Below are 72,089 nucleotides of genomic sequence, written 5' to 3' on the forward strand. Positions count from 1 at the left end.
CCCCCACCCCAACTGTTGTGGACTGGATCTTGCACTGTAAGCTAAGTCAAACCTTCTCTCCCCTAAGTTGCTTTCGACACGGTATTTTATTGCAGCAATGTGCAAACATTCCCTGTGCAGGCATAAAGGCATCATGAGTGAAAGGTTTAATAAGCTCTGAGCTAAGCCACCAGTATCTCAACCCAAGTGGAAGGATGTGGAAAGTCTAAGCCACAGCTGCAGAAAATGGCCAAGATAAAGACAGCTCTGTCAAAAAGGAGCTGGCAGCCCCTGGCAGCCACTGAATCACATATAAAATGGGACAGAGATGTTTTAAACTTTTTAAAACTTTTATTTATTTATTTATTTATTTATTTATTTATTTATTTATTTATTTATTACCTATGGGTGCTATGTCTGCATGTATGCCCAATGACCTCAGAGGCCAGAAGATGTCCTGGAACTCCAGTTACAGACAGTTGTAAGTTTCTGCATGGGTGCTGGGAAGTGAACCTAGGTCCTCCAGAAGAACAGCCAGTGCTCTTTACCTCTGAGCTGACTCTCCAGCTATAGAGAAGTCATAAAAAAAAAAAAAAAAAAAAAAAAAAAAAAAAAAAAAAAAAAAAAAAAAAAGGCCTTAAACAAGGGATTGGGGAGAAGGAGTGTGGTACAAAGTATAGGTAATAGTGTACATTCTGCTAAAAAACAATTAACAATTCTGATAAAATTTCCAGCCTTAGAGTTCAGGAGAAAAAATTTCTTTTACACCTATTAGCAACTCAAGAAAACTAATTTGTATGTTGGACAGTCAGCATCAGTTATCAGAGACAAAAAAAATCCACACCTAAAAATTAGACTCAGGCAAAACCACATGAGTAGCAAAGCAGGTGGGGCTGAGGGCAGCCATGGCTGGAGGCTTCCTAGAATGACATAGCCTTTCCTCAATCAGTTGCAGGGAGGTGTGACCTGGGGAGACACCCCACAGCATTTTAAAAGGAGAGGCTGCTGCCTGAGGAATCAGGGCAGACAAGCCTGGGCATGCCCTTGCAAGGAAGAAAAATAGTGTGAAGGCATCCTGTACAGAGCTAGAAAGGACACACTTGACAGCCTCAATTGATGAACCAGCCAGGCTCCATCTTGGGCTTGAAAGCCATCTTATAGTGAAGTCAAACTAGGTTTGTTCCTGTTTATGATTAAATTCGTTTCTTAAGAATTAGGCTATGCCCCACTGGTAACCTTATAGTACTGCCTGTGTCAGGAGATGGCAATCATGACTTTGCTTCAAAAGACTGTTATGGCCACCTTGCAACTATGCCTTTGTTTTAGAAAGTTGTTATAACCATGTTATGCTTATGTTCTGCCTCTGTGACCCCTGCCTATTTGCCTGCCAACCCCCCCATTTTGGAACCCACATATTTTTTATATTATATTAGCTATATATTGAAGTGGAAAGATCTTGAGGCCACTCTAGTACACCAGGAAGAAGGCTATGCCTTGTGAGGAACAGGAACTGTCCTGGAACATTGTTGCCGGCAATCAGCAAGTTGCCTCAGAGTAGCTGGCTTTTCCCTTCCTTCCTTCCTTCCTTCCTTCCTTCCTTCCTTCCTTCCTTCCTTCCTTCCTTCCTTCCTGTCAGGTACACAGGCTGTGTCTGCTTCTGTCTCTCTAAACTCATCTGTTCTGGCCCTCCACAGCATCTGTGGTTTGGGTTTGCCTGGCACTGTTTATGACTTGGAGTCTGTCATTACTGAGATTCAGTGCTTAGTTGTGTGTGGTCGCCAATGGTGTCTCAGCTGACCCAGGACTTAATCACCTTAGATCCGGTTACCAGGGATGGAGGGGAGTGATTCTCTAGAGCAGGCTGGCTGGGGTGCTGCCTCACTTGGCAGTGCTTGTAGAATGCCTTCCAGAGAAGGCCCCTGGACAGAGAAAACACTCCATAAATATCTCACAAGTGTGGTGGGATTAGCATCTTAGGTGTGCAGCAACTGACCTATCAGACCGAGTCACCTTCTGCCAGGAACTTCATTCCCAGAAGATAAAGCTGTTTGCCAAGAAGCTTAAGTAACTCCCGGGAAAGCATGTCTTCCTAGAGTGCAGATTTCCTCTTCTGTTAAGTCAATGAGGTTTTTTAGGCTTACCTGCTATACTTTGGTCCTGGCTGTAGAAAGATAGCAAAAACAAAAATAAAGCTCTTCCCTAGGCTCCTCATTGGAGCTATCATGTCACATGGAAATAATGTCGCAAGGCGGGGGACAATGTGAGAACATGGGAGTTCTATAATGGTACTAGGTTTGACTGCAGCAAAGTAAAACTCAGAATAAATTCAAACAAGTTAATTTTTTTTTAAGCGTCAAGCATCATAAAAGTATAGATATGGTACCCTACTTCCTAAATTCTAGTTCTAGGCTAGAAAGATGACTCAGCAGGTAGAAGTTCATGAGACCCATGTGAAGATGGCAGAGAACTGACTCCATGAGGTTGTCCTCTGAACTACACACTCACCCACTGTGGTACGTGTAAACCCCACACCCCTTTTGCACATTCCTCTTCCCAGGGAGCAAGCTCTTGGGGTGAAAATTAAAGTTTGGAGGGTGTCACATTCCTGAATGATTGGATGCTGTGCACCTGAGAGTCTGAAAGCCGCATGCCCACGCAGCTAGAGAGGTGGTTCAGGATTCAGCATCGAAGACTGGAGATAGAACTTTTGAGATTTTACTAAGGCAGGAGTATTTCCATCAGAGAAGTAACGAGGGCCTGTGTATCCTTTATTTGTTGTCTAGGGGTGAGTAACAAAGCACCACCATGTCCTGTGGCTCCAACAACAGAGGTCTACTGGCTCCATTCTGGGAGTAGAGGATGGAAAGTGAGATTCAGGCAGATAGTTCTGAGGACTGTCAGGGGAGGGTCTATTCCTATTCTCCTTGGCTTACAGATGCCTTTGTTCTTTGTGTCTCTATGAGGACACTGGTTTTGAGAATCAGTATCCCAAAGTTTCTTTGTTAAAGGGTCCAGTTCCTCCCATGATCACCTCCTTTTAGCTTGTCTACCTCTATGAAGATATTTCATATAATAAAGCCACTTCTCAAGGTACAGAAGGGAGGATTTTACATGAACTTGGGGGTAGCACAATTTAGCCCTCACTTACTACTGTGTGCAAAAGGCATATGGGTGGGCCCAGGGAGACTAGTTTGGAGGTAGTTATAATTACACAGATAAGGACCAACTCCCAACTCATGTCTGAGAAGTGTGCTCACTGAGATAGGGATAGATGTAGGGTGCATGGTGATGTTGAAACCAGTAGCACTTGCTAACAGGTAAGAGTGAAGAGTTGGGCATGTTGCTCACTTAGCTCCTTCCCTCCTCAGGACTTCAGTACGGGCCGATTCCTCAGTTGAGATGGCAGGTCTTCCATCTTTGCATGACTCCTGTATCATTCTTGAGTGTCTTATCTTGAGCATCCTTTGGTACTACAGTTTAAAGATACCACTGTACACACCACTGTTTTAAATCACTGGCTCTTAGTTTCAACTGTTTGACTCTTACCATTGACATTATGCACCACCAAGCAGACCTTATCTATCCACTTTGCTTCTGAGGGCTCTGTTACCAGACTCTATATCAGCATCAGACAGGTAAGTACTCAGCCATTCTCTCTAGTCCCCGCTTCTGTATCACCAGGTAACGGTATCAGGGGAATACACATAGTAACCTGGAGGTTTTAACATGAAGGCAGGATGGGTGATAATACATAATAAGCCTACCTCAGAGATTAGTAACTCTTAAATGGCCTAAATCTGAATATCCTGACAGGGTCGTGTTTGCAATGCCTGTCAGCAGGCTGGTGTTGCTATTCTTGGAGGCTCCTGAATCTTCTAGCTTCTAGTTTCTAAATACAGACAGGCCTTTGAGGACTATATAGCCTTGCCTCTCATTCTGACCTAGCTCTCTGCTTCCTGAGGTGTGAACAGCCTCAGTCATCTCTATCACCATGGACTGAAATCCTTGGAGACCAAAAACCAAAACAAAATTTGACTCCCGCATTACTGTCCTGGTGTTTTGTCAGGCGTTGATACAAAGTTAACAAATACCATAGTAAACTTTGTTGTTGTTTTTGTTCCTGTAGCTGGAGGGGTGGGCTCCATAGTTGACTTGATTTAGTAGCCTTGTTTTCTATGTTGTTAGGGTCCTGCCAGGAATGCTATAGACTTGAGAATGGCACCAAAGGTTTCGTGCTTCTCCCCTTTGTCTTGCGTTTTAGATGCCAACTTCATTAAAAAAAACCAAAAAACAAAAAACCTTCCTGATCCAGACACACTAGCACATGCCTGTTGTCTCAGAACCTAAGCTGAGGAGTGTGAGCCCAGCCTGGAAACCACAGTGAGACTCCCTTAAAAGAAAACATCCAGAAGGGCTTCTTCCATCATGTCACTTATTAATTCCTTTAGAAATACTAATAAATCATTTAAATTTAAAATAGCTCTTATATATTGAAAAAAACTATTTTAAAACAAAAAAAATTAGTAGAAAAGATGGTACTGTTTGTTTTTATTTCTGCCAATCTCCTTATTGCCAGGTGTGAAAGAAGACACTGGGCGTCCATATCTGTCTCTGTAGTTAGACTGCAGCCGAGTTGTTCTTTGGTTTCTGAACTGAGACTGGGAGGGGAACACACTGATTAAACATTCAACTGGGCTGACTGACTGATTAGAACTTATCTGAACTGTGGAGAACTGGAATGCAGGTAGAGAGCCCAATTATCTTGAGCTATCCATAGCCATTTACTGCACACCTCTGTGAGTGACTTAACATCCTCATGATTATTGGGTCAATGCTTTTGTAATATACAAATGAGACTGGTAGTTTCCATAATACAAAGGCTAAGAATGTCATCAGATAACACCTGAAGCCTACAGCAGAAATTTACCTATCTGCCAATAGCCTGACTACTTGATACATTAACCAAAGCATCTGAAAAGTAACTTAATTGACCACTTTCTTTGTTGAGTTACTGTGAAAACATGAAACTGTTATCATGTTGAAGAATGGTATGTGGTGGTAACTCAAATTTGTGTTTCCCACCACAGCCACTTTTATTTGGCTCTGGAATAAATGATCTGTTATTCTTTTTGAAGAGAGGGTTGTGTGTTTTGCATGAGCTGGTTGAAGTCAATGAAGAAAATCTGGCCTCATTCAGATGTGTTCTTGGAATAAAGGAGAGCAGTTTAGTAGCCTTTTCAAGTAATGCCACCCAAAATTACACCAAACAGTCAGGAGCTCATAACTTCTTCAGGATGAGGTAATTTTCGTATTGTTACATTCACAAATATAAGACAACCAGGAAGAACCCTGTATCCACTATGCTTGGGATATTTAGGAATGATTCACTGAGTTAGGCAGTTGAATGTTGAAACATTTCATCAACAACTTTGGAAAGTCCAAAAAGGTTGCTATGGCAACAATGTTGGTGGTAGGGGATGCTAAGTAGTGAGAAGAGGGATCAAAATGGCCATTGACAGTCAGCTGCATCCCAGGCTCCATTGGGGACATAGTGCATAAAGCTCTGGGTGAGCTTCCTCTAGTCAATGTGGCATGCTCTATGTCCTTTCTGATGCCTACAGCAGGTGCCTTCCAGGTCTGGAGACCCATTTGGGACGTAGAAATATCAGTGTGGTAATAATATAATAGCATCATGGTTGGTAGTTACTAAAGTCCATCACAAATGGTCAGTGGTTGATAACATATTTGACATAAACAGCAGGAGCTTACCTTGGCCAGGAAAAAGCCAAAGACCTCCTGTGATGAGTAGGCAATCCTGTTTTACAATCTTGGGAAGACAGCTTGAAGACAGACAAATCATGATACCCCTCACAACATGGCACAACATGTACTTGCACCTCACAAGCCCTTCCCTCTGCCAGGCCACTTGAAACCGTAACATTTTCAATTCCCTTGTATTTTTCTTTAGAAACCAACCACTCATAAGCTTGCTTGTTCTAGGTTTTCCCACTCCCTGAAGACCCTCTATCAACACAACTCTCAGGTCATTTGCTAAAAGCCTGCCTGTATTCTTGACCCCTAATTCAGAAATCAACTCGTTTGCCCCCTTTCTTTTTTCCTCTCCAACTCTAATTGTTCTTGAGTTTCCTCCTTGAGTACATTTTGAAATACTCTGTTCCTCAGAGATAACAGGAAGGTGTCAGGCTTAAGGTAACAAATATAGTTACCCTGTTAGTAATGAGGAAACAGAGACACAGCTCCTCACTTGAGAAACTATGAACTCCCTGATAGGCAGATAGGGAAAGGAGCAGACTAGGTATTAAAGGTAGAAAATACAGCCATCTTCTTCCTGGCCCTCTTGACTTGTGACAAAAGCTTGGCAGCAAAAACAAAGGCCTTGCTGGCTTTTGTCACCCACCAGCAGGCCCCCTGCGGATGGACTGGTTCAGCAAGTTCAAGGCTTGATGAGGCCTTGCTACACAACAGTTCTGGGCCAATTTGCTGTCCTCTATTTCTTCAAACTGACCAACCCTAAATTAGGAGAGGAAGACTCCTCAGAGGTTTAGAAAACCCAGCCCTTGAGAAGAGACTGATGTCTTTGGCTGAGTCTCCGCTCTGCAGTGTATTTCTTTCTTTTCTGTATGTCTGCTGTGTCCATGTGTTTCCTCACCCCTCACCTTTCTTCAACTGCTAATTCTGTGAGTTGTGTGAGATTTCTCTGCTGCCATAAAAACAAACCCGATCAAGATCTCTAGACTGGACCATCTTTCAGCCTCACTTTGGGTTTTTCTCCAAAGATTATCACAGTCATCCTTGGCAGCCACAGGAGTTCCCCTGGATTTTAGGGACTTCAGCTTGGCTACACCAGCATTAGTGGATTTGATGTTGAAAAGAATTTATAGTGAAGCATAGCTAGGAATTTTATTACAGATATTTTAATGTAAGCTTAAGCATGAGGGTTCTTTTTTTTTAAAGTATGAAAACACACACACACACACACACACACACACACACACACACACACACACACACACACACGGGCACTCGTTAGTATTATCCATATAAGCCACTAGTGGTTCTCAGAATGGGCATCTAAAAGAGTCACCAGAACACCTTTGTATTTGTCTAGTTTTACAGTTATTTGTGTGTATGGGTGTGGGGCGCCAACTCCTAGCAGTAAGTGGCTATCATCTTTGCAACCATCTAGGGCCAAATATTTGCAGGTTGCTATTTTTCCACCCTGACAAGAGACTTGTTTTTTTTTTTTTTCTTTTTTAGCATGATGGCTTTGCAAACAGCCCACACTGATACACATCTGAGCACACTCTGATAAACATCTTGTTTTTCTCAGATGTATCCTGGTCTTGTTTAGTTCCCCCAGCAGCAAGGCACTCATGGTTAAGTGTCTCCAGCCGCACTCCCCTGCTTGTGCTTATATACCCGTAATTGCCTTTCAATAAACGAGACTTGATCAGACATCCTGTCTTGTCTCCATTCCTTGTGGCTCTTTCCCCTCCATCCCCACTCTCTCCCTTGCGGACCCCGTTGACTGACCCACGGGCCTGATCACCTAGCGCCCAACATGGGGCAACAAGAACGAGAAACCCCATGAGGGATGTTACTCAAAGAAGGGTTGACTAAAAATTCAAAAGTGAAACAAAGGTGATCACCGTAGAAACCTGCTGGGTTGAGACCAGGAAAATTATAGTAACAAAGATGGGGCAAGAAATAAGTCAGCATGAATTATATGTGGAACAGATGAGAAAGGCTTTAAAGACAGGAGGAGTAAAGGTGGAAATTTAGCAACTGTTGTCATTTTCTGATTTTATTAAAGAGCTCTGTCTTTGGGGGCACCAATCTGTCCACATGTGTCAACTGTCTGTTTTTGTTTCGTTGTTTGAATGATTGTTGTTTCATGTTCAAAAGAAAAAGAAAAGAATATATCCAAAATTAAAACCCAAAATACGACCAAAGGATATTGACAGTTTGTCAGAGTCAGACTGGGACGACCTATGGGTCCATGCCATAAACACCTGTAGAAGTCACAGGCATCTTCAGTTCATTTTCTCCTCCCACCATACAGGCTCTGTGGATCACGAAGGTTTGTCAATCTTGGTTGCAAATGCTTAGAGCTATCTTACTGTCTCCTCTCTCCTGATAAAGCAACAGGAGGTGGCTCCAGAGACGTTTTAGACAGGATTATAATCTGATAAGGGAAAAGCCACTGTGGTTACACAAAGGGCTTAATAATTTCGTTATAAATGAAATTTCCACTGACATTCCGAGGAAATGGAAAATTTGTGGTTGGGAAAGAAGAGGAGCCTCAGGCACTTATCTATGCTGAAACTCTTGGTTTTCTGTTGACAAAGGTTGACTCCTAACACTGTCAAGTAAATGCTCCCACAAGTGGGTCATCTGACTATCCGCAGGTCATAGATGAACAGGGAGAGAACTTCTCCCCTGAATTTCCAGAGACCTTCTGGTTAGCTCAGTCCCTGCTTTTTGACGTGTACCTCAATTCCTGTCTCTGAACTCTTGTTTGAAAATCTGGATCTGCAGTCTGTCTGTCTAACAATTCCTTTGCCTGCCCTTTCACCTCTGCATCTGGATTAAACTGGACAGTTTGTCATATCTGTGACCCACAAAGGCCCAAGAACAGCAGCTTCTTCCCTAAAGCTGGGTTCATGGTTCATGTTATCAAGACAGACACTCTTATATTCCTGTCACTTATCCAGCTCTGGCTTCCTTTCCTTTTTAACTCTCTGCAGTCACTGTAACCTATATATACATATGTAAACATATATAGATACTGAGTGATGCATGTGAGATCTGAGAGTTAATATTAGTAATTAAGATGGCAATAAAAGAACCTGTGTTGGCCTTAGCCAGGGCTACAAAGTAAAGTGAGTGTCTTTGTTGCCGGCGAAGCCACTGTACTTTGTGACATTTATTGTAACTCAGTACATTCCGACATCCTGAAAACATGTAAACACGTCCATCTGACATAGTGTGCTTATGACAGGAGTCATCTGTATGCCTTAAGAAGCGCATCTCAGAGGTGATGGGAATGAAACATGGGGCAAGAGACGAAGGGGGGAAGCAGAGACACAATGTAGGCAGAGGAGTCAGTGGTCTGGGAAGGAAGAAAACAAAGGGGCAGAATAAGTGACCTCAGAGTCACTTATAGAAGCCAACATATTTACACACGCACACACGCACACACACACTTAAAATTGACTTTACACAGAACTGAGCATGCACACTGACCTGCTTTCTCTTATACCTTCTAGTATAGGATTATCTGGTCTCCATTAGTTACAGCAGTAGAAGGGCCTGGGCCTCTGGGTAAGTTTTTGCTGCTACTTAACCTTTTTAGTTTTCTGAAGAGAACAGAACTTACGGATTCTACATGGATAGGAAAATACTTTCCTACATACTGAAAAAAAAAAAAAAAAAAGGAAACGTAGGATATTAGGAAATAGCACAGCAGAAACAAGATAAAGGGCAAGAGGTTATTAAAGGGCAAAAGTTAAAGCTTTAAAGGATCTAATAAAGGGAGGTGGCAGTCCTGTGAAAGGTGAACCAAGGGTAGAGGAGACGGACCTAGCCTTATTCTGCACCAGCCAGAAGGAGGGAAGGAGCGCTTCTATGCACGTGGGGACACGGGTGGCGCCCCCGGCACGCGAAGACGTGGCAGCCGTCCGTAACTGGCGGCATCGAGCTCGTCCTGCGCTCCACGACGTAGTCAGCTCACGCGTGCCTTGCAGGAAGCATCCTCGTGTCCTCACACTGCTCTCGAAAGCCAGCACAGGCCAAAACCCACCACCTCACATCCTCCCGTGCTCAGCCACAGCCAGCATCCACAGTCGAGCATGCGTCGTGACGGGAGGCAGGGAACGGACCAATCAGAGCACGTGTTACATCCATAAGTCGGCCAATCGGGAGGCGCCTTGTTACCTGGAAGTCCTGCCTCACCCCGCCTCCACGCTGACAGCCGCGGGTCTCGCGGAGCAAAGCGAGCACCCGGAGGCGATAGCGCCCGGCAAGCCGAGGCGTGCCCTTTCCAAGGCGGCGAGCAGAGGCCGTCACTGTCCCCGCCGGGTCCCGGGCCCCGCGGCCCATGCTGGGGGCGGAGCCAGGCCGGAGGGCGGCGGCGCGGCCGGCCCCGCGCGGTGATTGGCGGGCGGCCGGCGGTGGCTGAGGTCCTGGCGGCCGCGCGGGCACCGCAGGCGGAGTCGCGGCTGGCGAGCCGAGAGGATGCTGCTGTCCCTGGTGCTCCACACGTACTCTATGCGCTACCTGCTCCCGAGCGTCCTGTTACTGGGCTCGGCGCCCACCTACCTGCTGGCCTGGACGCTGTGGCGGGTGCTGTCCGCGCTGCTGCCCGCCCGCCTGTACCAGCGCGTGGACGACCGGCTTTACTGCGTCTACCAGAACATGGTGCTCTTCTTCTTCGAGAACTACACCGGGGTCCAGGTGAGGCGCGGTCGCGCGATGCGCGCGAGCCCCCGCAGCAGCCGGGGCGGCGCTGCAGGCAGCCGGGCGAGCACGTGCCGCAGCACCCGGCCTCCCCGCCCGCCGCGGGGGAAGTTTCTGGTTCTCACTTCGGGGTTCCTTCTGGAACGTCCTGCTGAGGCTGAGTGTGTTCCCGGGTCCGCCCCACCCCCCGCCCCGGCCGGCTGTTACTGCCTGTCTCGGTGCCTGCCAAAGTAGGGCACTGAGTCCCGAGGTGGTGATGCTGGGACTGGCTTCGTTTGCACTTCCGAGGTCTTTTAGATGAGCGAGACCTCTAGGCGCTGACCGAAGTGACAGCTGTGAAGGACGACTCCTGCCTTGGGTTCCTCCCGGGTGAAAGCGAGAGCCTAGCGAGGAAATGAATACATTGGTTACAATAGGAGCCTCACTGTAGATACAGTTCTCCTCAGCTTCCACTGGGCTTCAATGTGGGCTGATCTCTTGTCAGATTGCTTTCTTCCTGCTACTGTTTCTCACTTCCCCCCCCCCCCCCCCCCCGTGGAGGTTGAACTCGGAAAATAATAAAGAGTAGAAAGCTCTCCTAATGTGAGTTAGTTATATGACATCTCATAAAAACTTACAGTTGTACTTCCCTTTTGGTTTTTAGTTTCAAAGAAGAGCTCTGTTTGGGTTCTCCCTGATGTATCTATGACTGTCTCCCCATTTCTCAGTTCTTTTCATTCTGTGTTGGGAGATGCTTTGGGGGACTGGATCCCTTCACTGAGTTTTGCTCCAGTTGGAGATTGTGTTTGAGGTAGGGCCTCTCTGAATCACCATCTTCTAAGTGTTTTGCTAGGAAACAGGAAAAAAAAAAATCACTGTTCCACATCCAGGTTTCTGAATAATTGACTTTTAGAATAAGATTTCATTCAGAATTTTCAGGAACTCCACATTGATGGTTTCCTCCCTTGCTCTTAAGTTTGTCAGTTGAATGTCTGGTTTAATCGTGGGTAAGTATTTCATTTCACTAGGAGAAGGGACAAGACAGCTGGGAGCACAACTTAAAGTTGCTGACCTTGCGCATGACAAGTCCCCTCAGAGCCACAGGGACCTCTACTCAAGTGCCGCTGGTATTCTTGCTGCAGAGAAAGTCAGGATGAGTCAGAGGGAAGCAAAGTTAGTGAGTTTATTGATTGGGAGAGAGGATATGCACTTGAGGGGGAATCAAGAGCAAACCTTGTGGAAGGAACATACCCCCAGGCTACAGCAGCTGCTTTAGAAGTGAGTTTAGGGCTTGTGAAGTTAACACCTTAAAACCAAGAGTAAGAGAAAGAAAAAAAAAATGAGTTCCTCTATTCTTTCCCATATAAATCTTTTAAAAACAAAGAAACAAGCCAGAATCTCACCCCGTAGTCTTGGTGGGCTAGAACTCTATGTAGACCTCACAGGCCTCAAGCTCAGAGATCTGCCTGCCTCTGTCTCCTGAGTGTTAGGACTAAAGGCGTGCGCCACCATGTCTGGATTAAATTCTTTTAGTTATATGAAATTTGAAAGGGAGTCATGATGGGACTGAGCAATTTACATATGAGGAAGAAATGTGGTTAGTTAATATGGATCCAAATAAAATCAAAGTAATTAGCTGTGCCTTGGTCACAAGAGTTTAAGACATAAGCTTGTCTTCTACCTTGGTTCACTAGCCATATGGATACTCTTACGTGTGATGGTTTTAGAAAATGTGTGCAGTATAGAACAGTCTCCAGGCAGCTGTATCCAAACTCTTACTTGTCAACCAATTCCTTAAAAGAGGGAGACAGCAAGGGTGAGGGCCTCTTTTGCTATTTAAACACAGATTGTGTGGACATTGCATTGGATTCTGTGCAAATGTAGGTTCTTTCCTGTTTTCATTTGTGAGATCATATTCATTGCTGAAATTCTGAATAATTCATGTATCCTTTTAAGTTTAAAAAATCTTCAGGTGTATGTGAGAATGGACCGCATGTACATACATATTCATATTCATGATTGTGGGGCAAAAAAAAAAAAAAAACTGTGGCATGTACATAGAGGTCATAGGACAACCTTGGGTGTTGCTATTTACCTTCTACCTTGAGTCAGGTCTCTTGCTCACCACTGTGTGCTAGCCTAGCTGGCTTTTGAGTTTCCACATTCCTTTCCTGTATCTGCTTCCTATCTTGCTGTAGGAGCACTGGATTACAGAGAGATGGATATCTGGCCTCATATAGGTTCTGAGGATCTGAATTTGTATCCACATGCTTATTGACAAGTGTTTTCCCTACGTCTGCCGTCTGCCCACACCAATTCCAACCTTCAGGGCTCTTATTAGTACTAAAAGTACTATCTTTAGGGGGAAGTAATGGGACTTTGTAAGTTTTGCTCACTTCACTAACTTGAAATCCATTGAAAAAGGGACTAGGGACTGAAGAAATGTCAGTAGTTAAGAGGACAGTCTGCTCTTACAGTGGACCTGGATTTGGTTCCCAGAACCCACATTGGCGGCTTGTGAACTACCTGTGACTTTGGCTCCAGAGTAGCAGTTTGACACCTCTGACCCCCGTGGGTACCAGCCCTCACATGCATATATGCCCTTACCCCCAGTATATATACTTTAAATTTATTTTTAATCTTAAAAAAAAAAAGAGGAAAAGAAAAGTCTCTTTAACATTGTGAAAGCCCATTTCTTAAGGCTAACCCAGCAGATCACTTCAGGCTTATTGGCTTAAACCGATCAGTTTATTCTCACAGCTCTGGAGGCCGGAAGTCTGAAATCAAGGTTTAGGCTGGATTGCGTTCCCTCTAGGATTTGGTCTTTTCTGGATGCTGGCCACTTTCTTTGACTGGAAGCCCATCTGTATCTGCCTCATAGGCAGTGCCATTCCCCTTTGTAACGTGGGAACATTTGCCATTGGGTTGTAACCTGTAGACCCACCTGGATAATCTAGGATGTTTTCGATCTCAAATCCTTCAGTATGTTCTCCAGACTAGTTCAAAACTAAGCAAAAGTAAGACATTTATTTACTCATGAGTGTGCATGTGTTCCATGGCGTGTGTGTGTGTGTGTGTGCGTGTGCGTGTGTGTAGGCCAAGGACATCATTCAGCAGTCACTTCTTGCCTTCCTTCATGTTAGTCCTAGGGATTGAATTTAGGTTGTCAGGCTTGGCAGTAAGCACCTTTACATGCTGAGCCATCTTGCCAGCCCAGAAGACTGAAACTGAGAGTGAGCTGGGTTTCATTACTGGATATTTTCGAAATAAGGGAGTATGCACACCTCTGAAGACTTAAGAATATAGACATAGAGGGGTTTTTTTTTGTTTTGTTTTATTTTTCCACTACATTTTTAAAATTTAGTTTACAGAAGAAATCTATTAAGTACAGGCTGCAGAAAGAAAAGGTTTAGTGCTATTTACATTCATTTTAAAACTCTGCTCCATACAAATTTAATTCTGATCAGTATAAACAATATTTTTGTAGATCTAATGCATATAAAGCCTCTTCATCAAAGCATTAACAATGAATAAAGTAACCTGATTGCATTTAAACAAAGATGACCATAGAGACCATAGACTTACTGCTTACTTACACTTACTGCTGCTGAGGGCCAAGAACCCTCATTAAATACAGAACACAGTGTAGTCTGCAACTTCATCTTTTAAAAGGCTGGATAAAGTTATTGATATGGAATACTGGTCTATATGCTACACGCCAATCTATATTTTGCATTCTACAGTTAGGTATTTTATTATGTCTTTTTTATTAAATATAATCTACACATATTTGTAATTTCATCCAGGAAGATTTCTTCCCAGTGAAAAAAATAGAAAGTCTTTTTTTACAGGTTTAGATGAAATTAACTCATGCTTTAGTGCTGTGCAAATTGTTTATTTATAGCATATCAATCTTTAAATTATTGGTAAAAATAAGTGTTGCTATTGATCATGTATGCCTTAAAACTCAGCTTGTGATTTTAACACAATTGCAAGCACTGGTTCCGAATGCAAACTACAGAAAGTAACAAAATTAGCATCTGGGGACTTTAAAAGGATCCCTCTGCTCTAGTGTGAGTACACACACACAGGGTTCGGATGAGTGGCGCAGGCTTTCAATCTTCTGATATTCAAATACACACCAGATCTGCTACTCGGGATTCCCACTGGTTCTCCACAGAGACAGCACCTCCACATTAAGGCTAGGGACATACTGCTGCCCCTCTTTGCTGTCTGAATGAGCCCCCTGGTGAGAGGACTCAGTGGGCAGGCAGCAGGGGCACCCTCTACAGAGCACTGGGAGCTCTGTAGCATGGCTTCTCATTTGTTGCAGTGACAACAGTCATGCCCAGTTTGATATCCTGTGAGGACAGCCATTATGGCTGACTTTGGTAGAATTTACCCAGCATGCTAGATTTCTTCCCATTCCCCCTTGCCAACTGGCCTGGTATTAACTCCACCAATGATGGGTGTCCTCCAGGGTGGACTACACATAGGAGAACTTCTGGGTGCCACAGACATGTGCAGATTATGTGATGAGGAAAATAATAATTATTTTTAGTGCAAATTGTACTTGGAGCACTCGCCTTCAGACTTCTGTGGAGGAGTCTTTGTGGCAGCAAGGCGATGTCTGCAGAGAGAGACTTGCTACTTCCCCTGGAGACCACTGTGCACTTCAGACTGCTCAACACACACACAAGATACAAGGAGTAAAGGACCAGACTAAAAGTGCTCTTGGTTCTTTTTACTTTGTGAGAAGAGATGACAGAATTCATGAGTGATTCAGTCCCACGGATGTGCAGGCGACTGTCCTACAGGTGTTGGAAGCTGCTGAGCCTCCTCTGCCACATCTGTGCCAGGCTGTTACAGGATCACACAGCAGTTGCTCTCACCAGTTTTCTCCCGATTTCTCTGACCTTGTGAGTTGGGCTCTGGCAGGGTCTCTCTGGCCACCAAATGCATCACTGTTGTTTTGCTGAGAGGAAGTTTTGGTGCTCCTAGGGTGACGTTCCCGTGTAGAAATCTGCCTTGATAAACGACTCGCAGAATGTTTGGGCTGCTGACCTGCTCTTCTTCCCAGTCCATGGGCCAGTTAGACATAGAGTTTGGGGGCCACCAAAATGAGCTCTAAATACTCAATATGTTGTTGTTACTTCTTAGTTTTTTATATACTGAGTATAAGTAAATGCTTAGTATTTGCATACCAAGACATTTTTGTTTTCCTTTTCTTTGATACATAAATAAGAGGGGGTTGCTGCCCTTTGCTCTGGTTACCTTAAATAGTCTCCAATAATACTTTCTTTTTTTATTTATGAATTTGTAAATTTATGTCATATATTCCTTAAGCAGAGCATATGATTAATTGTCTGGGTTTTTTTGTTTGTTTGTTTTGTTTTTTTTTTTTGTTTTGTTTTGTTTTATTAAGCTGTATTTTGAATAGCAACTGGCTTCTTGCTCATATTTTGGTACTCTCTTAATTTTTTAAACATTTATTTATTTTATCATTTTTATGTGTGTATGAGTGTTTTGAATGTATGTATGTATGTATGTATGTATGTATGTATGTTGTACAATGTGCCTGCCTCAAAGGCCAAAAGAGGGCATTGGATCCCCTGGGACTGGAATTACAGATGGTTGCAAGCCAGCCAGTGAGTGCTGGGAGTTGAAACTTGGTCCTCTGAAAGTATTCTTAAACTGCTCAGCTAACTCTCATGCCCTCTTTTAATTCTTAATTGATTCTGAAATGACTGTCTCCTGATAGTATACCAAAACCCAACAAAATGAAAATACCCTTCAAACCAGACCTCACGTCTTAGATGTGACATAACTTTTTTAAAATTTCAAACTGTTATTCATACTTATATATGGTCAGATCACAATTGATTTTAAGATTATTTCTAGACAGGTTCTTTATAGAGGCAAATAGAATAATTTTGAGTGTTATAAATGAAAAAATATTTTAAAAATATGGCAAATATAAAATCCCTGTAAATAAAGTTGTACTAAATCTTCTTGGTATCGGTTGAATAGTTTAGGCCGATGACCCCGGTTGCTCCTACATCATAGATGTGAGGAAGAGATAACTGTTATGTTGAGAGTTTATATATGACAAGATGAAGACACTGGCATTGGTTTTGCTTTTGTACAAAGAGACTTGGATTGGGCTGCCTGGAGACCCAGAATAAGAGACCGTGTGTACCCTTGAGCCAAAATTGAAAGCAAACTTGTAGGGAGCTTAGTGTTTAATGCTGGCAGAGGGGTGACTGGGATACCCCCCAAAAATGACAGCAACTGTGTTGCTACCATCTTTAGTTGAGGTAAAGTGGATTTATCACATCTCTAATCAAAGAGTCTAGATGAATATTTGGGTTGAGGTCACTGCATAAAAATGTAGTAGTCATGACAAAAAATGAAATATCTTTTTATTTTCCTGTTTGTTTATATGTTTTTTTCAGACAGGGTTTCACTCGGTAGCTCAGGTTGTCTTAAATTCACTTGAACTTAGAGTGACCCTCTTGCTTCAGCATCTCAGGTCCCAGGATTACAAAAGTATGCCACCACACCTGACTTTAACTTTTGTGTGTGTGGGTGTGTGGTGCATGAACGTGAGTGTCATGTGAGCATGTTCATGTGTGCACACAGGGAGCCTACAGCAGGATGTAGGTTGGGTATGTGGTGCATGAACGTGAGTGTCAGGTGAGCATGTTCATGTGTGCACACAGGGAGCCTACAGCAGGATGTAGGTTGGGTATGTGGTGCATGTACGTGAGTGTCAGGTGAGCATGTTCATGTGTGCACACAGGGAGCCTACAGAAGGATGTAGGTTGCCTTCTCTATTGCTCTATGCTTATTGCCTTGACATGGGGTCTCTCGGCTCAACCAAAAGCTTGTCATTGTCAGCGAGGCTCGCCAGCCAGCACACTCCTGGGATTTGCCCATCTATCTCAAAGTTCTGAAATTCCAGGCATGTGCAAACATGCTCAACACTTCTTAGATGTGGGCACTCGTGGTTCAAAATCAGGTCCCGATGCTTTGCCGAGCAAATTCTCTTACCCATTGAATCACCACCACAGCCCTTTTAAGTTATTAAAAGTTAATGTGAGTGGACCGGTCAAATGGCTTGGTGGTCCAGGGCATTCGTCACCAAGTCTGATGACCTGAGTTTGACCCCTGGGACCCACATAGTAGAAGTAGAGAAGTAGTCTCAGTTGTCCTCTCACCTCCACAAGTACAAGCTCAGGCACCCAGTGCCATAAACAAACAGATATACAGGTAGGTAGGTAAGTAGGTAGGTAGGTAGGTAGATAGGTAGGTAGGTAGGTAGATGATAGATTGATGTGGGGTTAGAGAGGCTGTGTGTGCCTGTAGCCCTACCACTGTGGTGGATGGAGACAGGAGGATCGTTGTCACTTGCTCGATGCCATCCTAGCTCCAACTTTAGTCGAGACCCTTTCTTAGGGGAATAGGCAGAGAGTGATAGAGCAGAACAGGGAGTGTGCCTGGGCATACACACGTGTGCATACACCACTCACCCCCCCCCCCCCCAATTAATTCATGTTTTCAAGGGTCAGAGTATTTCTCTTCTCATTGCAGTGAAATCCAGTAAAAGCTGGTTATTGGTATTTGCAGACCAGCCGTCTAGTGATATAATGCTTGTCTCCTCAGTACCTGGTGAATGCTTTTGTCATCATTGTACTGCTCAAATTTGTTATTAACAATTAGAATCTACTTTAAAATATATTTCCCATGGCTTTGACTGCTAATTCCCTCTGGCCCAAATCCTAGTGTTGATAAGATATAGGACTCTTGGGTTATTATTTATTTACAAATTCATTTTGGGACCCTGCCTGGATCTCCAGATAGCTAGGATTATAGAAGCCTGCACTACTACTCCATGGCTGAGATCCTTTACATAAAATAAGTTTAAATGTTTCAGTGTACCTGCTTATGTTATAGAATAGTTTGAAAGTACTGGGAATAAGATAGTGTTTGGGTCTAAGGTGCTGCCGCTGATGTACAGTGCACAGACTCTTAAGGGCTTGTACCCTGCACAGAAGCTCCTTTCAGATTCTCAGAAACAAAGACTTTCTACCTGGTGGCCAAATAAACCAGTTTGGTTTTTCTTTGGCGCTGTTTTATCATCGAGCATCCTGAAGTCTTCCTGAGTCAAGTTTGCATCTGAATCTTGCTGAAGGCAGCTAAATTCCTGGGATGAAATATGTTTACTTAGAGGGGACTCACAGGTTATCCAATCTGACCCTTGTATCGGGTCTGAATTCTTTCCACATTCTACCCAGATATTCATTGGGATCCACTATTGGTGATCTTTTTTTAAAAAAATGTAATTGTTTATGTGCTCAGTTTTGTTCCTCTTCACTTGTTTATCATCCTTGTGATTTTTTTAAAAGCCTAAATTACTTTTTTTGTTTAGCTGAGGCCGTAGAACTGGGTGGACTTGGGTGTGCCTTTGCTTAAGCAGAATGAGCAAAACCTTTGATTCAGGAAATCGTTTGCCAGGTGTAGTTCTAGTCTAACACAGCATAAATCTGGCTAGGAAACTGGCTAACTTGAGAGATTTATAAGACAGTTTTCAAAAAATTTGATTAATATTTTGTTTATGTATCTTTTGTAAGCATGAAACAAAGTGGCATTTAATGTTTCATTTTTGAAATCTTTTGTAAAGCAGTGTTGTTGTTTACTCTTTGAGAATATTCTGTATTTCGATCGTATTCTTTTTCCTCCCCTAGTTCTTCTAGGTCTTCTGCCTGTGTAGTTTTATTGTTGTTGTTTTACTTTTTTATTGATTCTTTGTAAATTTCACATCATGCACTCCAGTCCCACTCATCTTCCTGTCCTTCTGTATCCGCCCTCTGCCAAAGAGAACAAAAAATAATAAGTAAAAAAAAAAAAAAGAGAGAACAAAATAAAACAAAACAAAAAAACCAGATCTCTGTGGAAGCTCCAGTGTGTCACGGTGTGTCCCACAGTTTACCCTTTAGCTCAAACGGCTGGACTTGCAAATGTTCCTTGCAATGAGATCGAGGCTTCTGCTTCTGCTTCTGCTACACTGTCAATACTGGGTCCTCACTGGGATTCTTCTCCAGCAGCCTGTTGTTGCCCTTGTCATGGAGAGCCTGCAGCTTAGGATCTGCCGGACAGGCCCCTTCACACACTCCAGCAGTTCATGGATGAGGTAGATGTTGGTGTGCGCCAACTCAGAGTCCTGGATCTAGGCCTGAGTGGTAGCTGAATTGGTCAGCCTGCCAGTTCTCTTGCATCCACATCACCAGGGCCAGCTCTACTGTGCTGCCCAGGCGAGGTGCGAGTGCCATAGCCAACAAGAGGCAATGCCAGCTCTTCTGCTCTCAGAGTCCTCAGGGCAGCTTTCCCACACTGCCCAGTGCCATGCTCTCTTGAGTACCACAGCTGGTGAGGGGTCTGGCCAGCTCTGGGCAGTCCTTGGACATTAACATGGCTCCAGGCAGCAACCTAGACCAGGGACATCTGAAAGGCCTTTGGCGGTAACATGGTAACATTGACACAGACTCCCCGGATGCTCAAGAGTCATGGATCTGGACATGGCCCTTGGCAGGAGTATGGGCCAGGACCTCACCATGGCCTCAGGTGGCTGTGCCAACTGCTCACATCAGGCTGGTCCTCAGCACCCCAGCATCTCCGATTCTACCTCTCTTCATTGTGCACACACCATTCCACTTCTCTTTTCTTTTCCATCTCTGATACTTACTTGTTCATCTTGGTAGGGGTCCTCCACTGTACTCACACAGGCAGGGCTCCTCTGGGTGTCCTCTGCCCACCCGTGCTATGTGGTATTGGGTGGGGCTTGTGTGGTCTTTTAACACTTTATTTGTCTATTTTAAATAACAGATGCAATCAAACACTGAAGCAGTGGAGAAAGCCACATTTCCGTACTGCTTCCCTACACACACCTTCCTTAGGTCTGTAAGTAGTCTACTGTGAAACTTTAGATTTCTTCCATGAGCTTTTGTAAATAGTTGTAATTTTGAGGAGCTGAGAGAACTTGGGAATTGACACTTCTTAATGGAATTAGAAGTTAATTCTTCCTGAATTTTCATGTTACAGTTTCTTAGACAGCGGTTGATAGTAATTGCCAGAGAATGCAACAGTAAGTAATACTTTCCCAAGAGGGTTCTGGGAACTTGGTTTCTCATCTGTGTGTCCATAGACCAGCATTCCCATGTGCACTCTGTTTTAGGTGCTGTGTTGGTGTCTAATGGGTGAAGAACTATGGACCTACTGTACTAGTGGGGAGACAAGCAGTAACAAGACCATTCACATTGATTGTGCTATGTGGCCTCACTTAGCCTAGCAGGTGGAGGGGAGGCAGTTACAGAAGTTTCTCTGAACAAGTGCCAGAGCAAGTGCTCTGAAAAATGACTGGTGTGGAAGACATTAGGACAATCCAGGTAGAGATGCAGGTCAGTGGAGTGAAAGAGTACATGTGATGAGAACGGAAAGAATCCTTCCAGGTCTTCTTAAAAACAGACAATATAGGGGCTGGAGAGGTGACTCAGAGCATAAGAGCAGTACTGTGCTTCCAGGTGACCTGAGCTGTTTCCATGTCAAGAGGCTCACAACCACCTGTGACTCTAGTTCCAGAGGGATCCAATGCCTCTGGCCTTCTCAAGTGCTCATTTGCACATGGCAATGCACCTGTACACACAATTAAGTTTAAAAAATAAGATCTTTAAAAAAAAAACACTAGCAAGTATGTCCTTTTGGTTGGTAATGAAGCCTTTACTGAATGCTGCTGTATACCAGTATCGTCATTCATCCTTATGTGGCAGGCTTCATTCTTAGCTTTTTATAGACAGAAAACAGGTCCAGGCAGTTCATTTGTGTAGTCTTCATGGCAATCCAGTTTGGGGGCTGGGTTTGAAGACATGTTTGCAAGTGATGGCTGAAGTGAGTTCACTGTTCTTGGGGTATCCGTGCTATAAAAGCACAGAGAGACAATTACAGACAGTACTTGATATCTGACGTTGTTGGATGGTTGTTTACCAGCTTTTCCAAATAGAGGCAAAGGAACCCTTCAGAGTCACTTCTTTTTTGTTTTTTTCTAATGCGCTTCACTGCTCATGACAAGTTGCTTTGAGTCTTCACTCTGAGACAACTCACATAATTATATGACAGAGGGAGGCAACGTGGTTCTCAGTTGAGACACCAGAATTGCTGTGAAGACTTCATTGGCGTTTAAGGCCATTCTGCCCTGCCCTGCCCTGCCCTGCCCTGCCCTGCTGTGCCAGGTTTGAGTCCACCCCAACTGCTCTTCTTTGCATCATAAAAATAATCCTAGAGTGTATAAAACTGATCCTCTGTACGCTTAGGTGCAGTTCAGACTTGGGCTGCTCCTTATCTGCCCTTACTACACCCTTACTTGTTGCCCCAGTTTCATCGTTTTGGCATGAAATGCTATGTCATAATGTCTCCTCTCCAAGATTGCAGTCGGTAAAAGGAGAATGACCTTCCTTTTGAAGAAAAAGGGCAATACCTCACAGGGAATCCTGTTCTAGAGGTTCTGTGACCCTGTGTTAAATTTTACTTTTAAGGAGTGGGGGCTCTTGAACAGTTTGCTAAGATGGTTGTGTTTATCTAGCGAGGTTCACATTTACTGAGACTATTGAACCCCAGGAATATGATAAAATGGGTAAAGCAAGACAGTAAAGGAATTCTGGGACTGCCAAGAAACAGAGAAACCTTTGTCTGAGGTTTTAAAAGCCTGTGGTTTTGGAATTTTTAAAACCGCAGCACATCAAGGTTTACTTTGTTTCTTCCAGGGCATTAAAGGTGAGTACAGATAGAAGTTTTATGGAGGTACTTGAGTGTCTCTGTGTACATGTAAGAGGCAGTTCACAGGCTGGCAGCTTTGCTGCTATGTCTATGGGAATTGAAGGATAGGAAAGAAATGAGTTCACATCTAGAAGAATTATATTAAGTTCCAGTCATGTATTAGGCTAGGGACCAGTGTTGTACATTGATGAAATGGCTGTCATTCAGGATAGAAAGAAGTTGGTTAATAAGAAAAAACCAATAACTGTGTAATGAGTTAAAGACCAAAATAAATACATACTTTGGAAATAAGGGATAATGCAGCTGAATCCCAGAGTTTTGCTTTAGGCTTTTTTTTTTTTTTAATTTTTTATTTATTTATTTATTTATTAAAGGAAGGTTGGTGCTATTCTTTGTATTAGTAGGTGACTCTGTGAGTTGTATGGATCATGGTGAATGTCACTTCTCTGTGCACCTATAGAATGTTTTGTTTCCTTTTTGAGGGACGTCTTTTAAATTAGTTTTTTTTTTTTTTTAATTCTTAAGGATTTCTTGCACATCATCCTTATAGTTAATATTCAGGGTGAAAAAAGTTTCTTTAAAACAAAACATTTTGTTTAATTAGGGTAGGCTCTTACTTAGCTCAGACTGTCCTCAGACTTATTATGTAAGATGACCTTGAACTTTGAGTCCCCCCCCCCGGGGGGGCAGGATTTATATGGTGCTTAGGATCAAATCCAGGGCTTCATACATGCTGGGCCAGCACTCTACCAAGGGAAGTGTATCTTCAGGCCTCAGATGTGAACTTTTGTGGAGAATACTTAATAAGACATCATGATCTTGAAGTGAGAAGCCTGGGTATAATTCCTTTTCCTTTGTCACACTGTAGCAATTCAAGTGCTCAACCTTAGTTGAGAATGGAATACATTTGTCATGCTGTTTTGAAGACTTTAATGGTCAATCTTTATCATCAACTTGCCTGGATCTAGAATGCCTGTGAGGATGTTTCAAGAAAGGGTTTACTGAATGTGTCCTCATCTGACAGGGTGGGGCCCTGAACTCAAAAAAAAAAGAAAAGAAAAGGAAGATGCGTGGTGAGCAGCAACATTATCTGTTTCCGGTCCATGGACACAGTGTGGCCAGCTACTTCACACTCTAGCTGCAATGCTTTTCTGCATTGAAAGACTGTATCCTTTCTTAAACTGCAAGGCAAAATAAATCCCCACCCCCAAGATTTCTCTATGTAGTCATGGCTGTCCTGGAACTCAGAGGTCCACCTGCATCTGCTTCCTGAGTGCTGGGTCTAAAAGAGTACCCACCAGGCCTGGCTAAAATAAATAAATCCTTCTTAAATTGCTCCTGTCAGATACCTTGATACAACAATAAGAAAAACAATTAATACAAAGATCAAATGAGATAATATTATATTTTGTACTTCAGAGAGTAGTAGGTAATAGATGGTGAGAAAAAAAATGAACCCTTTTGAAGTAAGAACAGTATTGAGAGACATGCATGCTGATTGCATGAGTTTTGTGATATGTAAGTTTTTACTCATTTCACATGGTAATTGTACATTCTGATCATTCATCAAATAATTGGTGGTTTACTAATTTAACCTTGTTACAAAGTATAATTTTACTAATTAGTAATTAGTAAATTTATTATTTAGTGAAACATTTCAAGTTGGACTCAGAAAAAGACCACAGGTTTTGTACATGTTATAGGAGAAATCCCTTAGTAGGTGGAAATCCTGTTTCTTTACAAGGACATGTCTAGAACACGTTCTTGGGTGATTTTATTAAGCAAACAGAAGGACGTGTGGTCACAGCAGTTAGGCTAACCGTCAACATGGCCTTTTGAGGCCATACATGCTGTGTATGAGCATTTGTTTTAATGTAGGAATTCTCCAAAATAACTAGTATAGTAAGTACACAAGCCAGTAAGTCTCTTATTACTGTAAAATATTGTGCAGTAGTATGTGTAGTTCTTTTATGTGATTGGCACTGGGGTAGGTTTGTTTACTTCAGTATTTACCCATACAAGTTGGCTATCAGACAGGCCTTGGAAAGTTTTCAGCTTCTTTGAAACATATGGGGTTACTTCTCCAGTTGTATGTGCTGTCCATGGTTGGCTAGATATGGCACACGACTGTCTCATGGGCCCAAAAAGAAATTAAAGAATTAATTTCAAATGATATCAAGCACAGAGTTTAAATTGTACACAGAATCTTAATCAATGTCATTGTAGCTGCATTTTGTTGTAATTGAAAGGATATGGACTAGTTAGCTATTTCTTTTACTTGATGACAGTTTTGAATGAAAAGTGTGTTAGATACAAAAATAATTTAACTGGTAAACACACACACACACACACACACACACACTCACACTCACTCACTCTCTGTATGCCATCACCCCTGGCATTGATTTTTTATCAGATAGCTGTTCTAGGTGTACCAGGTGTATATGAAGTAGTTTATGTAGTCTCATTTATGTCACTGCAATCCTATGAGGAACAATTAGTATTACATGTTTAGTTAGTATTACAGGTAATGAGATAGGTGTAGAGAAAGCAGATACATCACACCCATTTCTTGTGTAAGATGGAGGGCTGGGATTCAAATGTAAGTCTTACGCCATGGCTTATATTTTGCAGTCTGTGGTCTTAGCGATGATCATGTTATGAAGGGCAACAGCTTCTTCAGGTTTGTGTCTGCAAGGCCTGTAAATTAAATGACCAAAGGCAGATTAACTGTAGAGAAACTGTCCATTTTATTGATGCTAATATTTTTACATGGTAGAAGGGAACTTGGAAGAAATGAGAAATCCTAGTCAGGGGGCTGTGGAATTATTCAGTGACTAGTGTAAAGAAAGCTACTCTATAGGATAATAAGTGTGGGAAAATAAGTGCTACACACCTCAAGGTGGTCACACAGACTCACACTGGCAGCTCAGGTCTTCCTGCTGAAGAAGGGGACTGCTTTGAAAATGGGAAGTTCATGTCCTCTTTATAGGAAGTTAGACTCTGGCTCTAGTTTCAGAGGACTTTTCTTGTGCCTGCTGTTTCTTTGCTGTTTTCATTCAAAATCATTCTTATGCCAAAAGGGCATATTTTGGGTTGGTTACCCTTTCAACAATATCATTTATATTTGAGAACAATGAGATGTTTTTCCTCACTATGTATTATATTTCAACTTTTTCATGCTAAACATAGTGGGCTTCCTGAGATAAATGAACATACTTTTAAACTTCATAGTTCTTCCATGCCACTGTGACCAAAACACATGACAGGGAGAAATGGTTTATTTTGCTTCTCAGTCTTGGCGATTTTAGTCCCTCACAGCAGAGAAGTCTGGCAGAGCAGCTAGCACCAGGAGTTTGTTCACATGATAATGGACCAGGAAGTGTAGAACAAAGCCAGAACTAGGGGCCCTAGTAACCTACTTCTGCCACCTAGGCCTCTTCCTGAAGATTCCCCCTCCCCCTCCCCCCCCCCCCAAATAAAAACAGTGCCACCAACCAGAGGGCAAACACCCTAAACATAAGCTAGTGGGAAGGAGGGAGGGAGGGAGAGAGGGAGAAAGGGAGAAAGGGAGACAAAAAGAGAGGGAGGGAGGGAAGGAGGGAGGGAGGGAAGGAGAGAGAGATAGAGAGAATGAACATCAGCTCTCAAGTAGTTTACATGTTATGGAACAAATTAAAAACTATGTAACCAGAAAATTATTTTAAGAGTATTTGATTTGTCTGCATCTAATTAATTAACTGAAAAAAAGGAAAATTAATTTTTTTCTCTAAAGAGACTTTAAATAGAACGTGTGTGTGTGTGTGTGTGTGTGTGTGTGTGTGTGTGTGTGTGTGTGTAGGTCAGAAGACCGCTTTCAGGAATTGATATTAGACCATTTGGGCCCTAGGGATCAAACTTAGGTCATTATACACTGAGGCATCTCACTGGCCTTAGATCAGTTTTGAAAAAAGTGGAAGAATCCAAAGTTACTTGAATGATTATATAAAACTTAAAAACATGTTTTCATGTGCTTTGTATTCAAAATGCTTTGTGAAATACTTTGATTAAAGTTACTAAAGTAAATGAGAACTAGAAGGTTCACACAATGATGCTGTTAAAAGTTTCCAGTGCATTTAATATGTTCTATTTACATTTTAAGATTCCTTTTATGTTAAAAAAGGAGACATAGTTTTACTAATGCAAAACAAAGGTATAAACTTAATGATTCCACGAACATCTGTCTTTTAGAAACTATCTGGGTACTCAAGTCTGGGCTAGAGAACAGGCAATAGGGGATTTTTGACTAATCAGTCTGAACAAGGTGTCCTTGGCCCTCTCCTCGGACTGTGAGTAGGACATGCATGGTGCAGAGCAGCCATGATGAATGGAGCCTGCAGTTGGGCTCCAGGTGGAAAGGCATGAGTGAGGAGTGAGTGGCCAAGAGAACAGCCCCAGAGAGAATCCATGAATCAAGGGTGTGGGCAATACAGTGATCTCTAATTTTTATCTGTAGATAGTTTGTAAATTCTTAATCCTTTAAAAAAAAATTCCCAACCCCACTCTGCAGATCAACTGCCCTGGAACTCATTGTAGAAGCCCAGGGTGGCCTTGCATTTAATTTACATAATCCTTTTGACAGAGCTTCCCAAGTGCTAGGATTAACAAGTGTAAGCTACCATGCCTGCCTTCTTAGCTTTTTAAATTTTGAAAACACTACAACAATGTAATTAGTTACATACTTATTAATAAAATAACAGTAACTGGGACTGGGGAGATGGCTCAGGCTGCTTTTCCAGAGGAACCCAGGTTGGATTCCCAGGAGCCACGTAGTGGCTTACAACCATCTGTATCTGTAGTTCCTGGGGATCTGATGCCCTTCTCTGATTTGTGCAGGCCCCAGGCAAGCATGTGGTGTACATGTGGTGTACAAATATATAGGCAGGCAAAACAGATGTCTTCCTGCATTGCTCTTCACCTTTTATATTGAAGCAAGGTCTCTCACTTGAACCCAGAGCTCACTGATTGGCTGATTGTGTAACTAGCTGGCTTGCTCTAGGGATCCCTGTCCACACTTCCCTAAAGCTCAGATTGCACAGTAGGCTACCTACCATACCATACATGTGAGTACTGGGGATCTAAATTCTAGTTTTTATGCTGTGGCAAATGCATTACTCTCTGGACCACACCCCTAACAAGCTCCATCATATGTCTGTCTGTCTATCTATCTATCTATCTATCTATCTATCTATCTATCTATCTATCTATCATTTGGTTTTTCAAGACAGGATTCCTCTGTGTAGCCCTGGCAGTCCTGGAGTCCTGGAACTTACTCTATAGACCAGGCTGGCCTTGAACTGAGAGATCTGCCTGGCCCCACCTCCTGAGTACTGGGATTAAAGATGTTCTACCTTTCCTTCCCATCCCCAAGCCCCTACCTTAGCTAAAATTTCTATCTTTCAGATGAAGACTTATGGGGCTGTAGAGATGGCTCGGTGGTTAAGAGCACATAGCTCTTCTGCAGAGGATCAGGGTTCACTTTCTAGAGCCCTTATGGAGCAGCTCAAAGTGCCTGTAACTATAGCTCCAGGGAATCTGACGCCCTTCTCTGAACTCCCAACAGGACATGCACTTGTATGTGCATATACACACACACAGACACATAATTAGAAGTAAATCTTTAAATTAAAATATTCTCTTCCCCTTCATATTAACAAATGTAAAACCAAATATATAACCTTTATACTTGAAAGGACAGAAGAAATTGGAATTATTTTGGATAGAAGTGCTTATTCATTCTTGGAACTTTAGAAATGTAGAATATTTTAAATTATGTATATTAGATACATAAATACTATTTGCATTCTTTTCTTGACTTATTAATTCATATTCAAGGTACTTGTAATGATCCACATCTGTTTAAGATTCATAGTTTGTCCTTTCACTTTGCTTTTAGACTGTTGGTAGTTTTACACAGGTAGGACTGCTCTGTAGTCTGACTGTTTACTGTTTATTTCTAGAAATTCCAAGCAGTTATGGTTTAAATGAAATACAAGAGACTCTTGCTCAGATAGCTCCTCTGAGATAACACTTCTTGGCCTCTTCACATTTCAACTGGAAGCAGCAACTCTTTCAGCAAGATATTGTGCATATGGGGAAAAGTTTTTTTTTTTAAAATATACGTGTGCATACACATATACACATGAGTCTCTTGTACATTATAAATTAGTACATAGAGGGATATGAATTAAATTCTGGGTGTTTTTGTTTGCTTGAGAGGAGAGCTTTCTTACATCCCAGGACGGCTTCCAAATCAGTGTATATAAAGCTGAGGATGATCTTGATGTTTCTGACAGTATGCCACCACCTTTCTGGTGCTGAGATTACAGGTGTGTGTTACCCTGTGTAGTGAGCAGGAGCCTTCTGCACACTGGGAAAGCCTTATCGACAGAGATACATTCTCAGCTTCATGAATTAAGTTCCGGATGCTGCTTTAGTTCCTTTTCAAGTAGCATTTGAATGGTATTTCTCCATTCTCTTCCCTCGTTGAAGTCACTGTTTATCTGGACACCACTGCAGATATGTTTGTAAATAGTTGGGGACTTGGTGGTTTAAGAAGTGGGTCTCACAGGCAGTACAGAGCCGACTATTAAACAGGGTCTGTATATTTGTTGCACTGTTACCTCTGTTGAACACTGCATCATTGTGTGCCTTGGTTTTTTTTTTTTTTCTTTAAGATGAGAGAAATTCTTTGATAGAAACAGGACTACCCTAAGAAGAAGCAGCTTTTTCCGAAGAGCTTTAGAATCCTGCTTGTGTCCAACAACAATAGTAGGCAACTGTGGTATTTCAAAGGTAGAGATGTGGAATCTTAAGCTGCCCTTACCATTATCTGATCTTTAGATTTTGTTTTGTTTTGAACAAGAAACTTGTGCTATTAACTGATCATAAATTTTTTTCCTTTCAAGAAAAAGTGTTATCTTAATGTCTTAGCTCACCTAAGTATAAAATCAGTGCTGGGCCAGGTCGTCTTCTATTTACTTTTAATATCCTTTCATGTGTTGAATATACTATTGGTACTTGTGTGTGTGTGTGTGTGTGTGTGTGTGTATGTATGTATGTGTGTCTGTGTGTGTGTCTGTGTGTGTGTCTGTGTCTGTGTGTCTAGATGGTAATCCAAGACTTCTGGCATGCTAGGCAGGTGTTCTACCGGTGAGGGAAGGTCACAGCTATGGTTACTTGATGACCATAGTTGGGTAGCACTTACTTGTGGTTTCTTCTCTAGACCTCATTATGCTTGTTTTATTTTTAAATTAGAAACAGTCTCATAAAGGACAACCTTAAAGTACTATGTCTTTTGATCTTGCGAACTGCCTTGTGGTAGCTTGTTTGTAATTCAGACATTCAAAAGATACATTTTAGTAATCTCAACCAGACTATCTACAGGAAATGGAGAGAGGGGGACTGGGGTGGGGTAAGGGAGAAACTGGCTCTTGCTATGTCTCCCAGCCTGGCCTCAAATTCCTAATTCTGCTTTAGCCACTCAAGTGTCAGGAATTTTAGGCATGTATCACTGCACCTTGTTGAAAGGTATCTTTGAATGGTTTGGGTATTGTCTTCACTTTGGAGGCTAGCCATATCTCTAAAGAACCTTATATAGCTTATACCTTACATATACATACATACATACACACACCTGAAACACTGCCATGCATCTGTAATTCTTGTAAAGTGGACCCAGTGGTCCTTAAGTAACTCTACTTTATTACTAAGGGTGGTTGATCATCAGCTGGCATCCCAGTATTAACTCTGCACAGATCAACTAACCATTGGTTACTTACTTGTTTGATTTATTGATGTCGCTTGTAAGCTTCATTAGAAGTAATTAGACACATGCAAACACACTCATTGTGCAATTGTCTTAGAGCAGTAGCAGAAACCTTAGTGTAAGTCCTTGACATCCTGACTTTATATCATGTAGCTGCATTGTTTTTACAGAGGGCTTAGTAATGCCCTTTTGTTTTTGTTATTGTTACGGTATTTGTGAGTAGTTTTTCTTTTTTAAATATATTTTTTATTGGATATTTTATTTATATTTCAGATGTTATACACTTACCCCATTTCCCCCCACCCCGCCCAGGAACCCTCTATCCTACCCCCCTCCTCCTGCTTCTATGAGGATGTGCCCCCATCCACCACCCCACTCCCACCTTCCCACCCTCAAATTCCCCCACACTGGGCATCCAGAAACTGTTCCACCTGGGTATCTATCCCATGTGCAGTCACCAAAGGTAGATGCTGGTGTGGATCCAGGAAGTGCATTCTGACAGGAGCCTGATATAGCTGTCTCCTTAGAGGTCTGCCAGAGTGACATATTCAGAGGCAGATGCTTACAGCTAACCAGTGAACTGCTGATCAAGCGGTTCCCCATGGAGGAGTTAGAGAGAAGACTGAAGGAGCTGAAAGGGTTTGTGGCCCCATGAGGAGAGCAATAATACCAACCAACCAGCCTGGGAGCACATAGGGAGGGACCCATGGCTCCAGCTGTATATGTAGGGGAGGATGGCCTTGTCAGCATAGGTGGGAGAGGAAATCACAATCAAGAAGGCAATCATTTCCTGCATGTAGACTCCAAATAAGGTCCAAGAACAACAACTAAATAAAAGTGCCCCAAAGGAAGAACACAGATGAGCAACAGCAGTCATTTGTTCCCCTGAAGTCTCTCTTATCACCGAAGACTTAACACTTACAAAACAGAACTAGTACAGTGAGAACCTGTCTTCATCCCTTGGTTTAAAAATAAGGCGTAGCCAGGAGGGTGCAGTGGCACATGCTACAGTGACCCAGACTTGACAGGAGGGTGCAGTGGCACATGCTACAGTGACCCAGACTTGACAGGAGGGTGCAGTGGCACATGCTACAGTGACCCAGACCTGACCTTCCAGCTCACAGGGACCTCCTTCCTCCCTGCTGTAGTCCCCTAGCTCCTTAGCCTGCATTTGTTCCACACACAAGTGAACTAACACAGGTCTCCATCCCACGGCTTTCATTTGGTCTTATGCTCAGAAGCCCTTTCATCTCATTTGCTACAATATACCCAAGGGATCCAGCAACTCTCCATTTTACAAGTCCTTAAATACGGAGTATGCTCGTAATGTCTGTGTTATGTCCTATTACATTATGTGTGCGTCCCGTCTGTCTCCTCCACTGGACTGTAGAGCTTCATATACTATTGGCAATCAATAACTTGCTGTGGATTTTTCTTACGGGATATCAATCATTCTGTCTTACTTTATGATCACTAACTTGTCCTACATTTAAGTACATTATAAGCATGAGCTATTTATGGTGTGTGGGGATCCCAAGAGAACGCTGGTGTTTGTTAGTCATGGATAGAGCTAGTTATATTGTGTGCTTGTCAGTCTTCTTTCACATTCTGTTTTTAAATTGTCAAAGTAATGATTCTTTTTGTCTTCTCTTTTAGATATTGCTATATGGAGATTTGCCAAAAAATAAAGAAAATGTAATATACTTAGCAAATCATCAAAGCACAGGTTTGTATTCCATTTGCATGACATTTGGGGTTTTCTAGAAATGGTAAATGAGCATTAATATGTATATATACACACACAAGCACACACACACACATGCACACACACATACACACATACATACACACACATACACACACACACACACACATACACACATGTAGGCCATCGACCCGACTCTACCGGTCAAGATGGCGCCGGCCTCGACCTCTAGTATCAGCTACTAGTAAATAGTGCACTAGGCATGCATCAACTCAGTTTGGCGCCAAACCCCTCCCAAACGGGGTATGCTAATGAGGTACCACAATCGAGCAGGGTATGCTAATGGGGTACCACAATCCTGACCAATTACCCCCTCCTGAAGTGGGGTATGCTAATGGAGTATGCTAATGAGGCACTGCAATTCTAACCTCCACTGCTCCCCTCCCCCCGCCCCCAGGGTATATAAGCAGCTTGCCCTGGGCATTCGGGGTCTCCTCCTGAAAACTAAAAGAGCACTTCTGCAATAAAGGCTGTTGAGAAGGATCCCGTTGTTCGCGTCTTCCTTGCTGGTCGAGTGGGGCGCGACAGACACACACACACACACACAGAGATGCACAAACACAAGCACATGCGGGGACACACACACACACACACACATACACACATACGCACACACACATATTTTAAAGATAGGACCTTAGGTGACCCAGAATGACCTCATATTCTCTAAGTAGCTGAGAATGATTTTAAGCTTGTGACACACCTGCCTTTATCTCCAAGGTACATGAATTACAGGTGCTAGGTATTAAATCAAGGCTTCATTCAAGCTAGGCAAGCACTGTCCCATCTGAGCTACATCCCCAGCCCATCAAAATAATATTTTAAGGTCATTTATTTAATTAGTTTTATTATGTGTATATATGTGTATCTGTCTGTGGGTTTGAGCTTGTGAGTGCACTTGCCTATGGAAGCCAGAAGAGCATCAGATCTTCCATGGAGCTTGAGTTACAGGTAGTTATTAGCTGCCCTGTATGGGCTTGGGAACTAAACTGCGGTGCTCTGAAAGAGAAATATGTTCTCTTAACTGCTGAGTAACCTTAGATATTTAAGCAAAGTGAGGTGGCTTTTTTGTTTTTTGGGTTTTTTTGTTTGTTTGTTTTTGTTTTTTTGTTTTTTTTGTTTTGTTTTAACATGAATTTGCTGTGGATTTTGAATCTGGCTTGTAATTTTATTTTACTTTTTGTATGTGGGGCGGGGTAAGGTCAGTAATGTGAAAGATAAGGGTGTTTCGTTTTGTTTTGTTTTGTTTTGTTCTTTTCTTCAAGGCGTCTCTTCTTCTCCCCTATTTCCTGGAATAACTCTTTAGTCTATTCAGTTTTCTGTTTGTAAGTTATATTTCTAGAAGAGGGCTTGGTGGACCCAAGTGTATATATTTTAATTCTTAATTCTTTACCTAGCCTTTTTTTTACTCTGAGACATATTATTGCTATGTTGCCCATGCTGGCCTCAAACTCACAGTTCTCCTGCCTCTGTCTCTGGTGTAATGGATCACAGGTGTATGCTGCCACTGTTTGCACTCTCTATGTTCGGTGTAAGCTGCTTATTGGTGTGCTGGTGTCTGACTGCTCATTTCCTGGACACAGTGTTGTTACAGTTAGCTGTACTTCCTGTTGTCTCTTTAATCCTGGCGGTTTAGTTCTAGCTAGCTTTTTTTCTATCAGTGAAGGCACAAGGTTGTTTTCAGTATAGAACTGTATTTACTTTCAATCAGGTCAGATATTTAGAACTACGTCTTTTTGAATGACTATCCGGCCTCTAGTCCTGCAGTCCCTCATGAAGGTCCTCTGTATGAGGTGCCTCACAGGCGGGGCCCCAGCCAAGAGGCCAAACGATTGCCTAAAGTATGCTTTAATTCTCCAAATAAGTCACCTCCTCCAAAATCCCACTTTGTGTATTTTCTGAACCACCACTACTTTGGATGCATACCCTCTATGGTTCATTTTTATTGCTCTGAAAAGTTCAGTGCCTAGCGTCCCAAAGCTAAAAGAACCCAACCATGATGATATTTTAAATGGAAAGTCACTTGTACTGATGTTTTTTATTTTCTTCCGACCCCCATCTGTCGGGATTGTAGCTCTTGTACCACTGCCCCCCAGCCCCCATACCATAGCTAACACAGAGGTAAAGGAGCTGAAACCAGTTTTCCTCTGCTTGACACACTGGTGAATTTAGTCATACTGATGGGACAATGGCCGAAGCTCCAAAGCTTGATAGGGATTTTGATATCAGATGTATTATCCTGGGTCATGTTTATGAGACTGGCTCAGACTCTGCATTTGACTTTGAGTAGAACCACAGAATGGCCCAGAATGACTGTCTGCTTCTAACCAGCCTGTCCAGACACACTGGCTGACCTTTCTCACCACAGCCTGACCTCCTGCTGCTGAGTGGGATTTTTACCTGGCTCAAGTGTCTTGATGGCCCCGGGATCGTCCACATGGCAGTCTGTTGACCAGAGGTGGATCCCATTGCAGGAAAGTAGAGCTCTGCAGCATTTCTTTCTACTCAGTTTTATGGAAATCACTTCCTGAATGGAGCTGCAGTCCTACAAGGACATGTGGAACCGTGTACTCTAGTACTCCCAGAGCTGAAGGCACAGCTGTGGTGATCATTTCACTGTCCAGGCTGCCTTTGCATTCCTTTACAGCAGGCCAGGGGGAAAGCACTGTGAGTGAGCATCAGGTAAGAGTTCCTGCTTGGTGTTTGAGATTTGAAGGGAACACAGCAAGCAAGCCAGGCCACACTGACTAAGCCAATTCCTTTCTTAGTCTAGAGGGACATTCCCTGACTCTGCCTCCAAGTGACCTGCTCTAGGTCTGATAACAGCCGGCCTTTGGGGTTTGATAACACTCTTTTTTTTTTTTTTTTTTTGGCAACTTGAAGAAAGTGCCCAGAGCCCCTTGCATGTTAAACAAGAACTCTTCTGCTGAGGCACACAAATGTGCAACACACACACACAAGCAACACAACCTAAGAAGGCTACATTTTGAATGCCTTTAAGAAAACCACAACTTGGGAACATACCAGAGGAATGACTGGACTGCATTAGAATTGTCTGTTAGTCTATTTGGTGGAAGAAGACATGGAGTCTTCTCTGATAAAACTGCATGGAAGAATTTTCATGATTTCCAGGCTTCCAGAGGCTTCAAACCAGCAACCTGGGCTAGCTTTGGTTCCTGGGGCTGATGTATTTAGGTAAAGAGAGCATAAGAATCACAGTCTCTGAAAATCTAAGTGTTTTGGGACTGCTGTTGGTCTAGCCTGTTCACCCTCACCTAGTCCTTGCTGGCCTGATGCTCCCGTAGAGCTGACCTTTACCTTAGTCTCAGGCATTGCTTTTACTTGGTGTCCTGCTGTCTCTCCATTCTTACTTACATAAACTCTCCAGAATTGGGATTCCTCCCCTCCCTCTTACTTGTCTGCTTTTGACACTGTTTGCCTTTCATTCCTGTTTGTTTGGTTTAGATGACAGTTTCCTATCTAATAGAATGTATAGTTGAGTAGATGGTCATAAAGCTGACTCTGCATCTGGGAGACCCTCCTCATGTGTGCCTCTGCTGTATGTTCTTTGCAATGGGCAGAGCACGGAGTTCTCTGAGCCTGTTGGTTGGATCTGAATGATATCCTCTGTTAGAAGCTTTAAGGCAGTGTACACATAGTTCCAATCATAACCCCAGTACAGTACCTGGCATATGGGTGACGTTTAGTACTGTGAGTGATGGTGACTATAGCCCAGTGCTGGATTCATGGGCATAAACCCCTGTGTGTCATACCATAACACGAAGAATTAGAAACTAGTGAGACACAACTATACAGACGAGGAAAATAAGGTTTATTTGCCTGTTCTCCTCTCTTCAAGTTAGTGGAAACATGGCTTATAGCTAGATAACCATATAGCTAGAGCACCGCTAAAGAATCCTGACCTAACCAAATTAAATTATTCTTGCCAGAACACAAAATACAGATGTTTATGTGAATGCAATACATTCCCTTTTATGTTTTAATCCAGTATTATCTCTGAAACAGTGGGCATAAGTACAGTGTTGAATCTATATTGTATTCTTTGACTGTTTGTTTTTTTATTTGGGACAAAGTCTTACCATATAACCCCAGTTGGCCTCCAACTTACCATATAGACCAGGCTGGCCTTGAACTCACAGAGATTTGCCTGCCTCAGCCTCCCCAGCTCTGAGATTAAAGGCCAAGCTTGCCACAATGCCTGGCTTGTGAGTTACTTCTTAAGTGTTTTTACTAAAATTTTCAAATTTAAGGTCATGGTTCAGGGTGGTTTATCTTGTATGCATGACGTATTTTAAAATATTTTGTAATAGTTTTTAGAAGGCATACCAGAGTCCAAAATATAAAGATACCAAACTTGACCTTTACCTAGGATATTCATTTATACCTAGGATATTCACTGGTCAGTGAACTCTATAGAGCCATGGTTTTCAACCTGTGGGTCACAACCCCATCAGATATCCTGCATATCAGATATCACATTATGAATCATAATAGCAAAATTACAGTTATGAAGTAGCAACAAAATAATGTTATGGTTGAGGGTCACCACAACATGAGGAACTGCATTCAAAGGTCACAGAATTAGGAAGGTTGAGAACCACTGTCATAGAGCCTTCACAGAGTTAACTCTCAGTGTTTCTATAGACGACATTTATATTAGATACTCTTTTCACAGACTTAGTTATACTTCCAAGATACAGCTATAAATAACCTGTGTTTTGTAATCCCTAATTAAAAAAAATTAAATTGGTCCTGGGTTCTATCCTAGCATGAAAGAAAGTTGGGGATGGGGTGGGGGAGGGACAACAAACTATAGTAAATATTATAAAGCCTGGAGTTTAAAGTTTATCAAAATGGGGGCACTTTCCCACAGCTATAATGTAATTCTTGACCATTTAAAATTCTTTCATAATGCTTATACAAATGAAATATCCTAGAATTTTATCCCTTTAAATGGGACTGATAATAAATAGTGGAGAGATTTATCTTTAAATATATAGAATTTTAGCATTTATTAAAGATGGAAGTCAATCTACATACTATGAGATGGACGAATTTGTATGTCAGGACTTGACTTTGGCTAAATATTTGATACTATAAAATGTAGAACATTTCATTGTTTTCAGAATTCATCAGGATTTTGATTTTGTAGATGTCAGTGCTAAGAATGTTGTTTCCACAAACAACATGGCAGAATTATGTTTAGTGTCATTTCAGAAATTGCTTGAAATTCCATTCTAATTCTAGGTCAAAATTCATTTAATGGAACTCAAGCCAACGATTAAATAGCAGTTTTAAAAAATCAAACATTCTAACGGAATACAATCAAAAGCACACTGGTTCCGTACTTACATGCTAAGGAAAGGCGTGATGAAATATTAAGTATCTTCTATAATTGAGCCATTACGTTTCTGTGACAGCCGAAAGCTCTGTATATATGCTAAATGTGCTGACATAATAACATTCTAGTGCCTTCCATCCGAGTCATTTCTGCTACCTTTGGTTGGCATTGCATATGTGACACCGTGTGCAGTAAGAAGCACATGTGTTGCGTGTTCAAAACAGAAGATGCAGTGGTAACTGCACAAGGCACAGGGGAGAGATGCTTGTTCATTCATACATATGTGATTTTGAATTAAATTTGGTCATTGCTTATTTAAAAACTTTTATTCACAATTTTTTTTGACCTCTGAAATCAGTTATGTGAGCCCTTTATGGGTTTGCAACTCACAGTTTCAAAAGCTGCAAAATAAGAACTACATATTTGCCTAGCACAATTGTAAGTCACACGAGACCCTTGTTTGGGTATCGTAAGAGTTAAACCAGGAAGTCATTAGTAGAGGTGCAATGTGGTGTCTTTCTCTTTAAAGATTTATGTACTTATGTATTTAATGTATATTCCCTACCTGCATATATGCCTGCATGCTAGAAGAGAGCATCAGATCTCAGTACAGATGGCTATGAGCCACCATGTGGTTACATTTTAATCATACTTTCTTTTTAATAAAAACTAAAAAGCCTTTTTAAGACCAGGTCTTGTTATGTGGCTCTAGTGGGCCTGGGACTTGCTCTGTACACCAGGTTGGTTCTGAGCCTGTGTGCCTTCTGCCTCTGCCTCTATGGTCATATTCTCAGGACATAGTAGGAAGACCATGCTGTGAAGAAGAGTTTTTGTTCCTGTGAGGGGAGGGTTGGAGTTGACTTTGGCTAGTGATGTACTGACATGGTTCTGCCTTACAGTTGACTGGATTGTTGCGGACATGCTGGCTGCACGACAGGATGCTCTTGGACATGTGCGCTATGTACTGAAAGATGGGTTAAAGTGGCTTCCACTCTATGGGTTCTACTTTGCTCAGGTAACCTTTGTCTTTGTTCTTTTATTTCAGATTTAACACCATTTAATGAAAATATATGTGATTTTGTGTTTGTTTATTTGTTTGTTTTATGGTACCAGTGATTGAACATGGGGTCATATATATGCTATTGAGTAACATCCTTAGTCCAGACATTTTTTTAAACAACTTTTGTTTTTATCTTTTTTTTTATTATCAAATCATAATTTTTACTTTTTAACACAGGGGTTATAAACACAAAACTGCAGGATGTGGGGAAGGGATGACACAGACCAAGCAGAGAGGGGCGACCCAGAACCCCCTCTGACTGGCCATCTGAATTCTTGCTTAGGCTTCGAGGCTAAGCACTGCAAGGGAATATAAATAAAAGTTAAAAATAAAGTTAAAAAAAAAAAGTTAAAAAAAAAAAAGTTAAAAGTTTCTGGATTCCCTGAGGGACAAGCCTGACTGCATAGGGGTTGATATCAAAAGTATCTCCTCTCCAGGAAAAAGACATCGAGATGGGTATGGCCCTCATGCCTCACTGGACAACGACAGGAGGACCAGAGCCATTACAAGGTCCCCTTTAATTACTGGAGGTCAGGCCTCTATCCCCACCTTGGCAAGATTAGAATTGCCACGGCCCTTCTATACTTGGAGAAGGGAGAAGTCAGGGCCAGCCCTGCTTATACACTGAAGGTCTAAAACCAGCCATAAGCCTAAAATCAGCAATAGGCCTGGCATACATGCCTGCTAACACAAAGTCTTGGGTCTCTGTGGAAAAACACTGAAACAGATGGCTATAAGCTATTGTAAACAGGCAGCTTTTGTGGAAATTTACCAGCCTGAGTAGTCATAGACCTTGTAAATAGGCAGCCTTGGCAGATAGTACCAACTTAGATAAGGACAAGTGAATCAATCATAGGCAGAGTCATAGTGACCTGTCCCCTGAACCTTCACCCAGCCGATACCCTGTTCTGAAAGATATCTGTACTCCCCCTGGACACCTATGCTCCTGTGTCATCCCCTTTAAATGACTTTTAATGGCTTATTTTAAATGTAAGTATTTTTATTTAGAATTTTCTATGTGTGCACATGCATATGTGTGCTTGTGTGCACATAGGGATGCATATGAGGTCAAGAGACAATTTTCAGTACAACTGTGGGTTGTTCAGACCTTCCATTTTGAGACAGTCTCCTAGACCTTTGCAGACTAGCCAGCCAGTGAACCCCAGGCATCTACCTGCCTCTGCCTCCTGGCCTTTACTTAGATTACAAGTGTGCACTGCTGTGCCCAGCTACTTACATGGATTCAAGGGATCCAGACTTGGGTCCTTGTACTTGTGAGGCAAACGCTTTCCGAACTAAGCCATCTCCCCTGCTCTTTTTTTTTTGGTTCTTGGTGTGTGTCTAGATGTCTGGTTGTCCATACGGTTAACTGCAGTAGCAGAAATACAAATGCCTAGGGGTCCAATAGAAAGCTAAAAGCACAGAAGTGACAATCAGTTATGTTTGGAAATTGATTCAAAAGTAGTTTGTGAGTGACAGGAGGTAAAACCAGACCCTGAGCTTAGAATGTGAAGTATTCAGTGTGAAGAAATACATTTTCTCACAGTTCTGAAGCCTGAAAGTTTCCCCAAGATCAAGATATGTATATATGTGGTGCTGCTATCTCCCAGTACCCACTTTTTTTGGCTCATAGACTGCAGCCTTCTCCTGTGTTCTGAGCTGGCCTTTCCCACATGTGGACATCCTAGGTACATGTTCCACCAGCAGGGCCTTGGCTAGTGCCCTTATTTCACTTAACGGTAATGATTTTCTTAAAGACCCTGTCTCCATACACAGTCACTGTGGACCCTGAGGCTTCAATATAAATGTTTGAGGGGAAATTTAGTCCAAAATGGTGTTACACCAATCTCTGAAGACATGTCCATATTTTAATTCTTTAAAGGTTGTAAGTGAAGACATTATTTTAATTATTTTTTTATGTCTTTCCCTCCTGGCCAGTGACCCATTTATGTATTATTATTTTTAATTTATTTTACGTAACCGAGTGCCTTGTGTACATATATTTCCGGTGCTTAGTCCATATTTTAATTCCTTAAAGGTTAGAGGTGTAGACATTTTGTTTTAATTTTATATTCTTCCTTCCTGGCTTCCTATGGCCTCTTTTATTTATTCATTATTTTTAATTTATTTTATGTGTCTGAGCATTTTGTATCTATGTATTTCTGGTGCCCATGGAGGTCATAAGAAGACATTGGGTCTCCTGCAACTGAGTTATGGACGGTTGTGACCTTGCAGGTGCTGGGAACTGAACCCCAGTCTCTGAAAATACTCATATCTGCTGAGCCATTTCTGCAGTCCTGGGAGTATGCATATTTTAAGGATAATTTTAAGAGACTGTTGATGACAGTAGAAAATCAATGAGTTACGATCCATCAGAAAAAGCTTTTGTACTAAGTCTTTTAAAGAAAAAATATTTTAAGTGCTAACAATATTAAATGTGTATTGTCCATCATGAAGTTTTACTTGGGTTCTGTAGAAATAGAATTTTTAGTTACATATTGTATAGTTGCCAATATTTAAGTATTAACTATAGCTTGAGTTCTGAAATGTAGTTTTATTTTTTTTACTCATTGAGAGTACAGTTGCTTGAATGACTATTGTGATTAGCTGTTTAAAGAATAATTGCTCTTTTTTTTTCGTTTTTCTTTTTTATGTACCAGCACGGAGGAATTTATGTAAAACGAAGTGCCAAATTTGATGATAAAGAAATGAGAAGCAAGCTTCAGAGCTACGTGAATGCAGGGACACCAGTAAGCGTGCCTGTTTTTATTCCTCAACTCGGTTTATGGTTTAAGAAATTAAACTCTTAAGTTGTTTTGAAAATGTAATACCCCATGTGGAATGAGGAACTGGTTCAGGGTTTTGTTGAGATAAGCTGTCCTCGTGGCCATCAGGTTAGATGGCTGCGGATGATTGTAAGGTTTCTCCCTAGTAGCTGTCAGTATTGAGTCAGGAGGAGCAAGGGTCTGTTTTAGTGTGCAGAGAATGGAACTCGGTGGCAGCCTTACACTGAAGCCCTAAAGAGTTAGTCTTCGCATGAGATTTAGTTCTACAAGAAGCAATTGCTTTCTTTCTGTGTAAATTTAGGTTTTTATTGTAGAAATTAAGGTTAAAACAAACAAACAAACAAAAAATCAAAGAGTCTCCTAATGAAGAATCATTCGGTGTCACTATTTTACAGACTTTTTTTCTATAAACGGAGAAAAAAAGAATTCAAATCTTCTATTTCAAGAATGCTAACTACTGTCAACTGCCTCTCCCCTTTGCCCCTCCCCTTGGGGGAGTTCTTGTCTTCCTCTCTCATGCCCTCATGCCCTCCACTTAACAGGCAGCAGCCAGAGCTTCGCATTGACTGCCAGGTCATTGTTTACTTCTAAGAAGAACTTTGTACTCAGTCTGAAGTCTGGAGGATGCAGAACTCTTGGATGGGGACCCCAGGACAAGAAAGCTTGTGGGGATCAATTGGTCTCAGACTCCTGGGCTCCCAGGCACCGCCAAAGAGTTGAGACTGGGGTCATGCAGGCTGGACTAAGTAGCTGTAGCTGGCTGCAAATGACCGAGGAGGCGAAGTGGGGAAGGGAGCAAGCAGGGTGCCGGCCCTGCTGTGGGTCCCCTGTTCTGGAGGGCATCCCACGACAATCTCCTGCCCAGCCTGGTATGGGGGTCCAGGCCAAGAGGACAGAATGTGAGCAGGGAGGGGAGATTGCCTGCCTCCTCTGCTGCCTCTGCTCCCGTCTCCATGGAGACGACTGTCACTCCCAGGTGGTATACCTGTCTCTGCTCAGAGCCAGCCAGGCTGGGCTGCTAAGAAGCCCGCTAGCTAGCAAGGAGGCAGCTTGGTGTCCCGGGCAGGTTCCAGGAGAGCAGATCTCTCCCCAAGTGTTGCAGCTCTTTTGACAGAAACTCTCAGACACCAGGATGATTCTCGCACACCTTTACTTCTGAATAGAGCCCTTATATACAGTTTTGGGGTGGGTTAGGGTCTGGCAGCAGATAAAGCCTATTGGCTTGGTCTGAGAGTTTGGAGATACCTCATCTATATGTGGGAGAGCCTGAGGCACTGTTCCTCTTGACTAATGGCCATAGACCACTCTTTGGGAGGGGCTGTGGAGGGTTGAAGCTAAATGAAAGGAACCAGGGCCCCTGGAGCAGAACCGGACACTTGCTGTCTGATTAGGGTCCAGGGTTTGAGGCCTGTGCTGGAGCAGGCGCCCAGCTGCTTCTCACAGCCCACCGCCCCAGTAGGAAGTCGCACCTGCTTTGGAGGTGGTGGGAATCGGGTATAATGAGCAGTGGTCCTTTCTCCGCTTACAGCATACCCCAGAGAGCAAGTGCCACACTGGCAAGGCGATGCCTGAGTTTAGTAGACTTTTTTTAAAATGTCTTCAGAAGACAGAATTATACTTTTTTACAAATGTAAAATGTTAAGGCACAGATTTATGTACTCCCTCTTTCCTCCCAACTTGCCAGTCAACCCAGCCAGAGATGATTAAGGTTTCTTGTGTTTTCTACTATGGGGTTGTATCTATGAAGCAAACAAACAGCTTCATTTGTACATGGTTGTTGACCTTGTCTTCATGGTCTGCCCTTTCTTTGTGTCTTCTAGTTAGTTGTGTTGTGTTTTGTTTTGAACTAGAATGGAAGAAGGAACCTTTCAGAGCATGCAAGTTGCTTCTTGGGGTTTTCACTTATTTGCTCTAGTCCTTTAACAACCTCTCACTGTGAAATAAGAGACCGAAACTCAGTGACAGAGTAAACTAGTTCATGCAGTTCGTAGAGAAAGGCCGCCTTTGACAGAGAAGTGTCATTTCATAATAAGCTATCGTTTAAAAATATTTAGAATTCTAATAATTGTGTTAAATAGCTTTTTATTTTGAACAGTTTTTGATGTAAAACAGATTGCTATATTTCCATTAGAGGCAGATGCATCTCTTTAAAATGATATTTTGTGTCATGAATACATATTTTAAAAATTACGGAGAAATAATCATAGAGGAGAACGAGACTGGTTCTTCTGGTAAGGGTTCAGCAGACAAGGCAATGAGTACGGACAGGTGTCAAAAAGCTGGAACATAGCTGAGCCTGTGTGGGGCAACTTGCCAGGCATTCTCAGCTGTTCTCTGCGGTTCTCATTCCTCCTGTCCTCGAGCAGGGATCTCATGTGAGAAGAGTCCAGAAAAGTCAGGCTGCTCTTTGGCCGTTCTTTTCTTACCTGGCATTTCAGGTTTAGTCTCCTAGTCTGTGACCACCTGCCTCATGTCCATAACAGATAAAGAAGATAAACATCAAATTTATGCCTTCAGTTTGAAACTAATAGCAAAGAAGTTAGCACATCTAGCCAACCTTACAAAGCTTTATTTTAAAATCTTCACCCTTGGAAGTAGAGCAACAGCTCGTTGCTTAAGAGCACTTGTTGCTTTTACAGGGGCCTTAGGTTCAGTTCACAGCAACCACATGGTACTTCACAACCATCTGTAGCTCCAGTTCCAGGGAATCCAATGCTTTTTTTTTTTTTTTTTTAACCTCTGCAGGAGCCAGACATTCACATAGCATATATACATATGCAGACAAAATATTCATACACATAAAATATTAAAAAATCTAAAAAAAACCCTTGACTCTTGGCCAAGTGTGGTGGTAACCATCAGAACCAGAGGCTGCAGACTTCTTTAGTGCTTTGTCCTGAGAAGAGTGCCACCTGCCTAGGTCCCCTCACAAGAACATGTATGGTAGTTTGGAAGGCAGTCTCATGTAGTTGTACTGATTACATCAGTTTAGGGAGTATGGCTGTGCTGGAAGGAGTATATAACTGGAAAGAGCTTTGAGATTTAAAGGCCCCACAGTTCCCAGTTCTAACTCCCCTGCCAGCTCCAAGTTTGAGGCATGAGGTCTCATTCTTCCTGATGCCATGTCTCCTCTCTGCTTCCACAATTTCCTGTCATGATGGGGCCCCCTCCTCCTGGAATTCTAAGCATAAACAAACACTTTTTTTTTTTTTTTTTTTTTTTGGTTTTTCGAGACAGGGTTTCTCTGCATAGCCCTGGCTGTCCTGGAACTCACTCCATAGACCAGGCTGGCCTCGAACTCAGAAATCCGCCTGCCTCTGCCTCCCAAGTGCTGGGATTAAAGGCGTGCGCCACCACCGCCTGGCACAAACATTTCTCTCTAAAACAATAACAATAAATTTGATAGTGATAATGGATTCTAAAGAGTCTTCTCTGGATAAGAAACAAGTGAATATATTTGCTTGGGTGCATAACTACTTTTCTCATTGGTTTGACCAAATACTTGGCAGGAAGCAACTTGAGGAAGGATTTATTTGGATTTGTGCTTTGAGGGTACCATGACTAAGAAGGATAGCAGCATGGCTGCGGCAGTAAAAGCATAGACTTGTAGCTCAGATCTCTGTGGATCTGGGAACAGGCCAGGAAGCTGGGATAGTGTATACACCTCAGGAAGCTGGGATAGTGTATACACCTCAGGAAGCTGGGATAGTGTATACACCTCAGGAAGCTGGGATAGTGTATACACCTCAGGAAGCTGGGATAGTGTATACACCTCAGGAAGCTGGGATAGTGTATACACCTCAAGACCCATCCCACAGAGTTCCTTGTCTTCCAGTGACACCCCATGTCTTAAAGGTTTCAAAGTTCCCAAAACAGCACCTGCCATCTGGGAACCAAATGCTCAAATTCCTGAGCCTGTGGTGGGTATTTTACAATGTAACAGGCATATTTCATCTCTAGCTCTGTAGGTTATTAGCCATTTCATCATAGGAAACGCTATCTCAACAATAACAGTTCGAATTGCTAAACCGATGGTAACAACAATGGACTCAGACAAACTAAAGTTTATTTGTGTCCACAGATGTATCTTGTGATTTTCCCAGAGGGAACAAGGTATAATGCAACATACACAAAGCTCCTTTCAGCCAGTCAGGCGTTTGCTGCTCAGCGGGGTAAGTAAAGATTTGACTGTATTCAGAAAAATAGCTTTTAAGAAGAGTGATCTTTGTTTCCTTTAGCGTCTCCATATGCATTACTTGTAAGAACTAAATAAAAGAATGTCTGATCTTCACCAGAGTTAGATATTATTTTTATTAGTCTGTGTCTGAGAGGTTAGATTCACAGGTTTGCTATGGCACATACCTATCCCATGCTGTGAATTGACTTAAAATGTAAGTAAATGATATTGCTGAGAAAGTACACATTTGAGTGACTCAGTATAAAGACTGGTGTATAACATAAGTACACATATGTGGATGTATATGTTGCACATATAAGCACAGATATATGCATCGTAATCAGGAAGTGGAGGTCAGGGCTACTGCAGGCAAGTCTTTTAGTGACGCTGAGCTAATGCTGAGAGGTAGAAAGGCTAGAAGATTGGATTTGTTCACTGCAAAGGTCAGAGCTCATTGTGTGCCATAGCTTGTGTGTTTGTCTCCCTTTTGATACATTTTTCTTTTTTTAATTATTAGTTTTTAAAATTAGCTTATAAGATACGGGCTATTTTGGTCATCATTTTCATACAAGTCCTTCAAGTATTCACACCCAGGAAGTGTATATATACTAGGAAGAATCAGTCAGCTAATGACTACAAGTTTCAGAACAGTTAATGCCATATCATGCTTCAGAGCTGACAAGTACTTGGTTGGGGTCATATTCATTCCATGTGAAGACTAGAGAAGGTCATACTGTCTGACTTACGATGGAAGTTTCCTTCTGAGCAATCACAGAAGGGCTAGGTCTTAGTTAGAAGCATAGTGTTTATGGTTATAGTAAGCAGACATTAATGGACTAGGTGTTGATAGGTACAGACAGGCAAGAATTTGCTGTAGATTTTTTTTTCCTCATATGTTGACACCACATCTAACCTGCATTTTGAGCTTCCAGTCCTAATAATCTCATAAAAATACTGGTTGAGCCAGAAATGGCGGTGCAAAGATATGATCCCAGCTCCTGGGATCTGTGGTGGGAGGATCATAAATTTGAGGCCAGCTTGGGTCTGTCTTAGAGAAAAAAGAAAAAAAAAATCTGGTCAAGGTAACATGGAGCCTGGAAGTCTCACAGGGTGATTCTGTAAAGGTCCTGAGACGAGATGGCCTCTAGTGGGGAATGACTTAGCTGACAAGAAGACTTTCCCAGCTTCGTTGACTTTTCAGACTTCGGTACAAGTTTGTGAATAAATTACACTCCTTCTGCCCTGGGGACTGAACTCAGATATGTGGTTGTGGGAATCGTTTTCTTTCCCACACCACCCTGCATTTTAAAAATTCTTCTGTAGACAGTCCCACCGTCCGGTAGCTGTTCTTCCTTATGCAGCCACTTTCCCTGGAGAGAGGCAGTACCGACTTCATCCCGGTTCTCCCTAGTCACTGCTCATAGCACGTCACAAGACCTATGCTCTCTGTGAAATTGTAAGTACATGCTGGAGTCCAGGAGAGGAAGAAGCGGAAGAGAGTGGAGGGAATGCTGAATTCTGTCCTAAGAAAGACCGTGTGCTTAGCAAGATGCTGCCGCTCTTCTGTAGTGTCTTTCTTGGCAGAGCTTACCAAAGAGAAGGCTCCCAGTGGGTCATAAGCTTCCTGAGGACCAGCCTTCCCAGCTTCTCGAAGGATGTCTCGTTCATGTAGATGTTTAATGGATACATGTTCAGTGGGGTTGACCATCCCTATGTAGAGATGAGAATGTACAAGAATTCAATTCCTGTCTCTTTGTGGTAGTTGATAAGTAATTTAGATGTTAAATTTAATGTATTCCTAATTATGACCACACTGAATCTATCTGCTTTCTAGGCCTTGCAGTATTAAAACACGTGCTGACACCAAGAATAAAGGCAACTCATGTTGCTTTTGATTCTATGAAGAGTCATTTAGATGCAATTTATGATGTCACAGTGGTTTATGAAGGGAATGAGAAAGGGTCAGGAAAATACTCAAACCCACCATCCATGACTGGTGAGTCTATATTTCGATGTATTACAAGCTGAATAGCACATGGTACCAGTAAGACATAAGCTCTTGTTTGTTTGTTTGTTTGTTCCTTTTGCTTTGTTTGGTTCAGTTTGGTTTTCAATAGAGGGCTCCACTAGGAAGCTCTGGCTGTCTTGGAACTCACTGTGTAGACCAAGCTGGTCTTGAACACCACTACACCCAGCACTCCCCACCAAACCCCTCTTTTATGTTTTTGTTGTTGTTGCTGGTTTTGCCTTCAGCCTTCTTTATAGCATGTTTAGGGAGGACATTGTCATTATTTACAAGAAGAAATGCTGCCTTTTTCCAGTGTGCTAGATTTTAAGGACTCAGAACTATTGCCTTTGTCATGTAACCAGAGGGCTTTGAGTGGGAATAGTTGAGGTAACTGTAGCCACAGAGTCAACATTTGAACATGGGAACAAGTGAAAAGGAGTGATGGAAGATTCTGGCCCCTTTCAAAGTATTCATTTTAGAGAGAGAGGAGTGTGGCAGGGAAGAGAGGGACACGGTATTTTGCCGCATACAAGAGAGGTCTCTTATAATCCCCGTGCTAAGGAGGAAGAGGGAGAAGATCATGAGTACAAGGCCAGGCTGAACAACCTAGGAAGGTTCTAAATCAGGAAATCAATCAAGGGCTGAGATGAAGCTCAGGAGGAGAGTTCTTGTCTGCCACGCATGAGGTCCTGAGTTTAACCTCCAACAACAACAAAGTGTGGTGAGGGGTGGGCAAACTGGAACACTTACTACCAAAGACTCCCGTAGGAATATTGCCACACTGCAGTTTCTTGGAAAGTAAGTAAATACTCTCCAGAGAGTTCAGATGAGACTCCGCTTCCTAGTAAACAGGAGCCAAGAATATTATGTCACACTGAAGATGTGATGGAAGACATGCTCTAAGGAATGTCTGCACCCCAGTGTGATGAGGACTTGAAGTTTAAAGACGTTTTCTCTCCGTGGCCCCACACACTCCTGTCTTGAGTGTTTCTCTAGCATTTCATCTTTATTTGCATGTTAACCTTCAGGAACATGAAGCAGTTTGATGGTCAAAACCAGCCAGGTTTCTTATATACTTTGTGGATGGAATTCGCTTTGACAGTGAACGAGGAAAAGCACTAAAATGCAAAAGATTTTACCTTTTAAATACTTTAAAAATGAAGTTTTGTGTTACTATACAGAGTGATAAGTTTCATATTGATGTTTGCATACCTAGAAGAAGGTTGGCTGTTAGAAGGCACTGATGACCAACATGGGGATAACAAGAGATGTGTGCTAATTAGTTTTAATTTCAACTCAATGCTGCAAATCATAAGTTCATAGCTTTTATTGTTTTCAATTTTTTAGTCTTAATGTTTCATTTTTATTGTAAGTTACTTTGTATAATCACTAATTCTAAAGTAGTAAGACATGAAATTTCTTTCTTCTTTGTTAGAGTTTCTCTGCAAACAGTGCCCCACACTTCATATTCACTTTGATCGTATAGACAGAAGTGAAGTTCCAGAGGAACAAGAACACATGAAAAAGTGGCTCCACGAGCGTTTCGAGATAAAAGATAAGTACGTGATAACAGCTCCAGCTTCTAGAAACAGCAGTTAAACTCATTTCACTATCGTAACCAGTGTGAAAGAGCTGTCTTTATCTTCGTTATTTAGGAAATACTAGTCAAATTTGCATAGAGAAGAACTTACATACTTAATACGTAACATGTTTAATGGTGCATTATCCTTGTTTAACAGTTGAGTTTAACATCCTACATCAGTTTGGCTGTTAATTTCTGTACAATGACAACTCACCACAGTAAACAGGGATGCTTTTATTCCAAAGTTGATGGCACAGCTGAAGTGAAACTAAAGTCTTTGGTTTCAAGAATGCTCTTTGTGAACTCAGGTTAACTCTTACTCCATCCTTGTGTGCTCACATTGTAAACTTGCACGAGTCACTGTAAAAATCATGTCATGGTGGCCCTACCTGCAGTGTCTTCTGAACAGTAGGTGTGTGTGGTGAGATGTAGAAGAGCCTTTCCTCTGCAGCTACACGGGGAACACAAGGCTGTGGGCTTAGAGACCGAAGCACACGTGAGCACAGCACCTCATGTTTCGGGAAGGAAGGAAGTGCATATTTTTGTGGTGAAATTGTCCCCTTTCTTGAGTTAGTAGAAGGTATTGCAAGTAGAGCAGGTTGAAAATGAAGCTTCATATTAGATTTGTGCCTTGTGTTGTCATGTGTTTGTACCTGCCATAACGTTTCAGCCCAGCAGCTCGGGATTAGTTGGATGATGGGAACAGTGTCAGAAGACTTTTGTATCTTAATATGAACATGTTTTCAGAAAAGGGGCCGACAGTGTTTCATGCCCACCAGTTTGCATTGCGTCCAGTTACAACACACACTGTTGTTACCCCATGGAAGCAGCTCACAAGGCAGTAGGAACACTTCCTGTGCTCTTGTGCCCTGTCCTGCTGCTGTAATGTTACATGTTTAAGTCAGAGGAAGGATAAGTGAAGTACCCTGTCTATTTCTCTTGTCTGCTTTTATAATTTCATGGAAATAAGAACTTTTGGTAGGTGTCTTTGTTACTGCTCTATTACTGTGAAGAGACACTTTGACCAAAGCAACTCTTCTAACAGAAAGCATTTAACTGGGGACTTCCTTACAGTTTCAGAGGTTTAGTCCGTTATCCTCATGGTGGGGAGCAGGGGACATGCAGGCAGACATGGTGCTGGAGAAGTAGTTGAGAGCTACATTCTGATCCATAGGCCAGAGAGACAGACTGAGCCTGACATGGAGTTTTGAAATCTCAAAGCCTCTCATCCCTACCCCATTTCCCTCCAACAAGGCCACACCTCTAATCCTTCTCAAATAGTCACCATGCCCAGTGACTAAGCATTTAAATATGTGAACCTTTGCGGGCCATTCTTATTCAAATCACCTCAGGAGGAAAACTCCTGTGTTGTAAGAATTTTTTTCCTTTCACTTCTTTGAAAGCTTATCTCTCCCCCCACCCCCCCTATTGGATACATGGGCTCACACATGCTAGGCAAGCATTCTACCATTGAGCTACAACCTCAGACCTTTTCATTGACTTCTTATGGGAGGAAGGAGAGAAGCTGGAAGGTCATTCGTCATGAGTTGGGTTGGTATAACCACTTACAGATGGAAGGCTTAAAAACAAACATGAAGCGGAGCCATGATGGCTCAGGAGTTAAGAGCGCTGGCTGTTCATTTCCCAGCACCCACACGGTGGTGGCTCTGTAAATGTAACTTCAAATTCAGTGGCTTTGACACCCTCCTCTGGCCTCTATGGGCACCAGACACAGTCATGGTATACAGACATACACACTAGTAAAACATCCATACACATAAAAGTACATAAACATATCTTTATTTTAAAAATCCCCAAAGTCCTCATCAAATGTCTTAAACCCTGTGTTTTGATTTTTATTTCCCATGTGGTAAGGGTGTATACCATGTCCTACTGTAAGGAGTGAGCACCCTGCCGTGCCATCTCTGATGTCTCTGCACTCATCCGGGTTTTCTAAGGAGCTGTGCTTGCTCAGCAAGTACTCAGTATCTAGTAGATGGTTTTGTTTGTTTGTTTCAACACCGAAATGTTCCAGACTGAAAGTCTCAACTCTGTTGTTTTTCATTCTGGCCATAGGTTGCTCATAGAATTCTATGATTCACCAGATCCAGAAAGAAGAAACAAATTTCCTGGGAAAAGTGTTCATTCCAGACTAAGTGTCAAGAAGACTTTACCGTCAGTGTTGATCTTGGGGAGTTTGACTGCTGTCATGCTCATGACGGAGTCCGGAAGGAAACTGTATATGGGCACCTGGTTGTATGGGACCCTCCTCGGCTGCCTGTGGTTTGTTATTAAAGCATAAGCAGGCAGCGGGCTGCAGTCATTGTCTCTTACTGACAGCTACATATTGCATCACATTGTTTCCTGAATTAAATAAGAAGGTTTTTTTGTTGTTTTTTTTAAACCTTGATGATTGAACACTGGATAAAGTAGAGTTTGTGACCACAGCCAACATGTATTTGATTTGGGGCAAGCACATGTGGCTTTTTAGGTGCTGGGGTCGCTGGGGACATGAAAGCTAAGTGGAGTTTATGCTGGTTTTTTTTTGTTTTGTTTTGTTTTTATGTTTTCATGAATTAATGTCTACTTGTCAAGATTATTGGATGCTGTGTGTAATTCAGAAGGTTGTATTTTAACATTAGTTTGCAGTGTGTTTCGCTATACTGGTTATCTTCCATTTGACTACTTGACAGCTCAGACTCTTAATACTAAAGCATTTTATATTTTGAAGCTATGTGATACTGGGTTTTTGTTAATTTCTGAAAGTCAATGAAAGACACTGTAATGATGTGTTAAGATGTTCCAAGAAAAAGGTGAGAAATATTCATGGCGAAAAAAAGATCTGTCTAGTGTATATTTTTATTATATTACTCTATTTAGCTAATTTTCTTTATATTTGCAAAATAATGAACATTTCTAATATTTATTAAAATGCTTAATTTGCATACCCCCTATTCTACAGAGAATAATGTGTAAAGTGTCAGAATAGACTTGAAGCTCTGATATGACTCTGTCTCCTCTGGCAGAGCTTTTAGTAGCCCAGCTTCTGAGCTACTGTTAGTACCTCCCAGCACCTGTGCCGTTAAGTACTTATAAATGTGAGGGTCCCTGTTATTTTCATACCAGAATGGACGCCCACAGAGCTCTAAGGTGGTGGAAGTCTGCCAGCATCCTCTCTGTCCTAGCACGTGCCTTCTGCCTGTCTCCCTTGGTGTTGGCACTGCATTTGGTCTGGAGTGTAGGTGCTCATGGTTGCTTGCTGCTTGTTCCAGCCCTGGCTCTCTGGCTTGGTGTCCTCCAGTGGTGCTGTTCATTGTTGGGGTGCAGGTAGTGCTGCCCTGGTTCAGAGGGGCGTCTCCATGGCTCCTGAAGGTAAGCCTCCTTGGCTACTGCAAAAGAATTGTGAATTTGTTAACAGCAAGAAACATCAGGATTGGATAAACTTATAATTTCTCTTTAATTTTTATGGAGCCTGTTGGTACATGTCCCCTGTGAACAGAGCTACCTTCCAGGACCAAATCACACTGTTGTGAGTCGTGGGACAGTGTGTCTATGGGAGGAGGCTTTCTAAAGTGTGATTTGCCATATTTCTATGTTGCAATTTAAGCGATTGCCTACTAGTCATTCAAGGTAACATTACTGCAAACTTCATACAGATTTTTGTCACAAAATTACTATACCAATGATCTAGTTGAAATAGACCAATTGAATCAAATAAATAATTTTTTTTAAATTGGGGGAAAATTTGCCTCTTGTTTCTTCTTTTCTTTCCTTTTTTTTTTTTTTTTTTTTTTTTTTTTTTTTTGATAAGCAGTTATAATATATTTATCCTGAAAAAGAAGGGGTTATTTTGAGATTAAAATTTCCTATAATATATATTCTATAAAAAGCTAAAAGACAACAAAATAATCACATAGAATATATCTCATGAAAGTCAATATTCTAGCCTACTGAACTATACAGAACATTATGCAACAGGTTTGTATAAAGATAGTTATTAATATTATTGGGGCTTAAATTATTATATTTTAAAGTACTACTTCTCTAACTTTGATCCTGAATTCTATACCATTATTAATTAATGATGTCAGATTAATACTGGGTGAGAGATTTTTTTTTCATATTTTGTTTTCTAAATAACTACTTAATACGAATATAAGTTGTGTTTCTGGGTAAAATGTTTCTAATTCCTAACAAAGTATAGGGCTTTCCTCTGGGAGTTCTCTGATAATGAGTAAGATTTCAACAATATTTAAATTCTTACAAATATGTTTCTCATTAGTCTATTGCATAGATCTTCTATGTGGTCTAAGGTTTGAGTTTGTGCTAAATGATTTGCCATAGTCTTTACATTTGTATGGTTTGTCTCTAGTATGTATGCTATGTCAGGTTTGAAAATACGGTCTCTGTGAGAAGAACTTTCTGCATTCTTTACATTGGTAATGTTTGTTCACTGTATGGATTCTGTGGTCACATTGAAGATTTGAGGACCTGGAAATATATTTTTCACATTCATTACACTTACAAAGTTACTGAGAACAGGGTAAAAGATTATCAAAATTCACTATATTTGAAAGGTTTGTCCCCGGGATGGATTCTGTGATGAGGTTGGAGAGTTGAGGACCTGGGAAATCAATCCCAAACTTACAACATTTGTTAGGTTTGTCTCCTGTGTAGATTCTTTGGTGAGAATGAAGATTTGAGGAGCAGGAAATGGATTTTCCACATTTATTAGACATATACAGTTGTTTTCCAGTATGGATTCTTTGATGAACTTGGAGAGATGAGGACCGGGTAAAAGCCATGCCACATTCATTGCCTTTGTAAGGTTTGTCTCCTGTGTGGATTCTGTGCTGGGCTAGAAGATGGGTAAATGATGACTGGGTAAATGATTTCCCACAATTATTAGATTTATAAGGTTCATGTTCAGTTTGTATTCTGTGGTGAACTTTAAGACCTGAGGACTGGGTAAAGGATTTCTCACATTCATTACATTGGTAAGGTTTGTCTTCTGTATAGATTCTGTGGTGAACTTGAGGACTGGGTAAAGGATTTCTCACATTCATTACACTTGTAAGGTTGGTCTCCTGTGTGGATCCTTTGGTGAGCTAGAAGATTTGATGGCTGGGTAAATGATTTCGCACACTGATTAGATTTATAAAGTTCCTGTTCAGCGTGTATTCTTTGATGAGCTTGAAGTTTTGAAGACCAAGTAAATGATTTCCAACATTCCTTACAACTATGAGGTTTCTTTAGAGTACGAATTCTGTGAGGGTTTTGAAGAACTGAATACTGAGCAAAGGACTTGCCACATTGCATACATCTCCATGAGTTTACTCTAGTTTGAAATATCATAAGGCCTTAGGGTTTACTGGAATATTTTTCTGGTGTTTTACATATTGAGTGTTTTTCTTCATCTGATAAATTTGAATGTTCCAAGAGATTTGATACATTGGAATAACCATACATATGAACTTTGGCTTTCTGAGTTCTCTCTCCATTATGGCTTGAATCATATTGAATGATACTTAAATTGAGATTCAAGGCCTTATCATATCCTGGGGTCTGGAAATGTTTTTTAATATGTTTCATATTTTCTCTCTCTCTCTCTCTCTCTCTCTCTCTCTCTCTCTCTCTCTCTCTCTCTCGTAATTCGATCAAGGCATTTTTTTTCTGCATCACGTGTATATGTTGGCTTCTCCTTTAGTCCATGTTCCATTATAAACCTGAAGAATTACAGATTCATTTAAAAGGCCACTCTTCCAGTTATTTGTATGAAGTTTCTCTGTGGTATGGTCCTGCTGTTGCACAGATGGCTGAGGGCAGTGAGTAGAGATGGCCTGTCTACTACCATGGTCGTAGAGATTTCCTGGAATACATCTACTATCTCATTTTTACCTGGAATTGTTTCATGAAGAGAATCATATGATATTGCATTGGTATAAAATCTCTCCATGTTGATTGTTTTGGTAATACTTTAGAAAGGGTTCTTAATATAGCCTATGTTAATATCGTTTAATCTGTTTGAGTTTCCACAAGGACCTCCCACATGGTATGTTCCAAGTTTCGCTGCATACACGGACATTTTCTTACGTTGATCTAAATGGTAGAGCTTGTCACAGTAGATTTCACTGATGAGGGAGCTGTAATAAATGTTTAGAGAAATATCTTTCACGTTGATGATACTCAGTAACCTTTTCTCTTCTCCAAAATCTCCCTTGTTCATAGAGTATTGAAGTACTGTCTAATCCCATACTACATGATAAATATTTCATGGAAGTGGGTTTATTCACCCAAATGACACTGTTTAATGTTTTTGTATTTCTCTGTAGGACAGAGTTGCATTTCAAAACTTGTTGTAAAAATTTTCCTAGGGAAGCCTTCAACTGTAAAACTGGGAGTGACCCAGACGGAGTTCTCTGAGGAATGGCTAGAACTTCTTTATTCTTTTCAGTAATGAAACAGATGTATTTTGTCAGCAGATCATTTTCATAATCACATATTTTAAGCTCCTCACTGCCAGCTCTACATTCCTAGAACTTTTTTCTATATAGGTCCAAAGACCACTAAGTCCAAATCTTTGTGTTATTTCTTTCTGAAAATAAACTTGTGTACATGCCATTAGTAATAGCTTCTTAGTATGATCACAAGACAGTGCTGAGACTGCTAGACACACGAGGGTATACATCTGCAGCCATCTTGCCTCTTTCCTGTTCCTCCTCCTCCTCTTGTTTTTTCAAAACCAGAAAATGAGCCATTTCAAATATCTTTGAATGGTCATGTGCTATCACTTGTTTTCTGTGTGTTAGTATGAGTATTCATGTATGGATATGTGTATTTACATATGAATATATTCATATACACATACCCAACAGAATGTAGTGTCCTAAAAACAGACAAGCTTGTGTATCATGTTACTGTGCTGAATTGTAATGGCTTTTACTTACAAATGAGGTTGAGATCGATTTCTTTGTTAAATATTTTTTTTTTCAGCAGTCCTGTTAGAACTTATTTTTACCAGATCAAAAAATAAGTACAAGTTCTGAGACCTTAAATATGGCTGAGGTCTAGAGAGACAGCTCAGGAGTTAAGAACACATGCCACTCTTGCAAGGGCTTCAGTTCCCAGCACCCACATGGAGGCTCACAGAAGGCTGTCATTCAAGCTCCATGGAATCAGACACATCCTCTGGCCTCCATGGGAATCTCTCATTTGTGCGTGCATGCACACGCACGTGGACACACACAAACACACACACAAACACATCTTTAAATATCATGGATGTGCTGTGCATTTCCATTTTAAGAGACAGAAGCATTGGAATTACATGGACTATAGCCAATTCCTTTTTTTGTTGTTGTTGTTTTTTTTTTTTGTTTGTTTGTTTTGTTTTTTGTTTTTCAAGACAGGGTTTCTCTGTGTAGTCCTGGCTGACCTGGAACTCACTCTGTAGACCAGGCTGGCCTCGAACTCAGAAATCCGCCTGCCTCTGCCTCCCAAGTGCTGGGATTAAGGCGTGCGCCACCACTGTCCGGCAGCCGATTCCTTTTTGAACAGGGCACAGTGATCTCTTGAACGTTAGCCCTGTGCTTGCTCTCCTCACAAGTAGCCTGGCAAATGTGGTCGCTGGAAATACATTGTATCAAAATCTTTGAAAAATTAGAAGCATCTCCTAAACACGTTTATTTTGACTTGACATCACTATTTTCTGAAAATTAACTGTCTGCTTCCTTTCACATGCTTGTATCACTGTTGAATTGCAGCGTAGGGACTGCAGTTGATTTCCTTTATAAGACTGCCATCAGTGTGCATGCTTTTGTGTTTCTCAGAAAGGGCATCAGGGTGAAAGTAAGAAAACAAAATCCTTGTCTTTCATGTCTGTGCTCTCTGACATTTCACAACTCAGGGATTCACCCGTTTTCCAGCCCATATAAGGGCCAGTGACCGGCCCTGCATTCCAAGTTTAAAAAACTACAATATTTTTAAAATATTGAGCAAAGTTTTAAAAAGAAAACATACATTGTGAAGCCATGCAGTATTGGGACTATATAAGCTACTTTAAAGGATGTCACACCCCTGGCCGCCCAGGAAACATGTCAGGTTCACTTAAACAAGGCTGTATATGGAAGTGCCAGCCTGGCCAGTTCTTAGACACTTGGTGCCTTCTTCCATATTTAATTTCTATGTGATTTTTTTTTTCCACTTAGATTAGTGTCGGTTTTTCTTTATAACTTATATATACGTTTTTCCTTTGTCATACTACATACTTTATCAATCAAATGACCTAAGTTAGCAATTAAGAAAAAAGCTACGTATTGAAATCTGCCAAAGGCATAAACAAACTGGATCCTAGTTGAATACCAGATCCACATATGGAAGAACAGAAATGTCTCACAAGACAGTAAGGTCAAATGTAAAACACTAAATAAACTTTAACCTCACCAGTTGTTTTCGAAGTGTTGTGATTGAAGACCGAGTGTGGAATGTTAACATATCCATGGGCAGGCTAGTTTCTCCTTTTCTTTTTGTCTTAAGACTAAAGATTGGCTGACTTAAAATATTACCAGTTCTATATAGTTTGCATTAGACACAGAATACATAACATTTAAGTGTTAGTGTGAAAATCAGTATTTTGATAAAACTAATATTTGGAATATCCACATAATTTGATATTACGTAGTTTAAGTATTTGTGTGATTGACTGAATTTAAAACCTTTTATTCATATATCATGGATAACAGCTGGGAGTTGTGGCACATGGCTGCAATGTGGGCACTCAGAAAACCCAAGCAGGAAGATCGGTACACATTCCAAGTCAGCCTGGTCTACATAGCAAGTTTCAGACTAGCTGTACCAAGATCTTCTTCATGCCACACACACAAACAAGAAAAGTTATATAGAGAATCACTTGGAATTTAGTTGCAACATTTTTGTTACGATTTCATTTAATGAGCTGGAGAGATGGGTCAGCAGTTAGGATAAGAGTTTGCTCTTTCAGAGATGGGTTCCATTCCCAGCACCCACACGCCAATAAGTGACTGGAAGTTCAGTTCCAGGGTATCCAAAGCCTTCATACAGACACACATGCAGGCAAAAGACCAACATGCATAAGATTAAAATAAATTGTTAAAAAAAATTTTAAAGATTGCATTTGATATATTTTTAGTTTGTGTATGCTGAGGTAGATTTCTTGCTTTTGACAAACCGAGTAATAAGTGCAGTTTTATAAGAGGCCAGAGATCCCACTTTCATATAATGTACCTTGGATAATACCTGGTTGCTACCCAAGCAGAGAAGTTCCTTGGAAGAGCTATCAAATAGAAAACCGATATCAGAGCAGATACTCCATACATGCTTATGTGATGCAACAGAGAAGAGTTTTACCCATACTAGTGTTTTGTCATAACTCAATAAATAACAGAGACATGTTCTACAAGTTTATAAATCCTCATATGGAAAATAAAATAGGGATGCTTTTGACACAGTCTGTTGCCTGAGGTGGTCAAGAAATTAAGTTCCAAAGTAATTAATCAAGCACTCAGTTACTGCATTTTCTTACGTAGTTTCAGAATAAGTTCTGATAGTGTTACTGGCTTCACTGGTGCTTTGTAATCCAGTACAAAGGGAAGATAAGAACCTCAATTTTTTTTGATAAAAATTTGGTGACAAAAAAGTTACCTTGTTTTATAAAGTGTTTGGTTTATGTTTATATGTATGTTTGATTGGCAGATATAGCTATAAAGCTACATTGTTTCCGACAATTGTGTTTTGTTGGAGACTTGCTGAGTGCTCACGTATGCCGGTATGCTGGCTGCTTCTGAACCTCTTGCAGGCACTGGCCTGTCTGCAGGCAGATCACCAACCACATACTGGGGCCTTCTACCTCTGGTTAGTCACCTTGGATAACTTTAAATAAAGTGTTTCCCAGGTTTATCACCTGTAGAACATTGCTGTGATGTTAGCCACAAAGGATTGTTGAGAGCATGTGAACTAATTGGTACAGGTGAAGCAGCAGATGCAGAACATAGAAAGAACGTAGCCGGTGCTGAGTCAGGTTCACTTCCTCTGTCTTCCTAGATGATGTTCAGGTCAGACGAGGGTTTGGATAAAATCTAGTGATGGGATGCCATCTAGTCCTTTACTGTTTCACAAGGTGACAGTGGGGTGTGGAGGCGGATGGTCCTAGTTATGGTTCAGGTTGTAGGTTTTGCTTAAGATTCAGATCAAGTGGTGTAGAGAGATATGACAAGAGAAAGAACATATCCGTTATAAGTCTCATGGCCTCTTAACTACTGCTGGATAGAAGCTGGATCTTCAGGGCTGGGGGTGGGTGTTATGGGTAATCTTTAAAATAGCAGTCCGGCTCTGCTAGCTATCTGGGCCGCCTGCCATGTTCCTGACTAGAAGCAGCCAGAGGTCAAGAGCACCTACGAGACATTACCAGAGTGGCTGGTTCCACCAATCAACTCCATAGAGATCATGCCCCAAAGCATGGATCTTGGGCCAACCCCGTCACCCTCATGGTTCTCTGCTAAGCCCCAGACGATACCCGCCATGCTCACAGTTCCTGGTAGAATCAAGACTCTTAATGCTTAAAGATTATCCAAAGGATTTATATATTTGGAAGTGCTCAATTAACAAGAGGCTGACACAATTAGAGTTGTTACCCAATTATCTAACCTAGATATTATACCTTAGACTGCTAGAGACACTCGGACATCCTCCGCCATCTTCTCTCCTCCCCTTCCTCTTTTCACTCTTCGCTCTTCACACATTAGCTCCTCCCACATTACCGAGCTTTATAGCAAATGTAGTGGGGAAATATCCTGCTACAGGCAGGGTCTGAGTACTCATGCTGGGGGCACTGAAGGAGGGGAGGGGATGGCGTGGCATCTGCGGGAATGTCTGAGGGGTTCCTCCTAACATTCCGCGCTATGGTAAATACTCTGTGCTGATGGAACCTTCAGGACGATGCCTGTTGGAGCGTGCCTTTATCTGTGCAGTGGGGACTGTGGAAGTCTGTAGGAAGGTCAGTGTGGTCACTCCATGGAGTATGGAGTCCTATATGTAAAGTTGCACTCAGCTCAGTTCTGCTTATCAAAAGTGTGAGGAACATTTGTTCATTATTTTCCGACGTAACAGAGCTCAGAATTGTCAGAAATGTTCATTATTAAACATGCTTCCTTGTCCCTTGAAACCATGCCTATATTGGCTTCTTTTCTATACCTGTATGAGTTTCTCTCTGGGCCAGGAGTCGTTTTGATAATTTTACGGGCATCTAACATATTTATTTCTATTTGTCTTTTGGGTTTTTTGTTTGTTTGTTTGTTTTGTTTTGTTTTGTTTTTCGAGACAGGGTTTCTCTGTGTAGTCCTGGCTGTCCTGGAACTCACTTTGTAGACCAGGCTGGCCTCGAACTCAGAAATCCGCCTGCCTCTGCCTCCCAAGTGCTGGGATTAAAGGCGTGCGCCACACCGCCCGGCTACTTTTTTGTTGTTGTTGTTTTTTTTTTTGTTTTTTTTTTTTGTTTTTTTTTTTTTTTGTATTTCTATTTGTCTGAGACTTCCTTCCTTCTGTTTTCTCACCTGCACTGTCTCTTCAGTCTGTTGCAGAAAGAGCAGAAAAAGTCCTCTGTCTCCCAGCCCTCCCCTCCCACGGTCTTTGTGCCCTTGCTGAAGTAGTAAACAAGCAACTAGTGTGGTAACCATCTTTTCTCCGTATAATAGAAATGAGATCATCCAGGTTGCACTGAAGAACTGGGGTGTCTGTCTGTGGCTCTCTCCGACTACACCTTTCTTCTACAGAAACTCATTGTAGTTTGGTTGGTTGGAAGTCCTGATAAGGTGGCAGTTCCTGTGGTATAGCGAAGGCTGTGGGAGTCCAAAGGGCAATAGGGACCAAGCTGTCTCAAGTCCCTGAGGTCTGCACCTAGTGCCCAATCCTTCCAACCGCCCTTCTTTTCATCCCCGTGACATTGCTGATTAAATTTTCAGTGCTTGAATTTTGGAGAGACATTCAGGCCACGGTAAGCCCACGCGAGCACTGAGTTGGATTCTTAGGGGAATTCTGAATGAACTGCTTTTAAAAGCAGACAACTTTCCTGATGTGATGAAGTTGGATTGGAACCAGCTGTTTAGAACTGAATAGGCCCAACCCCCAGCCACCCACACCACCAATGAATGGCTTGAACAGGTGGTTTCTTTTCCAGAAGCAACATAGAGCTGGATTAATTTATTAGAGACCTAAGTTCTCTTCTGACTATACTGCTAACCTCAGCCTCAAAGTGTAGTAAATAGTCCACAGTGGCTACCAGACCGACCCAATGCCTCTCTGATTAAAGTCATCAAGAGGAGCAATAAAGGATGGAGGAGTGCCTGTTTCCCTTTAAGGCATTTCCAGAGAAGCCTTAATGTTTCTACTTACCGGAACTGCTTGGAACCTAGTGCAAGGCTTCATTTAGCTGCCAGAAAAGCTGAGAAATAAAATCCTCAGCTTTGCCATCCTGAATAAAATTGAAGGCCTGAGGGATGAAAATGTTCTGAGAATAGTGGCAATTTTCACACCATCTTCTGAATATAAATGAAGATTACTAAATGGATAAGGTGAGTTTTACCACAGTCCAAACCAACAGAGCAGAGGATGTGTCTGAGTTGGTGCTGTCCACTTGCCTAAAAACACCTGCCGTGGTAACAAACATTGTAACCCCAAGCACTCAGTGTGTGGATGCAGGAGAATTTGACATTTCAATGCCATCCTTGGCTATACAATGAGATCAAGATCACCGTGAGATAACTGATTTGCACCCTTACTTTCTGAGAGTCACTAAACCTGTAGTTCACTGATTCAGCTAGAGTGGCCCACAAACCCCTGCAGCCCTTCCAGTGCTGTGACTACCTTTAAAAACAACAACAACAACAAAACAAAGACATGAGTGCTGGGGACCCAAACTCAAGTTCTCATCTTCTTGTGGCAAGCACTTTACTGACTGAGTTTTCAAGCCTACCCTATTGCCTGTGGCAAATCTCACCATAACTATCTAAGATTACCCTTCAACATCTGTTTGGATTCTCTTTCTGTTTTTGAGACAAGGTTTCTCTTTGTATCCCTGGCTGTTCTAGAACTCACTTTGTAGAGCAAGCTGTCCTCAAACTCACAGAGGTCTGCCTGCTTCTGCCTCAAGAATGCTGGGATTAAAGGTGTGTACCACCACAACCCTGCCTATTGGGTTCTTAAAGGGCACTTTCCAAAACTGATGAAGGAGAGCTATAAGGAGAATTTTTGTAAAGCTAACATCTATCTAATGTGAACTGTGAATGTGTGCCCCAAAGTCCTGAAACGTATCTACAAAATACACGAGTTCTTCATTATTTTAGTCACTTTCTCTGGTTGGTTTGGTCTGGTTTTACTCTGAGTAATTTTTACTAGTAACTTTCAGGACAGAATTACAGTTGTTGAAGTTTAACCTTAGTGAGTAGAAAGATGGGAAAAGTGGGAGAGCTGTATCACATTGTGGTACAACCACTCCAGAGCTGTTTCTCTCCCAAGGTCTGGAGTGCCAGGTCTGCTTAGGTGCCGAATAATGACATGCCAACATTTCCTGCCTAGTATAAGGCAAAACTGGTAAGCATTCACTAGGGTGAAAGAAAGCAACCTCCACTGTCCCATGAACATACCACTAAGTATGCAGACACCCAACTTTATCTCTCTTACGATGCACCTGATTCAGATTTCAGCAGATGCCATGAGCACAGTACTTCAGAAGACTGAAGGATAGCTCTGGGGGATGGTCGCCCATTTAAGGCCATGTCTTTTTTTAAATTAGGTGATTTAAATGGGTATACGCACATGAGTGCAGTACCCATACAGGCCAGAAGAGGTCATCAGATCCACCAGCTCTAGCATGTCAGGCTGTTTGTGAGCTACCTGGAATGGATGTTGGAAACTGCTCTTGGGTTGCCTGGAAGAGCATTGAGTGTGTGTAATCACCATCTCTCCAGCCTCACACTCTGACTCTCAGTATGTCTCATTTGTGACAGCAATTTGGAGAGTCCCACCTGTGGATCAGGTACTGTGAAATAGGTTCTGACGCTGATGAGGCTGTATCCCTGTTTTGTCACTAGACAGCTGAGGGAAGCTATCAAATGTCTTCCTGTGACTGCCTTGGTTTCCTAGAAACTCAAAAGGAGAAACTGTTGGCATCACTAAGTTCAGTCTTCCTGTAAGGATCCATTGAAGCAGTCTGTGTGATGTACTTATGTTGGTGCCCCTCCTCTTCTGAGCTGCAAGCATCAGCTGTTGGCTCCAGAAGTTCTGTGCTCTAACAAGAAGTCCAGTGGGAAATTGGGCTTCAAGATGATCACAATTCCCGAGTTTGCTTCAACCCCCTTTGCTCACATATCTGTCCACACTTTATTTCATCCTTGAGCACATAACCTTTCCGTTTTGATACAGGTTTTTCTTATATAGCCTAGGCCAGCCTTAAACTCATGCTCCTCCTGCCATAATTTCTTGAGGGTTGAAAATGACAGTGGACATGCACCGTAAGGCCCCACCTCTTTTAATACTTTTATTTAGGTCTTCTATGCTGCTGTAATGTGGCATGTGACATTGTACACCAGGCATTGTGGAATGAAGTGAAGCATGTACATACACACAAAGATCAATCCCCAATCAGCCTTTGCCCTCTTCTTGTATATGTTAACATTATCTTGTGTGGTGCTGGGTCATCCCCTTCTCTGTTTCTAAACATTAGACAAGAGGAACAAGACCATAAATCCAACACAGAGATCTGGCCCGTGTCTGGATACAGAACCCTTGGCTCTACTCTTTTCTCCTCCTGCAAGCACTGGTTCCAGTCTCCTCCCTTTCTGATTGGCCGATGCTCACCTAACTTGCTGTATATGTCTCTTTTCTGGTCTATTTTATGACTGGCCAGCTCCAGTCACTAGTGAATCTGGAGTTAGAAGCTAAGCTGAACTTGGCCTCACAGTCATGACGTTCTTGATGGTCAGGACACCTGGGGTTATGGCTGGACCCTATGTGTCATGTACATCACTTCTTTCTGAACCCACACATTTTAAGACATGGGTATTGTCACATGGCTGACAACAGCGTATTCTTGTATGCAGTTTTCTCTCAAGCATTTTGGTTACATGGCCTAGGACTGTCTTCAACTATATCTGCCACCTGCTGCCCAGCAAGCCCGAGCTGTGGTTCTTCCTGTCTAATCTGCCTCTTCAGTCTTTAGCCCTCCTCCATAAGTCTCTTCTCCACTGAGTTCTGGGGTAACTGAGGTTATAGTTCCCAACTGCTTTCCTGAGACCCTAAGCCAACCCCACTCTGCACAACAGCACTTTCCAGCACTCCTGTGGAGGTATAGTGTCAAGATGATATGAACTGTGCTATGTGTGTAAAATGCATGGTAGAATTTGAAAATCGAGCACACACACACACACACAAAATGAAAAAACGTTCATTAATATTTGCAGCAATCATGTAATATTTTGAAAATACGTGACTAATAAAATTATTTTCACCTTTTTAAAAATGTGGTTACTATGAAGTTTAATAATGTATATGCTCACAGCACATGTCCCTCAATGGGCACGGAAAGCAAGACGACAAAGGGCGGAACATTTCTCTCACCTTTCTTAGCTGCAAATTATGACAGTTTGTGGAATGCATTAAGCACTCAAGAAGGGTTTGATTCAGTTGACAAAATCCAGGATCGAACATTCCACAGCTTCATCACAGTGTGTTAACTATTTCCAAAGTAGTTTTTTACTTCTTTAAGATTAAATTTGGTCTTAGTTTCTCACATGCAGCACAAAGCAGTTATGTTTTAATTTTATAGGCCACAGTGCGGGGATTTCAGAAAGTAAGATGTGAGAATTACAGCTTGAATGGTCACCCAAGGATTGTTGGCCATCAGCACTGGACAGCCAGACAACAATCTGCAGCAAATCTGAGAGAGCAGAGGAATCCAGCAAGTACCATGTCACTCCGTTGTCTGAGGGAGAGCCCTTGCCCATGGTGGTTGGTATTGCCATCTTGACAGGATCTAGAATCGCCTAGGAGGTGTGCTCTGGGCACCTCTGGGCATGTCTGGGAGTCTCTAGACTGGATTAACTGGGGTGGATTTAAAAACCCTAACTAAGTAGCACCATTCCTTGGGATGGGGGCCTGGAGTGGATAAAGATTGGAGAGAATGAAGCAAGCACCAGGTTCCACCTCTCTGCTTCCTGACTAGAGGCAGTGCCATCAGCTGCCTCTCCTGCCGTGACGCCATCTCCGTACCCTCAAACTGAACAAAATAGGCTCATCCATAAGCTGCTTTTGTTAGTCACTTTGTCACAGTGATGAGAAAAATAACATACCTTCCCAAAATGGGGATTGGACTGCGGCCCTGTGCATGCTGGGTAAGCTCTCCACTACGGAACTATATTTCCAGCCCTTTTTATTTTGAGTAGGGTCTTAGTTGCCCAGATTGTCCTTAAAATTAGCTTCCTAAGCAGCTGGAATTACAAATGTGAGCCCTAGAATGACATATACACATACATATGAGTAGGTAATATATATAAAAATATATTGCACTAGTATGTATATATAATATATTGCACACATAATCACATGTGTGTAAACATGTCCATGCCACATTATGATTGCTATTCAAGTACAACTTTTCCCTGCTCTCTAATCCAAGTAGCAGTTGAATCTGTGAATTCTTGTGAACTTCTGGGGAGTGAAAAACCTGCCAACGTTACCTGCTACTATGACTACTATGATTCCAAGCAGTAGTTACGGGAAGTATTTATCCTGTATTCTCTTAGAAGGAAGAACTAGATTGTTTTTCACCTGTTCACATTAGCTCACAGTCCTCCTGATGGCCTCACAGGCCAGAAAATACGGTTTCATGGTTTGATTGTGAAGTGACCCCTCCCACAGGTTCACATGCTTAAACACTTGGTCCCCAGATAATGGAGCTCTTGGGGGAGGTTGAAGAGGTCATTTAGGAGGTTGGCCTACCTAGAGAAAATGGGCTTCTAGGGGGACAGGCATTGAAGGTGATAGGTTTTCCCTACTTCTGCCTTGGCCTTCGCATCCTAACTTCTCTTGTAATCTATCCAGATACCTCACTCTAATGCCAGAGCCCTGAGGTGAGCCTTCCCCCTTCATGGTGGACTCTACCTCAAACCCTGAGCCAGAGTAGATCCTTTGTTCTTTGCCAGATGTTTGGTCAAGACAGCGAGATAAAGTAAAGAGCATAGCACCATAATTCCCATTTTACAGACAAGAAAACTGAGCATTGGGAGATGCCCAAGGCTATCAGCCTTGAGTGTTTAAAAGCTGCAAGAATTGGATGTGCTTGTCCTACATCAGGGAAACATGGTGGGGATGGAGTCTGGGAGCTGAAGCACTGAGTTGGCAAGAGGGAAGGCTTGGCTTGGCATTCACTCAAAGTCACCAAATCATTAGGGATAGATTGTGTCTACAATTCTATGCCCTCCCTCAAGCAATAGGTAAGGGTCATTGTGAGCCCTAAGTACCCCCAGTGGAAGGATGTGTCTGCTTTGGAGGCCCAAGTCCCTTCATTGTGGAAACTAGGTCCTTCAAGGTCTCTCGGATAAAAAAAAAATGGGTTTATGCTAATTTCTACCCAGTGGGTGTGTGTGTCACACTGTTCACTGGGCCAACATGGTGGCCTGGACAGTCACACAGGATGAGGTGAGCAAGGGCAAGCCTCCCAGCACTTTCCCTATCATCACTGCGAGGCCACCCTGACAAAGAGTCGGCTCTTCAATGCCAGCCCTATGCATCTCTTACCACTCTTCGTGTTTAAAATATTTCTTTCCTTGGAAGGTGTGATGGGGACAGTGAAGCTCTCAACAACCCCATACACACCTAAGACCTAGATGAGAGAGTCTGGGATGGCCATACACTCCTTCAGCAATTCTCAGCCATTCTCTTTGTCCAGGAAGTCAACATACAAGTTCCTGTGCCATAAGGCTTTCTGCTGTCCTTATTTACAGACATGTCATTGGGACTGATATGGGGGTAACAGAGAGCAGATCCCCAGTCACTGAAAAGGACTTGAAAGGAATTAGAGGGGGTCTTCATCATTGGGTGTTCCCTTCCATGGAGCAGAGGGCAGGCATGGTGCCCAGACCCTTGCAGAGTCCACTGGAAGTTTCTGAAGACCTCTGCCAGCATGGTGTTAAGAACCTGCCCAGCTTCTAGCCCAGCCTAGCCCAGCCTAGCCCAGCTTTTAGCCCAGCCTAGCCCAGCTTCTAGCCCAGCCTAGCCCAGCCTAGCCCAGCTTCTAGCCCAGCCTAGCCCAGCCTAGCCCAGCCTAGCCCAGCCTCTAGCCCAGCCTAGCCCAGCTTCTAGTCCAGCCTAGCCCAGCCTAGCCCAGCCTAGCCCAGCCTAGCCCAGCCTAGCCCAGCCTAGCCCTCCAAGCCTAATCCTCATGCTTTCCTTTCTAAAAAAAAAAAAAAAAGTTAGCCCCCTTCCATATTCCCTGAAGATGTTCAATAGAGGGGAAAGACCTTTTGGTGCAGGGAATGGATGTACCAGACAGCCCCCCACAGACCAGGAGCTGAGGCTTGGCTTGCTATGGTGAGATTGCTAAGTATAACTAGCACCCCCTATATGGCAAAGCTCCAACACCCCAATCCTTCAGCACACACTGCATCTCAAGGTTCCATAGGTTAAATGAGGTCATCGGGGTGGCCATAAACCAATCAGACTCATCAGAGGGAAGCCCCTATGAAGACATGGGGAGAAGGCAGCAGCCACACCTAAGCTGAGGAGAGAGGGCTCAGGAGAAACCACCCTAGCTGATACCTTGGGCTCAGACTTCCAACTCCTAAAACAAATGACTATTTGAGCCTCCCAGTCTTTGGGACTTTCTTGCTGCAACTGGTGCAAGCTAGTCCAGAGCATCCCTAAGCTCAGAGAACTCCCAGCAGTCAGGGATGCCCACGAGGGAGAAGGAAACTGTCTATAAAATGCATCTCTATAGATAATCCGCACCCACTGTCTCGGAAGGCTGCTGTGACCTCGTGGGACTGGTGAGGCCCCTCTGTTCACTGTGCATCAGGCTCTGTGTATGATTTGTTTTCACTTAAGCTCCAATATCATCACAGTGGGCCAAGTCCATGAGGAGCCTGAGCCAGCCAGACGTGGATGGAGACAGCCTAAAGGCCTTCGACCTCTTCCCTCTGAAGATTGCTGAGGTCTGTGCATGCCTCTTGTCACTGACATTCTAAAAGCAGCTAGGCATCCATCTATCTGTCTAGACATCTGAAACCTATTGTAGGAGAAGCATAGTTGTTCTTGGAGCAACACGGGAGCGAGAGCCAAGTTAGGTTCTTTTTGAATTATTAATTCATTAGATACACTGTTACTGTTTTACTCTGAATAATTAAGAAAGATTGATGCTACCTAAACTCAGGCACAATCATTTCTTCTCATGCACATCCCTTCAGCCTACTCCCAAACTAAGTGAGGCTCCCATTCTTTATCAGTGCTTCTAGGTCTAATGATGGAGTCAAACTCTTGTATCCATCCTAGAATTCCCATGTTGCAGTTCCAGCTTCTTATCCAGTGACATTTGAAGGTGTATTTGGGAACTAAATAGGGTGGGTGGGTCTAAGAGTAGCAGTTCTCAACTTTCCTAATGGCTGCAACAACCCTTTAAGACAGTTCCTCATGTTGTGGTGACCTCCAGCCACAGAACTGTTTCCTTGCCACTTCATAACTGTAATTTTGCTGCCGTTGTGAGCTGTAGGGTAAATATCTGATATTCGGCCTCCAAAAGACTTGCTCAACGGTTGAGAACCACTGGTCTAGGACTGTGCTGGCTAATTTTATGTCAACCTGATACAAACTATAGTGATCAGACAGAAGGGAGCCTTAACTGAGGAAGCATCTCCAACACAAACCTATAGGGTATTTTTTAAATTAGTGATTGATTCAGAAGGGCCCAGCCTATTGTGGGTGAGGCCACCCCTGGTCCCGGTTGTTATGATAAAGCAGGCAGAATGAGCCATGAGGAACAAGGCAGTAAAACAGCACTCCTCCATGGCTTCTGTATCAGCTACTGTCTCCAGGTTCCTGCCCTGTGTGAGTTCCTCCTGTTCTGACGTCCCTCGATGGTGAACTGTGATGTGGGAGTGTAAGGTGAATAAGCCCTTTCCCTTCCCCAATTTGCTTGTGTTTATGTTGTTTTATCATAGTAAGAGTAACCCTAAGGAGGACAGAAATTGGTGCCAGGCTAGTTGGGTATTGCTGTGACACACCTGACCATGTTTGGGGAAGGACTGTGAAAGGACTTTGGAACTGTAGAAAAGCCATTGAGTGTTGAGAGCTCAGTGAGGTGCTCTGTGGGCACTTGGGAGATTAAGAATGTTGAAGACAGTGCAGACAATGGAGGCCTGTCTTGTGAAGTTTCAGAAGGAAGCAAAGACTCTACTGGGCTATTTGTGTAAAGAATCTGCGGTTCTGGTTAGCTGGAGCTGAAGAATCAGCTGTGATTAACAAAAAACTAGAGTCACTGAAGTAAAACCGTTGCTTGGCTTGGGTAATGGTTGCTGGTCAGCTGGAGCTGAGAAATTAGCAGTGACTAAGAAAAGACCAGTATCATAGAGGCAAAATCGTCTGGGAAGTATCTCCTGAGAGTCAGTACACTGAAGCCATGTTCCAGAGGCAGCCAAGGTTGTAGCTCGCACTGGTGGCCAAATTTGGTCACGTAAGAGTTACCCAGGTAATACTTGTTTTGAAATCATGAAGGAGTCATGGAGAACAGCTGGGGCATGGCACTGTGAGAGACCAGAAAAGGTCATTGGGAGAGCACAGGCCAGTTGCGGAGGGAGAGCCTAGCATTTTGGAGATGACAGTACCATAGGATGACTACCAAGAACAACAGCCGCAGTGGAGTGGAGCCACAGAAGTCTAGAAGACAAGCTGTGTGTGCTTCAGAGGGAGGAGCTGAAGACGTGACCCATGCCCTTTGAGGGGGCCCCAGAAAATTGTGAGTGAACCCCAAACATTAGACATTGAGTTACTTACACAGTTAGAGAGTGGTTTTGCTTTGATCTGATTGTGAGTGTGCCCTGGTTCTTCCTTCTTGAAGCAAGAAAGTATTTATTTTTGATTTTTTACAGGAGCCCACAGTTGAGAGACTGAATTTTAAAACAGATTTTTATATTTTAAAAAGAAATGTTGGACAGACTGAATTTTAAAGTTTTTGCATTTGTAAAAACTGGGCCTTTTTAAGTTTATGAATGTCTTTTTTTTTTATGCTGTGATATTTATATTGATGTGATATATGGTCTTGGGTGAACAAGGAAAGCCTGTGACTTAGCAGTGATGTTTGTTTGTGTCAACTTGACAAGGGATCAGTTGTGCTGGCGTATTCAATGTCAACTTGACATAAGCTATGGTTATCCCCTAAATAAGACAAGGAGTAAGGGGCTGTGTGTGTCCTGCAGGCTGTCATCCAGAGTTATTTGGCCTTGTTTTTTGGTCCCAGCCTTCAGAGCTGTAAGGTGGAACTGTCTCTAGTGGAATTGCCCATCTGGGGCTTTGTGACCACAGCTGAGCTGACTAAACCGCAGGTGATATCCCTTCCCCTTACAGGAGGGAGGGGCTCCCAGCCCTGCACTCAACACCTCCTGAAACTGGCTTGTGGTGGAAATTCCCTGGGCAGGAGTTGAATTAACAGGGCAGCCAGGGTGACCCAGGAAAGATTCCCCAAAACAATGGGGTCTGGTCCCCTGTCCACCTGATCTGCCCTTCCCTTCAGAAGTTCTAGAGACTAGTTCTCCTTTCCCCAAGGGAGTCTAGAACCTCTCAGGTGGGAAGGAAGGGGTCCTGTAGGTTTTAAAGGTTCCCTCTATCTGCCACTTTGGTCAGATCTGTGACTCAGTCACATTCCACTGTGTCACATCCACAATGTGGATCATCCTCACCCAAAGGCAACAGAGACCTAGAGGATTTCTTTCCCCACAGTCTTTGGGCTTCATTCCCTATGGCTCTGGCATCTATAAATCTGTCATTCAGTAAATTGATCATGCCTTTCTCTTGCCAATCTGTAATCTGTTGTGGTAGGAATGTTGGTCAGGCCCTTTGTGCTGGATGAGAAGGATCCCACCTGCCCGCCCCTGCCCCCCTCCCCACCTCATCTTTGATATTTACACGTGGGTTGTGAGGTCTGTCACCTCAGAAGGAGGGAGGGAAAGCTGCAGGTAGGACCACTCAGCCCTGTGCTTATAGGCAGATGGGCAGAACTTGTTTTCTATCCCACAAGCAGACCATAATAGCTCCCAGGGAAACAGTCTTTGTTGTTCCTTTTTCCTTATGCCTGGGGGTTTTTTGTTTGTCCTGGGATGGCAGCAGCCTAATGATGCCAGTTAGAAGCCTGTTCTGTGACAGATCCCTCAGCTGCCAGGCCTACGCTGTAGTCCATATCATTGACCTCAGTCAGAATTCACGGTAACATGCCTAGAAAGTCAGTTTCCCCAAGGTAGTGAATAAAGCCACCTCCCCAAGCTCCACGGCCACCCTGGGGTGCACCACCAGAGGACAGCTGGTTTCGAAGGATTTACAGTCAGCCTGATAAACACGGTGAGTGAGCCACGCTTTGACCATCTCTGGGGAAAGGCCCCTTTGTGGATGCAGAAGCAGAAAACAGCTCTGACTTCCTGTGTGGGAGAGCAGCCGATCACACAGAAAGAGAAACCGGAGAGAAGGGTCAGAGAGGGGCTGCACCAGGAGCTCCTGTGGAACGCACCCATGAATGAGGGGCTGTCCTGCTGCAAGGGCTTCAACTGGGGGGGTTTCTTTTGGGACGACTTAGTGTTCAGGACATTTTTCTCCCCTGCCCTGTTCATTTTGTAGTTCTGTTCTGCGTGTGGGCTTCCCTTCTAGTTTCCCAGTTGAAGTGGGACACCGACCGGGGATTTGGCACCACCTAGTGGCCAGGGGCGGGAGAAGCTGTCAGTTACGTTTTTGAATAGTTCTGGATCCAAATCCTGAAACAATGGCTGCAAAGAATTCACAGCAGAGAGAAGAGCAGACCCCACGAGCCTTGCCACCATATTCAGTGAGCCCTCCTTTCTGGAGGGCACCTTTGTGGGGAGGGCGCTGAGTTTTCTGAGTCAGGGTTTTGTTTTGTAGTCCAAGTTCACCTTGACCTTGAAATCCTTTCTGTTCTTCCTAAGTGCTGAGATTGAAGGCATATGGCACAACACCCAAGTTTGGCCCATCTTTCTAAA

General features: G+C 42.5%; 1 protein-coding gene, 1 long non-coding RNA gene and 3 pseudogenes across 2 annotated transcripts; 1 reads left to right on the forward strand and 4 right to left on the reverse strand.

Moving 5' to 3' along the window:
- Positions 1-7,786: 7,786 nt before the first annotated feature.
- On the reverse strand, positions 7,787-9,799 carry LOC143434653 (uncharacterized). Its single transcript, XR_013104295.1, has 2 exons — positions 9,583-9,799; positions 7,787-9,415 (listed from the first exon to the last, which is right to left on the reverse strand). It is a non-coding gene; the product is annotated as an uncharacterized LOC143434653 (long non-coding RNA).
- A 248-nt stretch (positions 9,800-10,047) lies between these two features.
- On the forward strand, positions 10,048-52,557 carry Agpat5 (1-acylglycerol-3-phosphate O-acyltransferase 5). Its single transcript, XM_034520579.2, has 8 exons — positions 10,048-10,455; positions 31,730-31,799; positions 38,100-38,215; positions 40,921-41,010; positions 45,128-45,218; positions 47,058-47,219; positions 48,667-48,790; positions 50,890-52,557. Exons 1-8 carry the CDS (start codon positions 10,237-10,239, stop codon positions 51,113-51,115), a joined length of 1,098 nt encoding a protein of 365 aa, XP_034376470.1. The 5' UTR covers positions 10,048-10,236; the 3' UTR covers positions 51,116-52,557.
- LOC117721788 (ubiquitin-like protein 3 pseudogene) lies at positions 14,903-15,525 on the reverse strand (annotated as a pseudogene).
- An 810-nt stretch (positions 52,558-53,367) lies between the features above and the next one.
- LOC143434629 (uncharacterized) lies at positions 53,368-54,492 on the reverse strand (annotated as a pseudogene).
- On the reverse strand, positions 54,492-55,435 carry LOC143434630 (uncharacterized; annotated as a pseudogene).
- Between the last annotated feature and the right edge of the window lie 16,654 nt (positions 55,436-72,089).

The sequence above is a fragment of the Arvicanthis niloticus genome, chromosome 16 (genome assembly GCF_011762505.2).
Source record: "Arvicanthis niloticus isolate mArvNil1 chromosome 16, mArvNil1.pat.X, whole genome shotgun sequence".
NCBI lineage: Eukaryota > Metazoa > Chordata > Mammalia > Rodentia > Muridae > Arvicanthis > Arvicanthis niloticus.

Excerpts from the sequence above, each read along its gene's own strand:
- Agpat5 (XM_034520579.2), top strand. The coding sequence starts at position 10,237 with ATGCTGCTGTCCCTGGTGCTCCACACGTACTCTATGCGCTACCTGCTC. Across the intron at positions 38,216-40,920 it reads ATGGGTTCTACTTTGCTCAG|CACGGAGGAATTTATGTAAA; the intron begins GTAACCTTTGTC and ends TTTATGTACCAG. Across the intron at positions 45,219-47,057 it reads GGCGTTTGCTGCTCAGCGGG|GCCTTGCAGTATTAAAACAC; the intron begins GTAAGTAAAGAT and ends TCTGCTTTCTAG.